The sequence below is a fragment of the Diplotaxodon limnothrissa genome, linkage group LG7, assembly GCF_057381915.1.
Source record: "Diplotaxodon limnothrissa isolate DT_005_m linkage group LG7, D_limnothrissa_male_GT1.1, whole genome shotgun sequence".
Classification (NCBI taxonomy): Eukaryota; Metazoa; Chordata; class Actinopteri; order Cichliformes; family Cichlidae; genus Diplotaxodon; species Diplotaxodon limnothrissa.
This window is the reverse complement of record NC_140602.1, coordinates 22,640,629-22,701,576: the sequence shown is the minus strand read 5'-3', so window position 1 is coordinate 22,701,576 and position 60,948 is coordinate 22,640,629. Positions and strand designations below refer to the sequence as shown.

The following is a 60,948-nucleotide window of genomic DNA, read 5'->3' as shown; positions in this document are numbered from 1 at the left end:
GATTTGCTCTGAGCTTTTCACCCGTGCCGCACGTTGTCAATCTTAAGTGTCTCAGTGTTGTTTACTCACCTGACTGTTTGTTAACTGTAAATCTCTGACACTTTGTAATGATATTGGTGTGTAGAGGCTTCAGAAAGCCATCAACAATCAATCTCAGACTGATGAAGTCACAACTTATGTGGCTGGTATGTACAATAACAGTTAAACTATGTAAACTTTAGAAATAAATACACGTACAAGAACATAAAAAACATTAATGCAGATGGCCGCCCCTCCCTGAGCTGGTTCTGCCAGAGGTTTCTTCCTGTTAAAAGGGCTTTTTTCCTTCCCACAATCGCCATTTGCTTGCTCACACAGGGTCATCTGATTGATTGTTTTGAGGTTTCTCTGTATTATTGTCAGGTCTTTAACTTACAATATAAAGCAGCTTGAGGTAACTGTTGTTGTAATTTGGAGCTGTATAAAAAAACTGAATTGAATTATATTGCTTTTAAATCTGAATGGATATGGTTTGGTTACATTCTCCATACAGTAACCGTATTTCACAAAAGCTGATAAACTTTTTGTACTGGGCATTTCATGTGAACCAAATTACATGTGAAAAAGTTTTGAGACATACATTTTTGACTAAAATGAAAGCGTGTGTTTAAACTACATATGTCTGGCCCTCGGTGTCATTCTCAGTGTGGCGACTGTGGAAAAACAAACAAATTGTATGACTAGCATGTACATTGTTTACTCATTAAAATCCATTCTTTTAATGTTTTCCAGGGATTTGGGTCAACTTTTTCCTCAACATCCCCAAATCCACTACCACACCCCCCCACCATCTGCAGGAATAGTGGCGGGCTTGGGTTTCTGTTATGCTGGCTGGGTGTTAGTGAAGTCACTAGAAAAACATCAGTGGCTGCAGAGGGCTGCCCACAGAGGAAAGCATTGCGTGCAGAAGATTATTTTTTTGAAGGGACTCAAGGGATGATCATTTGGAGGATGGTGCTGTCGTGCCAGGGCAGTTTTAAGGTTCACCGTGTAGCAGTGTCAAGAGGGCAGCTTCCATATGCACCTTCAGCCCTCACTCAGATATTCAGGCGGCGGCACATTTTACAGGCCTCAGTGGAGAACTGGAATTGCTCTTGTTTCCCACAATGTCTCCTTTTGTTTCAGCTAGTGACTGAAATATGAGTTCATATGGCAATATTTTTTCCATCTTACTTGAGGTCAGGGCCAAACATGGCATGGAATATTTTCTGTCAGCCTCATTATACACGAATCCACAAGCTGACAATGACTAATTTTACAATACTGCAGAGACTAGGCAGCTTTTACATGTCTGTAGGTGTTAATAAGATATAAATAACTTATTTGTTTTGCTCTTCTTTAAAGGCACCAGATTTTGAGGATTTTTTTCTTTAGAGCTTGCACTGACTACTACAAATATAATCTACCTGCACTGTTAAATTTTAATTAGGCTTTGAGGATTTTTCTCTGTTTTGAATTTGCTCTAAACTTTAGCTGTGATTATGTGAATGAATGCTTACATGAAGCTACAATGTCTTCAAGCTATACTTAAACTCTGCGAAATAACAGATAACATAGTTGTTATCTGTTATTACACAGCTACATTTGTGTAATAACAGATCAGGTTTTGGTTTTATTTTAAATTTTGGGTTTGTCTGGTTGGATTTGAGCACATTTTTGTGAGGTCTTAAAGAGGTTGACTGGACTGAACTGACCCCTATAAATTTTTTGTCAAATAGCAGGCTCCATCTGTATGCAAGATGTAGTACACTACGTGTGTGCTGCAGTCATATTTACTGTTTAGGATCTTATTCCATGTGGCATCATAAACATAAGAATGTTTAATGCAACCTTTTACTATTGAAATTGTGTGAGATGGTCAAAATGTTTGAACTGCTCACTGGATAACTTTTCTCAAGCAAAACTGCTTCACTACTCAGGTTTACTTAAGGTTAGACAGATAAAATGCTACAAAATAAAATAAAAATAAAGCAAGAAGCTTGATTTAAAAGTAATTAAGTTGAAAAAGAAATATTATAACAGTAGGCTACAATATTGCTCCTAATCCAAGGCAGTTTAGAAAGCTAGGGTTGTTTTTTTAAATTTCTTTTTGCTCGAGATGCCTCAGCTCGTGACGTTGGCGCGCGCTCCCCCTGACTGGTTGGCTGGTAGGACGGTCCGGTGAGCAGAGACAGAGGATGAGGAGTAAGTGAAGCGAAGACACGTTCAGCGGACAACTGCTTTTCTGTGAGTGAGATTTGGATTATTTTTGTATTTTATAACTGGTCCCATGAACATTATCTTTTATTCAGGTGGTAAAACAGAAGGCTTTACTTATAAAGGTGACATAGCCGGTTTCAGAGCTGAAACCTTTTAATGTTTTCGTGAAGATAAAAGAAGGCTTATAGTTTTCTGTTACTCGGGAAAGTTTAAGCTAATACGATGAGAGATTTGTCGGCATTTGTCTAACGACCGAGCTGTTAGGGAAAGTTTCTTCCGTCTCTTCAGTCTGTGCATTTGCTTTATTTGACGCCAAGAAATGTGAAAGGATCAATGAGAGTACTTTTACACAAATTCATTGAAAGTGTTTCGCAGACAGTTTTTTTTCCTAATAAATCTTATTTATTTATTCTGACTTGCGTTTTAACCGATAGTGTGTAACTTTCTCAAGCACAGACACATATAGATCGTTCGAGAGCGTTTAATCTGTGGCGCTCAGCTTAATTGTGATAGTCCTGTTGGGTATTTTCGACAGCTTTTAAGCTGAAGGAGCTGAATGAGCTTTGCTGCAGCCATGCTCAGTCTACCGCGCCCCCTTCTGGTCACCTGCGTGTATCTCCTGCTGCTGCCGGGCTGTCAGGGCAGGATCCTCGGCTACACCAATGGTTTTCACTACCAGGACATCAGCAACGGGAATGGACACGGAGAGAGTAGGTTGTCCGTGTGTTTGTGTGGACATGATTAACACATTCTGTGGTACATGCATCAACACACAGCTGGTCGGAACTAATTAGGATGTGGGAAAGCAGCTGTAATTTATGAATTTACAGGCAGTCATCCAGGGCTGACAAAACAAATACTGTTAGTAGTGAGCGATGTGTGTTTGTGTAACATGTGTTTTTGGGATATTCTTTTATCTTCTTTTCTCCACATTTCGGTAAACACATCCATGTTTCTGTAACTCTAAACAGACTTTACAGACTTGAGTATCGTGTAATCAGATTTGCATTGTTACTATGAAACTCAAAATAATTTGGCAAATGGTAAACATGCATGCCGACTGTGCACTGATTATCATAGTTTTTATCTGTAAAATACAGGCTAATAATATAAACCATTTGGGTGAAGGCACAATTGACCTTCATAGACTTCATACAGGAGGACAACGGGGGAAGGTACAAGTTTATTTTGCTGTGATGGTGGTAAATTTCGATAAAAACCTTCCATTTAGACTGGCTCTGTTTGCTTTAATTCGGCCTTTTAACATGTTGTCTTTCTTCTGACTTTTCTAGTTTATTTTAATGGGATTCGTCTCCACGTGGAATCCCCTCAGTCTTCAGTGTCAGCCACTAGGGGGAGCACTGTCACCCTTCCGTGTCACTACCACTATGAGCCTGAACTGACTATACCACGCAAGACCCGTGTCAAATGGTCCTGGTTGCCTGCCAACACCATGACTCCACAAGTTTCTGCTGATGCCTTCCTCAAGGAGACTGAGGTTATGGTTGCCATGGGAAGCCGCCACCGCAGCTACGGCAGCTTCCGTGGCCGCGTGCGCCTGCGACGCTCAGCGCCAGGGGACATGTCTCTAGTAATCAATGAGCTACAGGTCAACGACACAGGAAGATATCGCTGTGAAGTGATTGATGGCCTGGAGGATGACAGTGTGACGGTGGATCTGGAGCTACGGGGTAAGATTTTTGTTTTTGAGTTTGGGCCTCAACGTGAGTCAGGTTGGATTAATTCTTGTGGGGGCCACAAAAAATGCTGTGGACTTTTGGTTCCAAGAGCAAGAGGGAGCTGAACTCAATAAAATCATAAATCAATCAAATCAATCATCTGTGTTAGAATGGAGACCTCTCTATGGTTTCACCCTACCGTATAGCTGGATTAGGCTCTACGCTTCCAAATAATAATGGTACTTCTAATAGCAAAAAAGTAAATTATTATTTGTTTCCTAAATTATGAATTGATTTTATATTTGAAAACATTTCCATAGGACCATATAAAATGTACAAAATAAGTGAAATGAAGCCCAAGTCTTATATGCTGAATGAGCAATTTTCAATAAATGGGTTTAAAATCTGAGCCCAGTATCAAGTTCTGTTTGATCTCCAACAGTACATATTGCAAAACAAATATTTAATTAATCACATTACCATAGAATAGCAGATTATGCATATTATTTTAGGGCCTTCAACAGCCCTGAGTACCAGAGACATCATAGTATTTGAAATCATCAAATAGATTAACAATAACAGTATCTAGTTTCATCTAGTATCTAGTATCAGATTGGACTTGCAGTTTTGTTATTTTTATGCAGACAAAGTTTGTGATAAACGTTAACTTGTTAAACAAAGTGAAAGCTTAAGAGAGGATTCACTGTAAAAGGACAATGAATAAGTGGATTTATTTTTCATAGCAGCTTTATAGGCTATAAGGTGCTCTTGTTTGTAGATGTATTTTAAGAATATAATAATGTATTTTGGTGACCCTACATTTCCCGTGAAACTTGTGGTATAGCTGTGTGCATGTTGGACTCCACAAGACCTGTCCTTTGTCACATTGTCAAGGCACAGTCATGCTGCGGAGGGTGTCTTGTCTCAGGATCTTAGTTCTACTTTTTATAGATGATATGATTTTTTTTTTTTAGCATAATCAAATGATAGGCTCCAGCTTGAGCTGTGTGTGAAGCGGCTGGGGGGAGAAATAGCACTTCCACATCTGAGGCCAGGGTGAAATATGCCCACTCTGTGTTGTTGATGACTGCTGTGGGGGACTACTACCCTACTTGGAGGTGTTTTCATGTGAAATGGCACTTTATAAATGGGAGTAAAATGTAACCTATTTCCATCCAACAATCTTCTTTTTTTTAAATTTGCAAAACAAAAATGAAAAATGCTGACTTTATTTTTTTACCAGTCATAAATGAAAAAAAAGAGGATTTTCTGAACTCTACATTTCAGAATATACTTAAGATTTGACATGAGCATTATTTGAGTTGTATTTTGGGGTTTTCTGATCATGTTGAATTAAAAAAGAAATGTACTCATTGAGAAACTGTTGTAATACATTGTTCCTTCACATACAGGTGTGGCGTTTCCTTACTACTCTCAGAAAGGACGCTACCATTATAACTTCTTCAGGGCCCAAAAAGAGTGCCAGGATCAGGATGCTACTTTGGCTACATTTGAGCAGCTCTTTACAGCATGGGAGGAGGGGCTAGACTGGTGTAATGCTGGCTGGTTGGCTGATGGCACAGTGCAGTATCCAATCACAATCCCACGTGATGGTTGTGGGGGCAAGAACTTGGCTCCTGGTCTACGGAGCTATGGACAACGAGACCGTGTCCTTCACCGATATGACGCTTTCTGCTTCGCTGCGTCTGTTAAGGGTGAGTATGAGCATGTTTGAGTTCATTTTTTTACATCTAAAAATTCCAGGTCATTACAGTTTCTTCAATGATTATTCTCTTCTGGATAGGGACAGTTTACTTCTTAGAGAACACAACCAAGCTCAACTTCACTGAAGCAATCCAGGCTTGTTCCAGTGATGGAAGTCAGATTGCCAAAGTGGGCCAGCTGTATGCTGCATGGAAACTGATGGGATTGGACCACTGTGATGCAGGCTGGTTGGCTGATGGAAGTGTCCGTTATCCTATCACAAAGGCCCGGGCTAACTGTGGTCCATCACAACCAGGTGTGCGTAGTTTTGGGTTCCCCCCTCAGTACCTGAAATTCGGTGTCTACTGTTATCGGTCGATGCTCTGTTTTAACGCGGGATAAATTAAACCATACTAATAGTGAAGCAGGTTAAAGCTCTGCTTGAGAGGTTAGCATTAGATATAGCCTGGATGCAAATTAGCAGTTAGCCAGTTTATTCCTCTCTGAGCTATTTTAAAGTAATGGAATTTGGTTTATCTCTCTCCATCTCAAATAGACCAATGACACAATTGACTATGAAGCAACTGTTAAACTAACTGTGGACATCAGTCTTGCCGACATGTCATTGTTAAACATGTAAATCCAAAATCATGGGTGTTATTATGTTGCTGCAAGAGCATTCACTCTTTGTTCCATCACTCTTTTTCCTTCACACCTGTCACTATCCATTTGACAGTTGTTCCTGTTTGGTACACAACAGATGCTGATATGTCTGTGGTCACAGCTGGGTTTCCAGTTTATCTCAGAGGTGTTAGTTGGGGTTATCATCACTGTCTCAAGGCTCACCCATTGTGCTAGGTATTGCCAAAGTCCCAGCACTGGGACTTTGGCAATACCTAGCACAAAAAAGTAGATGTGTACATATATCATTAGAGTTGGAGGCACCATTTATTTGACCTGCAGAGAGTAAGTTTGACCATAAACTCAGCCTGACACCAAACAACATGAAAGTACCCAGACAAGCAAATGTTCATATACTGTTTGCCGCTAAGTGCAACATGTCTCAATCACAGCAAAATCTTGCAGTAAAATGCACAAGGCCATTGTTTATTCCTGCAATTAAATGATTTGTGCTGTCAGTTTCCATCTCTGCTAATTTAACTTTAAACTTTCTGCAGCTATTTTGAAATTTGGTTGAAGGTTTTTGACATTGATCCACCACTAATACTGATTCATTTGATGACTCATTTCAAGCTCAGGGAAGGTGTACAGACTCAGAAAAGTCCTCTTCCCATCCAAAGTATTTCACTGGTGTCCAATCATAGCTTTCGTTTATATTTCTCAACCATATAATTCAGAAGTTTGCACTGACCCTTTAACCAAAACAATACAAAGATTAAAAAAATAATCAGTTGTAATAGCTTTATACCACAACCACAGGCTTTTGTGGAGCATCTTAATGGTTAAGGGAGTAGATTTTATTTCCCTCTAAGATCTTTCCAGCTGGTCCGCAGTTTTCTGTCTTACATTTGAACATTTTATACAAATATAATGTGTTTCTTTTTATTTTTAAAGGCTGATTAAGAATTGTGTTCTCTGTTGGAGGAGGAAGTTCTGGTTCTCGGTATTACACTACCCTATTTATGTTCATTGTCAAAGAATATTTACATACAAACATACCTTTTTTGTTTTCATTATGTCTGTGCATTTGTACTACTTTCTACAAACTAATAAAAATACTGCTGTGAATACACTTTCATTTGAGTAACATTTTTTTTTATGTGGGTGGTGTTACTTAAACAAATTCCTTTAAATCCTGCTGTTAAAAAACCTACGTTAACATTTTCAATTGTTTAACTACATCAGCGACTTCAACACCAGTGATGGGTGATTTTTCCACTTCCTCCCCAGACTATGCTTACAGTAAAGAAGGCATGGTACTGAGGATCTCCTAAAGGTGTTCTTCCTAACTATATTCTCGGTCGAAGTCAGGAGTGTCCCATCTCCACTGTCAACGGTGTATGTAGAATACCACTTCCCCTGATGGTAGGACCTCAGTAACCATGCTCAGGCAGGGTACACTGGACCCTTGATTTGTTCCACTCACCCGGATTTGCTGAACCACTCTTTGTTTGGCCCCACCGCCAGGGAGACATGGGAGACCGTATCAGGGGCAAGTTGGCCATAGCTCATGAAATCTTGCACAAAACCCTCCACCGTGATGCGGTGTTGATTCACGCAGGGGTATACAAAATAGAAAAAGAGTGTCAGAAGCTGAACATTTAGGATAGTGTGAAGCAGCTCATAGGTCTTTGACTCACAGATTACCTTTACACATACTCATATCATCATTTGAAACTTTGGCTTTATTTATTATGAGCATCTAGTGCTGTAAAGGAATATACAGAAGGGGAAATAAGTTTGCTCACTTCTAAAGAAATAAACATTCTCTCATTTTTATGGTAGTTTCATTTTAAGAGAGAGAGATAGACAATCAAGAAAAAACACAAAATATATAAAAGTTATAAATTTATTTGCATGTCATTAAGAGAAAAAGGTATTTGATCCCCAACGGAAAACTCGACTTAGTACTTGGTGCAGAAACCCTTGATGGCAACTGCTGGAAGTAGGAAGACGTTTTTTATAGGTGTTCACCAGATTTGCATACGTATCATAGATTTTCTGTAAGATTGAGGCCGAGTGTCTGGTGACTATGCCACTCCATGACCTTAACTTGTCCTTCTTTAACCACTTCTTTGTTGGCAGTATGTTTTGGTTCATTTTCATGCTGGAAGACGCATCCATCTTTAGACCTCTGAAGGAAGGAGGTTCTCGGCCAAGATTTTACAGTATGTGATCCCAACTTTGGCTCCTGAATGTGATGAAGTCGTCCTGTACTATTAGCAGAAAAACAGCCACAAAGGATAATGTTTCCACCTCTGTGCTTGACTGAGGGGATGGTGTTCTTTGGATCATACTCAGCATTTTTCTGTGGACAGTTGTGCTTTATCTATACTTGATGATTTATTGATTGTGATGTGAGACACAGCCAATAGGTGGGAGACTGAACTCTGTCTGGATTGTAAGGTTCAAGTACTTATTTCACTCAGTGACATGTGAATAAATGTATTAACTTTTATGTAACACATTTTTTTTCTGGATTTTTGAGTAAGTATTTTATCTTTCTTTATTAAATTGTAACTACCATAAAAATCTGATTAAATTTTTTTCATTGTAATTGAGCAAATCAATGACGCAATCTTACAAATTCAGCAGGGGACCAAGTAATCATTTCCCCCATTTCATATATATGTGTATATATATATATATATCTCTATATCGGGGGTGGTCCCCGATTACCACGGGGACCACCGTTACCTTCACCCTCCACATCCTCTCGAGCTCTTCTCTGAGCCCTTTTTTGCCGTCATTGTGAATGTTGGGTATCGAAGAATCCATAGGTCCCTCATCCTATTCATGTAGCCCCTTCCGGCGGGGTTACTTGCGTAGTAGCATTCCAACAACGCCCATCGATGCCTTCTTGTTCCAGTAGCCCACTTTTCGTCAGGGTGTCCTGGTTCCTCAACACCTGATGCGGACCTTGTTGATCCGGGCGACATCCGAGCCGGCATGCCTTCATATTTATCTGTGTCGCTCATGTCTGCGGTAGGCTTGCTTCGATAGGCAGGAATCGAACTTGTGATCCTCTGTTCCAAAGGCGTGTAGTCTAACCACTACGCTATCCAGCTGCTGTATATATATATATATGTGTGTATATATATGTGTGTGTATATATATATGTCTATCTATCAAAAAATACGGAAAGTGTGAAAGGCAATGAGTGGTTCTTAGTTATGTTTCAATATTTTGGATATCCTTTAATATTGTGTGATTTGCAACTCTGAAACACCTTCTATGATTTGTTCATTGAATTTCCTGTTTGTTGTAGATTGCAAACAACCACTAAGAAGTCTGCTCACTAGGTACTGATTCAGTTTCACTTTACTCTTCAAACGGGAGAGTTGAAATAGGTTCCTGAGCCGTACAAAACAGGCACCTTATGTAAAGCTAACATGCGCCACTCTGTCTGGGCACTATGTGCTTTTAGATGAGTGGAGTCAAACATGTCGCTACGCCCTCCTGCATGTGGGTGGGAACAGACGTTCTAGTGACTATGCTGCCACTGGATTTTAGAAACACATCCTATTTACCTGAGTGGACACATACAGATTTCATGCCTGCACAGGTTGGAACATACACCTCAGATCACTGCACACATATGTGTCGTGTAACCACGAAGGCAGACTCACCACACGGATGTGTATACATGCCTGAAATATACACACAGCTACACTGCCTGGTAGAAATACACAGAGCAGATCTGTTTGCTGTGACTACAGTGATGAAGGTAGCTGCTGTAGTGGCCGATGAAGGAGCTATTTATCGTGTGCTTTTTTTCACAGTGTATTTCCACAGGAAGGTAAAAACAAACTGTATGCCAGGTTGTGCCTCTGGCTCCAGAGACTTTACCTCAAATTCGACCGCTTAAGGGAAAGATGCTTCCATAAAAACGACCAAAAGAAAAAAAAAAATTTTCAAACAGAAAATGTTGATGACTCTTGAATCGTTAAGAATAGGACAAAAATTCCAGGAGACAGATGATTCCAAGTTTTATTCAGTACAGCACATTACGGTATACTGTATGTTCACATCAGAAGTTGGGATCTGAACAGTTACAGCAGAATTTACATCTATGTGATCATTTTGCTTTATTTCTTAAGATATTTTAGTTGTTGGAAGAACCAGTAGTTCACAAACACTGAAACAGACTCACTCTTCAGGTTGAGCTTTGCACATATTATGTACAGTACTGCAGTACAGAGGGAGCATCAATGGATTTCATTCATATAATTGAATGTTATTAAAAAAAACCTAAAAATGTGTAAGCGTTTGCTTTGTGAGTTCCATGATCTACTTTTGTATGCCTGTCCATGAGCGACTAAGAGGTTTCAGTGTTTGTGAGCTGGTCTGTAAAAGGTCACATATGCACTAAAATAACTGCAATGTCTCAGAGGTGAAGCAAATCTTGACCTTCACAGGTCATGGTCAACATTTCAGAATCGTTTCATCCACCCCAAAACGAACCCTACATGTCATTATTTTTCCTAATTTCTGCTGCTTCTAATTTATTCTTTTTAAGAATGTCTGTCGATAATACCCTGTTACTTGACACACAGCCAGAAACCTCCACAAAATAAACAAACCAAAGAAAAAAAAACCAGCCTGTTTCTTCCTCTGTACTGGTGGCTGTCAAACGCCCATGTGTTTGGTGATGCATATGTGTAACTTTCCAGTTAACTAACTAACAACCTGACAAAAAAGTAGATGATGAATAAATCAAAACAATTAAACTGCGTGCGCGTTGTAAGTTATGACAGATCCTGCTGTTCAGAGAATTCTGCTGAGAATATTTACAGTAAGAAATATATTTTTAAAAAAAACAACAGAAGTTAAGGACTGCCTTTAAGAAATCTACCCAACTTTAAAGACAATGAGAGCATCTTTTCCACCAGCAGATGGCAGGTCACACTGTTGTTGAGGTGACTTTTTTTTTCTTTTTTTTTTAAATTTAAGGCGCACTGGATTCAAATGATAAGCAAAGAAATGAGCAAAAACTTCCAAAGTGCATGAGTGCCTGCTGTTTCAGTCCAGGATTGTTGCACTTCAATCATGAACTTTCTCGTTACCAAATACAACAGCACATTCATTTCAGTATATCTGAAGCTGTGGTGATGTGTTAGCACTGAGGAGGTTGTGACAAAATCATTTAAGGCTTGAAAGATGATTTCAAATTATGGCAGCACTGGATGGATGACAAACTATAGTCAAACTGAATTTAAACTAAAATGAAAGAATGTTTTTTTTTAATTGTTTATTGTTTTTGTTTGTTTGTTTTGATTTTAAAATGTTTTTAAAAAATATTAGTGTGGAAAAAATGAGACAAGAGTTAGCTGGTGTGATAATCCTGACTTTTTTGGGGGGGGGGGTGGAACCTTTGTTGGCTTCTAAAGAAGGTGTTTTCCAGTTTGAGAACCACAGGTCTACAGGATTAAAGAATTGAGTTCTTTTGTACCAATGTGTTGCCAAGACTTTACTTATATTTAAGAAAAAAAAATTCTAATTTTCAAAGCCTCCTCAATTCAGATGAAATGACTTTACTGCATTCTGAACAGCTGTCACAACCAGATGATTTAATCATCACTCTGCTGGTATATGTAGATTGAAAGAAAAAAAAAGGTTTGTTTCAGTTCTCAGAATCACTCAGATTCGGTCTTTAGATCCAAAGACAAAAAAAGAAAGAAAAAGGAAAGAAACACAGATCTTGGAAAACACTTACCCTATACTAGCAATGAATCTGACTTCAGAGAGTCAACCACATGTACTGGGCTGTTTTGGACTTCACATGTTACTCTTCAGCCTCTCTTGACTGACGGACAGTTTCATCTGACTGACCTTGTCTGCAGTGCTGGCAGCACATTACAGAAAATATTTTGCGTTAAGATTTTTTTTTAAAATACCGGATAATAGCTATAAATTAAATGTTATAAATACAAAGAAAAGTGCCTTAAGAAGTTGACGAGTGACTGTTAAAGACCCAAAACATCAGTTAGTTACACTATCAGTCTAAATGTGCTTCAGTTGGTGGATATCCATGGTAGGGGAGGGCATGTTATCGTTTTGGTCAGGCATTTGCATTGGTGTCCATGCTTCTTTACACGAGGGGTCCTTTGTGGCTCTCTGTTGTATGTCCTTTCAGTGCTGCTCAGGGCAGTTTCTGCTCCCACGGGGTGCTCACTCCTTTACTTCTTCTCCTGAGGGATCTTTTGTTTAGCCTGTTATGGCTGGCACCAGCTGAGCAGAAGAAAAGGTACACATGCTCATCATATAAATGTGAGCTGCCAGAAGACTTTAAGAATTATCGTGCAGTCAGTGGTGTGGTTAAGGAATGCATTTCAGAAAATCTTTATCGGTGTAATGGTAGAGTGTCAGTGTTACTGGAGGTACACTTTTTGTGCACAAAACATTACTCCTGCCTCACTCGAGATATACATTCTCTGTTTGCCTTGGTTTTGCATTCCTAGTTAAAACACTAGGAACACCCAGAGCTAGAAGTTTAATTCAGTTTGATTCCATATCTCATTCCATGCATCTGTAAACATGATAGCTCAAAAAGTTTTGAATGAATTTGTTGGTAGGGGTGTAGAGTGGGGTCATGTTAACAATATGTTAAAATTTGTCTTACGTCCAACAAGGTTTTCAAGGTCAGTTTAGTGTTTTTTTTTGGTTGAAATGGACAATCAGCCCTGTAACTTACAAACTATGATTCTTACAAGGGTGGTGTGTATTGTCTACATTTAGAAAGTACTGCATAAAGATTTAAAATACAGATTTCAGGCTATGCTTCATGCAAGAGATTAATTAATATCTTGGCACAGATGCATATTAGATTTTGAAGCCGGCTTTAAAAAACAGTCACTTCCCATAAATCCACATGTTCAAATGCAACCATTAATCCAAAAATAAACTTGCTAACACCCTGATACAAAAGCGATTTTGGTGACTGCAGCTAATTAGCAACTCACACTTTTAAACTTTGTTTAGTGTAAGGGCTGTCACGGCACAAATTCCAATTGTAGTAACTGACCTTGGTCTTTCCACAGTGATTGCACTGTTGGGGAATTATAGTTACACATATCTAACTAATAATATGTTTTTCTGTGTAGCTGTACAATTTAAGTATTGAAAGTTGTCAAAATTAAGTATTTTATTACTGGATACAGTAACTAACTAGCAGGCATGTGTGTTAGTCTGATGCACCCATAGTCTGGGATTGCAATTTTCTAACTAAACTTGCCATCGCTTGCTTTTTATTTAGACTTCAAACATTTTTTTTGTGGTCTTTTAATTATTTTGTATAATTATATGTTTCAAGAAAAACAAGTGACTCTGGCCTATCCTTAAGAGCTGCATCACTTCCATTATCACTTTGCTGCCATAGCCAGAGCAGCTTCCTGAAACGGTGCCATAACTATTTAACACACAACTACAAACTCAGCCAGATCCAGAGAACTGTAAAGGTTCCTTGTTCAAGTGTCTTCAATCAGGGGTCTTACAAAAAACTAATTTTAATTTTATTATAATGCATTGTTTTATGATGTTTAGGCCTTTGTCTTTTTTATGTTAGTCTGCCAGGTTTGTTTTTCTTTTTGTGACTGTAAGGCCCAACTCTTTTAGGTTCAAGTTAGAAACGAATGATAAATCACCTTCTGTACATTCCACTTGCGGCTCTGTCCATTGTCCGTCATCCATACAGCGTATGACAGGCAGGTGGCGCTGTTTGTAGCCTGCGTCACACTGGTAGCGGACTATAGAGTTGACAGGGCTGCGTGGCGTGATGTTGCCCATCGGCTGGGCATGTTCCACCTCAGGGGGAGGGCCACACATGACTGACAGAGATAAATAAACAATGAAAACAAAAACAATATTTCAATGAGCTGACAATTTAAAATAAAGTCTGGTGTTATCATAGTGTAATCGAGGCTCCTGGTTCACTCTAAAACATGGCTAACATGACTGATTACGGATGACAATCGAGAACAGTTCTTGTATACACAATTGGTTCCCAGTAGTCTAATTCCTTGGAATCGCTTGCGTGCCTGCCTACAGATCCCGCTTATTGAGTCCACTTGCACTTGCAGTCAGCTCATTTGATTTTGTGTGCCTGAGGTAGTGGTGCAGTCTCCAACGTGGATACTTTTATTTTTATTGCACAAAATGACAAGAGTGAGATGGTAAAGTGGAGACTGCTTTCAGGACAGAAACAACTGCATTATGCTGCTAACACAACTTCAGCTTTTCATATTCGCTTTGTTGTGTCAGTTTTGTGTTTGTATCTAAATGCTAAGAAAAAGATTGTGTGTGTGTCCTCATTGGAGTAGAGATTTGTGCTGGTGTGTTGGACCATAGCCTCAGCTTTATATTGTTAAATGGTAATTGTGAGACAGTGTGTTTCGGGTCATTTTACGGAGAAACGTATGAGGAATTGCTTTCTCCTTGGACTCCTGCATTATTTTTAAGAAAAAGTTATATCAATAATGGAATCAGATTCACTAAATACTTATCAATTCCCATCCCCATCAAGAGTTTTGTGCTTGCAATGTTTTTCAGTTATGATTTCTGTGCTATGATTGGCCGAAATAAAGCTACCTCACTGACATTACCTCTAAAAACAGAAAGCTAAACGTTTTAGTAATCGAGATGTTTAATCAAGTAAACTGACCGGGTCCAGTCTTGCAGGTGAAGGGAAGGTAGTAGTTGCAGGGCACGTCATTCCACTGTCCACCCTCATGCCAGATCATAACCACACAATCTTCTCCAGAGTCAAAGTAGTTATCTGGTTGGTTGGGCCTCCAGTTCTCAAAGGTCTAAAAGGATTACAGAACAATATTTTGCCAATACAAAACTTTAAAATTAAGTAAAAAGTAAGAATTCTCTAACTATACAAAATCTTCATAAAATTCATTAAAAAAAAATATATGATTGAGAAAGATCAGGTTTGTCCAGAAGGTGCTATGGCTTCCTGAGTACACAACTGAATCTCTAACCAAACTCACCAGGGGACTCCCGTCTGTCCAGTGGAACACATTCTGCATATCTTTGTCACTGAGTCCAATCCACTGGTATTCCTCACCGTTAGCTGTTGGGAAGTGACAACGTCAATTTAGCCTTTCAAACAAATATGACTTAACCTTCCCATGTTTTATGTCGATAGCCCTTTGATGTGACGTGATGCAGTGGTTTACCACTTTTGGCTCACAGCAAATACAGTCCTGTGAAAACGTATTTGGATACTTGATATTTATATCACAAATGCACTTGAGCATCAGGGCACAAATTAAATCATTTGTACTGTTTCTTTACTTCTTACTTGCTCTGCAGCACTTTGTTCTACTATACTTCAATGTGCTATGCAAATAAATTAACTTGACTTGATTTCAGGATTTTCTGGTAGACAGCAGAATTAATCAATAATGACAATCGTTCAGGTGATTGCAAATAAGTAAATAAGTCATGAAAGAATAAAGTTACGTTGAAACCAAGCACACCATTGTTTTTCTTGTGACATTACCAATAAGTTTGATGTGTCACATGGCCCTCTTCCTATTGAAAAAACAAAAGTTGTATCCAAGATGGCCGCCTTCTAAATGGCCACCATGGTCACCACCCATCTTGAGGAGTTTGCCCCCTCACATATACTAATGTGCCACAAACAGGACTTTAATATCACCAACCATTCCCATGTTATTACGGTGTATCCATATAAATGGCCCACCCTGTATAATGTCGAAGGCTGGTCACTCATCTTTCCAACAGTTACTTACAGATGAGAAACTGCTGCTCCTCCTGGGAGCTGATGCTGACCAGGTGGGCATTGAGTTCCTGACAGTGTTTCTCAGCTTCAGCCCAAGTGTCTCTCCCTGTAAAGTGCCGGTAACAGCTGCCCATAAACTTCACCCAGTCATCGGGACAGTCCTGCACAGCTACACACATTTGGACAAAAATCTTAAAAACAAATAAACAAATATACGTCTCACTAAAGATATCTGGCTTCTTCAACTTTTTCAGTTTTGCGTGCTGTTGTTCAGTGACTCAGATCCTAAGCTCCATGGGTTTGGATCACTGGTGTCTACATAAGTTTATAGCGAGGAACAATAAGCATTCATTTTAACATGAGTGATTATGCAGTCACTTTGCTTGATAAATAAGGTTCTTTCCCAAAATGTTGGCTATGTCAACAGACAAAAAGAACATACCTTTCTTCACTTCTGGCTCCTCCACAACAGCAGGAGTGACTAAAGACACAGATGGTACCGTGGTTGGGCTGATGTAGGGTGTGCTCCCCTCCTGGACTTTTTCCTCATGTCCCGATTGATCATAAGCTGAATAAATCTGCAGTTCCTCCAAATTCAGAGTGGTGCCACTTCCTGATGGCTGCAAGATTTGATCTAAAATTCTGTTCCCTGAACCACTTCCTTGCCCACTTATCTCCACCACACCCCTGCCCTGCTCAGGATGTTGTGCCAGTGTTGGTAGAGTCATTTCTACCATTTCATCATCTGTTAAGTAGATAACATCATCGTGATGCTGCAAAGAGTGTCCAGAGGCAGAGCCACTGCCAGAAAAACCAGATGGAAAACCACTGGAAAAGCCACTGTGAAACCCTGATCCAATGGGATATCCAGACAACTCTTTCTCCAGAGATGGTAGGACCGTCAAGTCAATGCGACCTGAAAACTCTTGGGAACCTGATGCAGACATACCTCCTGACCCAGATGCACTTGATTCCAAGATATCAAATCCTGCTCGGCCTAGTTCCTGCTCGGTGGCCTTTTGCTGGGTTTGTAAAACTTCCACCATCTTTCCATCTAACATGATTATTATGGAGTTTCCGCTGCTGCCACTGGTGTCCCCACTTCCACTGGGAAAATCTGATCCAGATGTAATAAAACCAGAGTATTCTTTGTCAAACCCCTCCCCAGATCCAGATACCGTGCCAGTTTCTCCAGATGCACTACCAAGATCTCCAGATGCACTTCCAGGATCTCCAGATGGACTACCAGGATCTCCAGAGGCACTTCCAAGATCTCCAGATGCACTTCCAAGATCTCCAGATGCACTTCCAAGATCTCCAGATGCACTACCCAGATATCCAGATGCACTACCAAGATCTCCAGATGCACTTCCAAGATCTCCAGATGCACTACCAAGATCTCCAGACGCACTACCCAGATATCCAGATGCACTACCCAGATATCCAGATGCACTACCCAGATCTCCAGATGCACTACCAGGTTCTCCAGATGTGAAGATGTCAACACTTCCCCTTTCTGCCTCCTGTTGTTCTCCAGAGGTAGACTGGTCTCCAGAGAAGACATCACTGTCTCCGCTAAACTTGACTTCCACATCTGACCCAGATCCATCACCGCTGGAGGTGGAGGTGCCAGACTCTCCAGAGAAATCTCCATTGGCTGAATGTTCAGCTGAACCAGAGCCCGAAAAATCAACTGGTACCGGAATGGTTTTGACTGTGGGGAATCGTAAGAATCCAGACAAGAATCCAAGAATTAGTTTATTATAGCTTAGTGAGAAAAGTTACCTGTTGTGTTTAGTTTGACAAAACCTATTGTATTACTTTCTAATAAGAAATATTTTATATAAGGCTTATACTCTAATGGCTTTAGAAGTGATTACTAGACAATTTAGTAACACATATATGTGACATTCAAGAAAAAAAACCTAATATATTAATTGTTTGTATTTAAAAAACTCAAATAAGTATCTCAAACTCTTCACGACTTTAAAAGTGAGTCCTGGTATTAAATTATTACATCAAAATTTTGACACAAGACATTAATAGGTAGAATTAAACATTAAGTCAGTTGATTTAATTGATTGACAAAGTTGTTTATGGCTGTCTTACCTGTAGGAATAACTTTTTGAGGTGTGATGATGGTCTCATTGACAAAGTCAATATCAGTAATGTTTGTACTGGTTTCAGTTTCATTGTAGTCTACAGTAGTTGCAACTAAAAGCAAACAAAATAAGGTTTAAAATCAGAAATTTTTACCTGCATTCACAGTAGAAAGCAAGGCCATATTACATTTATTTTTGTGAGTTTTTGTTTTGTTTACCAAACATTACAACTGTAATAATAAGCCAAGAAAAGAGCAGGGATTTTAAAGTGCTATTTGCATGCATGTGTCTTACCAGTGCTATCAGTGATAGCTATTGTCTTGTTGATAACATCCTCAGTCACTGTGGTCAAATTTACACTGGTTTCATTGTTAACATAAACAACGGGAACTTCAGCTGAAAGAAACAAATTGCAGTGAGCAGATGAAGTTTTCTGGGATGGTTAAAACATGCAGATAAAACGTTGTATCAGTATCATTATAATAAAAATGTAAAACATCAAATATCAACATTGCAGACTATACAACAAGATCACATCTATATTGTTTCACGTGTTTACCTCTTTATCAATTATGTTTTACTTTTCCAATCTTTAAGGTATCCATCAACAACTGATCCCTACCTTAATTGATTCAAACCATGTATCTCTTACTTTTAAATAACTTCCCAGTGTATAATAGCACACGTCAAGATTCACAGTGGCAATGTTCAGGGTTTATTGCCAACTCAACATCTGATTAACAATGCATCTTTCTATTCAAACGAGCCTCAGTGAAATCTGTCTTTCCATGCAATAAAAAAGATTCTTCACCCTCAATAAACATGAAGCAATCATTCTGAGAAAAAATGCAACTGAAATATATAAAATCAATGGTTTATTTACGAAAATAATGAAATTAATGCTTTTTTTTTGCACATAAATGAATCCACACTTAACCCATTCCTACCTCTAAAACAGTAGGCATCATATTGCAAGTCCTCACTGGGGAAGCCTGTCTGGTTGGGGTAGGTGTAGATGGTGTGGACTCCCACCTGGTTGCCTCCACAGTGAGACCTGGGGGTTGTGATAGGGAAGCGGACACTGCGGTCCATTAACCAGCCGGGACTGCACTGGTCAAGTCCTTGATTCCAGGCAGCATAGAGCTCCCCAGGAGTGGCCAGGGTGGCGTTAAGTTTCTCACAGTGATGCACAGCCTCCTCATAAGTGAATCTGCCATAGTCAGTGGTGAAGAAGACCACACCTAACAGAAAGTACAAACAGGCAGAAGTGGTTAAACAGTCTGTTAGAAAGATGTTACAGTTTTGTTTAGAGTGTTGTAGAGGACACAGAAGTGGAAGTTTGATGTCCTCAGAGTGATTAAAGCTCCTCACCTGTCAAACGTTCAACATAGCAGTATACATCATAGAGTTCAGTGGCTGGTCTCAGGCCATAGGATCTGACTCCTTTGAGGTCTAGAAGGTTACCAGCACAGTTTTCTCTGGGTGACACAATTGGATACCTGAGGAAGAAAGAGAGTGTAAGTGCAGTTTAATAAGGACATGGTTTGCTGTACAATAAAAATTATGATATGAAATATTTTTTTATTTCTTTTGATGTCACTATGAGGGCTGCAATCCAGAGTTCAAAGTAAAACATTTCAAACTAAAACTCACTGTACTGTATGACAAAGATAATGTATATTTTGATATATATCTATGCTACATGTCTCACCGGACAGTTTGGTCGCTTAACCAGCCGGCGTCACATTGATGTAGACCTTTCTCAAAGGCTGCCTGCAGCTGCTGAGGACTGGCAATGACTGCCCCAATGTTCTGGCAAGCCTGCTGAGCCTTCAAAAACGTTAGAGTATACCGACCGGTAATGGGTCGATAGTGGAACACCACACCTGGGACAAGATTACAGGATTACAGTGGCAACCTCACTTTTTTGTACTTGTATTGTAGTCCTCTGAAATTTCCTATTAAAATGTAGGGAAAAATGTTCCAGAGGATTCTGTTATTGATTATAACGTGTAAGTGCGTACCAGTCGGAGCCATAGGGGCATCTACATCTGTCATACTTGGAGGTATAGGTAGTGGAGGCAGAGTAACTACTTCCCCAGTTTTGGACTCTTCTTTTTCAGATGAAGGGATGATGCCCGGCACCTGAGCAGGAGGCGCCACGGTAACAATGTATGGGAATGGAGTGGTCTGCCCAGGCACGGCATCTTTGTCTTCATCGGCTAAGGAAATAAAATTGCATTACTGACAAATTATTATAGCCTTAGTAGTCAGCACATCTAGACATTTACACATCCAGTTAGAAAAACACCTCACATATTTATTAAATTTATAAGAGCAATATAGTCAAGTAAAAGAATAAGGGCAGGGAAATACTGATGTTCTCATAATTTGCATTTAAATAAGCAAGCAGTGCTCTGTATTTGGAACTGTGTCTAAAACATAAAGGAGCTATTATAGAAGTATTTAAACATAAAATTTTGACAAAATTAGAATGAGCAGTGCCATTTTAAGTGCTAGTGATCACAACCTAAAGCAAGAGATGTGAAACCTGTTTCAAACCTAGGTATTAGGGTCTCTTTGCTGTTAGTGAATAGATTTAAACACCATAACTCTAAGGAAACCAATATAAAAGTAGCTTGATTGGCCACCTCTGCAAGTTCAACCCAAGAGCATACCACTTGATGGAAAGGTCTGTCTCCAAGTACCCAAAATATAATAATGGGATGTGCCTTTGACTTTCACATCTACTGACAGCGATAATACAAATGTGACCTGTTTTAGAGGCAAAGTTATTGAATTCCAAAAATAACTCAACAGCTAAAGAAAAAAAAACAAAAAAAACAAAAATCATCCATGACCAGGCCTCTTGGAATTATGGGCTCTAGAGATTTGAATCAGACGTAGGGTTGTTTGGCCACAGTACAGGTTGATATGCTTGGAGCAGACCACAGACACCATTCAATGAAAAGAACATGATACCAGCGTAGGGTACTAGAGTTCCTAGAGTACTTGCCTTGGAAGCAAATGGCATCATGGCGATCGTCTGGATAGGGGTACCCAGTCTGGTTGGGGAACAGGTAGACGGTTCTCACTCCCAGGAGGCCCCCTCCGCACTGAGGCCTGGCGATGTTGATAGGGTATCGTACACTCCTGTCTGCCAGCCAGCCAGCATTACACACGTCCATACCATTCTTCCAGGCGAGGTAAAGCTCTCCTGTGGTGGCAAGTCTGGCACCAAGTTTAGCACACTGATCTTTTGCCTCGTAAAAGCTAAACTTCTCTACAGACATAGAGTAGAAGACTCTGCCTGGAAGCAAGGAGGGTAGAAGAAGAGAGGAAAGCACAGTGATGTGAACGGATGCAGTTATTTATGCTATGAGGTTTTCTGTGAATCATGGGGAGCTTTGAAAACTTGCCCTTGTTTGCTTAGCCTACCTGGCATCTTTTCAGCAAAACAATACACGTCATAGGTCTCGTTGACGTCTCTCACCCCATAGGTCCTGACACCAGGAAGTTCTCTCTTGTCTCCGTAGCAGGGTTCTCGTGGATGATGGATGGGGTACCTTGAGGAAAGAAAAGAAATAACTGAGAAACGTATTGCAGGTAAATATTCTAAGTGGTTTTGTCCCCAGCAAAGTAGACACTTTTTAAATTTAACTATCCATCCACATATTTCCTGCTTTCAGTTTTAAACTAAAAGACATTTGTGGTAGGTAAACTGGTGATTCTAAATTGACTGTAGTCATTCATGCCAAAACCTGTGTTGTTGAACTATAGAGCTGCCTGAGGCTAATTCCACCTCAAAGCAGCAAATCTTACAACATGTTCTGCTTTATCATCTCTGATTTGGATAAAAATGTTAAAGTCCAATATTTGAACATTTATGATGACTGCTATGGAATTTTACCTCCACATACAAAATACTTTTCTCGATTTCATTGCCTTATTTGCACATTGAAATCTTAGGCAATGGTTCAACATGACTTCTTCTGAAGCTGTTAAGGATAAAAGCATTAAACCTCTTACTGGACTTTTCTAACATCAAAGTGAATCAGGATTTATAATTTTGGACAGGTACAGAGACAGAATCTTATCATGGACCTGCTCTATTTGTACTCTTGTACTCTCTCTGCATTGAGTGCTTGGCTATTCTTCAATCTTCTGCAACTGTGATAAGTATTTTCAACATTTGATGGTTAAAAAGGGTAAACACTACCTGACCGTCTGATCAGAAAGCCATCCAGCATCACACTGGTGGAATCCATCATCATATGCAGCCTGCAGTTGGGCTAGGGTAGCAATGGTGGCACTGTTCTGGATACAGGCTGCCTTGGCCTTCTCAAATGTCAAGGTGTAACGCGTGGAGATGGCACGGTAGTGGAACACAATACCTATGAGACACATAAAGTTAGCAGAGGGCAGTTCTCAGATAAAAACAAAGTGTATTGTTGGCAACTTTCACTTTGAGTGAAACAGGCACAAACAATGATTGGTTACTGCTTTACACCCTTTTAAAGTGAACAAAGCTGTTAGTGGTTTCGTATCGTACCCTGAACTTGCATTTCCACAGTATCGTAGTTGTGCTCGATGCCATGTGTCACCTCACAGCGGTAGATGCCAGAATCTTTGGACCTAAGCTCTGTCATTTCCAGGGTGGCATCAGTGGGAAACAGCAGATAGTTAGCCAACATCGCTCTGTCCAAATAATCTTGCTTGACCTCAACTTTGCCCTGCGATGCCACTAAGATGGTGTCGACTTTGTCCTTGGTGATGTAGGTCCATTTAATGCGGTGGGAGAGTGTAGCGACGGTCAGGGCTCCAGTGTCATTGAGGCTCTTATCCAAGAAGTAACATGGCACCTCCACCTTTCCCCCCAGGAGAGGACGAAGAGGCATCTCCACAGGGATGCTGACATGTAATGTGCTTTCAACATCTGGGATAAAGATAGGCACAATTGTTCGAGGTGCAATTTAATATACTGTGCAGAGATGCAGTCAGGTCAAAAAATCTGGGACCACAATAAACATCTGTTAAATTTCATGCAAAGTGTGAAATAGTAAGACAGATGAAGCAACAAGAGACATTTCAAAACATAAGACAACACAGACCACGAATCAATATTAACCAATTTGTGGCACTGACAAGGTTGAAACCTCACGAGAGCGTAGAGCTGGGCGATAGAACGATAACGATATGTATCGCGATATAACTTTTACTCGATAGAGAAATTAAGCTATCGCGATAGACCTCGCCGCTCTTGTCCTCTTTAAAAAAAAAAAAAAAAAAAAAAAAAAAGGTCAGCCAATCCAAATTAAGTAGCGCAGAGCCGAACCAATCACAGCCGCAGCGTCACGTCGCGTGACTTGTTACGTACAGAACAAGTGCCAAGCCGCACGTGTGTTTGTTTGGGAAGCAGCCAGCGGGTAATGGAGCCAGCGCCTAATGGAGGAAATGAGTGTGCCGACTAGAAAAATCAACCGAGCGTGACCTTAAGAGAAAACAGATGATGGTTCCAATGCCGGAGAGATTGTCGAACGGAAGAGCCAAAGAAGTTCCGTAGTGTGAAGGTATTTCGGCTATTTCAAGTCTGACAAAAAACAGAGTAGCGTGCACTGTAAATTGTGCCGAAATACAATAAACTGGTGCATGCGTCACACTGTGCGCCACGTTATTGTTTCGGTGAAATGAATTTCTACAATACTGTTACTGTTAATTCTACTCTCTGCAGTGTTTAAATGCTTACATATACACACAGTTACTGTCCCTCCACACATACGACTCTGTTCTGCTTCTATGCCCCAGCTTTGTTTACTTTTTCCCACCGAGGCTTCTAGACTTCTGATTGGCCAACATTTCTGCACGGTTAGGAATCTAGCGCCACCTGCTGCTTTGGCATGTTCATAGCAGCGTTTTCCTTCATTTCTGCCTTTATGTGTGGACGGGATTATTTTTTAAAACGAAAACGGAAAATCTCAGTTTTCAAAAATACCCGTGTATGTGTGGACGTAGCCTCAGTCTCTGACTGGAAGCGCTAATTCGTCATTCGGCTTTTGTCAGACTAAAGTAACTGTTAAAACTGTTTGAAAAGCTAAGCTATACAACAAGGAGAGATTGAGTATTTCCTTTTAGTTCTCAGTTTATTTGATATTGACAAAAGTTAGTCAGTTTTGTCTGTTCTTCTGTAAAACAAACTAAGATTTATTTTTAGAATTAATATTTTGTTTCTAAGTGGAATTGACAATTTAGTCTGTTTTGTTTGTTCTATTTTGAAACTTAAACGCTTTAGCGGCTGCCTTTTGTGTAGTTTGCAATATTTGCCTTTATTTATCTGAAAAAGTCTCATGTTCCTTAAGTACATCTACCCTGTTGAACTTATTATGAGAAATAAATATTTAAATCAAAACAAGCTGCTGATTATTTCACATTTTACTTGTGAGCAACGGCACATTTAAATCTTACAAATATAGTTATTTGGCTTATATCGTGATAGATATCGTTATCGCCTGAAATGAAAAAAACATATCGTGATATGTCAGGGGTTTGACATTTGTTCAAACACAGATAAGAGAAATGAGACAACTGCAGACCGACTCAGAAAGTATTAGAAGACGTGCGCACGGGTGAATGCCTCTGAGAAGACACACACACCGAGTGCAGGCTTGCTTGCTTTATTTATAGTGAAAGTAAGTTACATAGTACTTCCTCTTTTAACTGAAAAGGGAGAGGTCAGGCATTATCTCAGCTTATCTGACCTTGCACACATACACTGAAAATAACAATGCAGAAGTATATCATGCTTATCTGACATCACACACTGAGGTAAGGAATGCATTATGTTCTCTTTAACAATAAGCTTGGTTATGTGAAAATATATGAACACACAAAATATAAGGCACACTTGATTATATTGTATTATAGAGATTTGGTTATAATGTATAATGTAGAAAATCTCTTAACATGATATGAAAAAATCTCATATCGCCCAGCTCTACGAGAGCGTAATAATGATACTGCTTATTAAGGACCAGTGGGGAAAGGGGGTGAAGTGTCATCACAAATAGGTAAAGGTATCAGGAATCTAAAACAAAACTGAAGGTCTCTGTACCTTCCTCCTTGCTCATTATGTTAACCTGTAGTGTCATTGGAATGTTATGGTTGTGCTGCAAAGGTGATATGTGTTGGTAGGGAGGGCGGGGGGTGTGGAGGGGGAGAAAAGGGACTTGTAGGATTTAGGTTTGGGGTAATGTTCTCGGGAAATATTGTATGTTTGTGGTGTGTTGTATAAGACAGTTTCCCTTTGTTCTAAAAGCAAATCAATATTTCATTTTAAAAACTGAAGGTCTCTAAGGCGAACAGTACACGACACTCTCTGAAATCAAAAATGACCATCAGAAGATTAATATATCAAGGTTTTTAAAGATCGCAAAGTTGGTAGATAAGTACAACATAACTATAAATTAGCAAACGTCTTGCCCAAAGAAGGCTGACTAGTAGACTATCTGGTACAAAATAAATTATTTTCTTAGGGTGGGCAAAGACATACCAGTATTTAACAAAAAATATTATTTACTTTTTATTTTGAATTCAAATTTCAAATGTCTGGTCAAATACAACTGAACCCTAAACAGTGCAAATTGTCATGGACTTTCCTCCCATTCAACATTAACAGTCATAACTCTTAATATAACTGCTGGTAAAATGCTTCCCCCTGGTGGTGAAAGTTCTTCAGAGGGTATTTACAAAAAGTATCTTTAAGGGGTCAAAATTGGGAAAAAAAAAAAAAAAGTTTGTAAGAGGCATTAAGAGGAGCAATTAAATTTTGGCCACTTACTATCATGGTCTTCAGAAGATATTGTTGCCCAGATGAGTGGTAAGGACACACACAGCAGAAACAAGGGGGTCATCGTTACCTGAAGAACAGCCAACATTGTAATTGCATTTGTGTACATGCTCATAGCCTTTTTACAATTTTTGCATTATTTATTGTTCACAAGTCGGGTAAAACGGGATATAAAATGACACACACTTTTAAAATCTTATGACCAGAAATACATATGAAGTGGTGACACAAGTGTTAGAGTGAATTGAGGATTTAATTATGCCTCTATATGCCGCTGCGTTTCCCCCCCAGACTGTACACATATACTCCGTGTTATTCATTATATCCAGCACTTTTATTTATTGCATCAGCTAAAATGGAAATAGGCCATCATGAGTCTGCAGTATCACTTAGAAATGCTCACTGAGGAATGAAAGACCCTCTGTGTCTGGTCACATAAATGTGTTTAGAGCTAAAATAACTTCAGACAGCGAGTAGAAAGTATGAATCATTCATCTCAAAAGGTTCTTCATTTGTGAAAAAATGAATGTTGAATGAAGACTTTTCTTTCAGCAAAACTGTTATATTGTCTGCACTGTGCACGTGTCTGCCTGTAAATGTGTTTGTGTGCCATCTGTAACTTTGAATCATGCCCAACAGTCCCTCAAATGGTCACTTAAGGCTGGCTCCCAATTGATCTCTGTGTTAAAATGAACAACTTTACAGCAGGAATACAGTTTGTAGCCATGTGTAGTTAAACTGTTTTGATCTCTATCACTAAATCCTACTTTATGACCACAAGAGTGAATTCTATATAATTCAAATTGTATTAACTTTTACTTATCTATGGTCCACACACAAGGCACTTCAGGGACTGGCTGTTAGGCTAAAACACGCTAAACTGGACCTCTCAGCTTTGTTTGAACTGTTGCCTGTTGAAGTAAAGTTATTGTGTATACAGTACTTTTCTGTTGGTAAGCGCTGTTGCAATTGTTAGCCTCTGTTAGCTGTTGTTAAGCAGCATTATCGAAACTTTCTTTGAAGGGGATCAAACATTGTTGGACTGATACTTACTGAATAGGGTATCATGCACCAGTTATTTTGATAAATGACATCATATTATTATTTCACTCATAAGTGAGGGCTAATTAGCAGCAAAACACACAAGTCTACACAGTCTACAGATGTTTCCTGCCTTCCAAGCTAGCAGATAATTCAGTACCCATTTTTATTATTTAAATGCAGACATATCTGCCTCTAAAAATCAACATGAGGACGTGCAAAAAGCAAAACTCTCAGGCTTCAAAGCTGTACTCCCAAACCAAACTGTAACACCACACTGGCCACAGTCTTCTTTTATAGACAGACTGACAGACATTTATGTTCTCCTCGGGGTGAATTGCGGCAACATTTTTGTTACACTGACTTGTTATGTAATTCAGTTAATTCAGGTCTAAATAAAAATGACAAAGTACTCAGTTTCATGACTAAATAACTGCAAATGTAATTACAAATAGCCTCAGCCTTATTTTGTGCCTTTCACTAATTAGCAAATGCTAAATGACATAGTGCAAACTTTAATTTGAGGTCCAACTATATCAATACATCACACAAACACAAAAATATTTACTCCTGAAGTATCTAAATGCAGCTTCTCATATATATATATATATATATATATACACTTTTTAGGTTAGAAAAGCCAGGCACGATACAATTTCAGCCAAACAACATGAGCTTTCGTATCACAAACTCACATCTGTCAAGCACCAACTACCTCATTGCTTATTTTTTCTCAACTTTCCACTGCTCTGACGTGAAGCACGGTCAAACAGGCAGAACCGTTGCAAGTCCCCACTGAACCCTCATTGTGCTGCTTTCACAAGCCCCAAGACAGGCGGCCGAATGCTCCCAGTTCCTTCCAAGCAGCCACAGAGAGACCTTTACAACCAATAAACCTGAAGCTCACAGTCACAAAGCCTTTGCTGACTGACTACTGAGTGACAGCCTCTGGAATGGGCCAAAAGAGAGCTACTGTGAGCTGGCAAATTTTCAATAATTCAACATAGAATTAAAATCAAGCGAGATAATGCAGACATATTAGAGGTCTGTCATTACACAGCTGAGTGTGTGTCTGCATGTGTGTCTATGTGTCGGGTGTTATTCCATCCTACAGTAGCGTTAACATTTCTCCTGCTGTCTGAGATCTGTCTGCGGGTGAATGCTGGCTCAGTTTTGGAGGAAACACAAAATACCACACAGCATGTGTAGACAGACGGACAAATCCACCCAGGATTGCTTTACTTTTGGCTTTGCCATGCTCAGTCCATAAGTCTTTTCATTAAACTTGTTCAAGAGGTAGAGGCAAAGAAAAAAAAAACTTCATAAAAATGTGGCTGCATCTCTCGACCTTGGTAGAGGATGTTTTCTCTGAGTGCCGTTTCACTTATTTTTGGTGTCATTGAGTTTCTGAGTGACTCCTGATTTCCAGCTTTCCAGACTTCTTCTAGTTGCTCTCACATACACCCCTCATTATGAGGCTTTCTTGTAATTTTTTAAAAAGAGGTCTTGAGAAGTAGTTCTCCAGGTTCCTGAAGGTCTTTTTTTCCCCCTTTGGAATTAGCTGGGTTTTTTTGGGTTTTTTACCCATTTTCATTCCAGTCCTTGTACCGGATTATTTTCAGGAGAATTTTTTTTTTTTTGTTAAGATTATTAAAATTCTATAATTAATCAGAATCAGAATTAACAAAGTAATCTGATTCAGATTCTCATAACTTATTACCACATTACAAGTTTCTCAGATTGATTTCCCAAAACCCCTCTCATTAACATATACTTATTAATGCTTGCATATAAGTAGTTACAGTTAAAAGTTGGATCTTAATGTCCGTATCGACTCTTTTTAGTTAGTTAGTTACTGTTTTTGTCTGTTTCTATTATCAAAATGATGCCAAGGTATGGATATGCCAGAAAAAGAAACAATTTAACAGCAACTGGAAAGCCTGTTTTCTCCTGGCTTAGTTTCTTGTCTTGCAGTCTTCGTGGTGCATAATTCACAGTGATGCCAAGTGTGGTGAAAAGGGTGACAGACTTTAAAACTTTCCACCAGAGTGCAGTGTCATTAAAGGGAGCTATTATTCGTCAAGCTTTTTTTAAAAAAAATCTTGGACTCTACTAGAGTAGCTTGGCTTTTCTTTTTTCTTTTTTTTTTTTTCTTTTTTTTTTACCTTACAGGACCTCAGTTATCCTCTGCCTGACAAAAGACCTTTTAGCTCCTCAACTCTTTAGGGCATCTTTCTTCTGACTGGCTGCCCCTCACTCAGGAAGCGGGTGGGTGGGACTTGTGTGCTCACAACAGGAACTGCGGGGCTTAGATGACCACATTAAGGATATCTGCTCTTTTTGACATCACATGGAGCCAAGTGAAGGGGGAAAAACTGCTTCAAAATTTTTAGAGCAGTCTGAAGCCTTAACTTTTGATTTGCAGGGATTAGCAGGGAGCATAAACTGGCTTCACTGTCTGGAATGTTGGCATCCACCATTCTCACAATGTATATATGACAGGAAATACAAGAAAGGATCAAGCTGGATGAAGGATGAAGTTTTATTCTTGTCACGAGAGTTCTTGATGAGAGTATAACTCTTTAGATGAATGAGCACTGAATCTTATTGCATATCACATCTTTGTTACAGTCAGGGTGGTCTTTCCAGCACTGCACGAAACTAGCCAAAAGCAGCCAACAATCGACAAACTCTCACAATGGATCGGCACAGAGAAAGCCAGCAAAGTCTTTGCCCATTTCTCTAGCCAAACCAGCCTAAACCTTGCCTCTCTGTTGCTTAGTACCCAATCTCTCAGCAGATCTTAATGCGCCCTTTAAATGCATCATTTAAACTGTGGCACATTTGTGAGCAAACTTTGCCAGCCCAGGTCAAACGAGTCATTCCTCCCTCCACCACAGAGTGCCCATTCAGTCAGTGGGGTGGCTGCAGCGCCCCTGTACAACCGCTGTGGTATGTTCTGCTCCCAGCTGAGGTGGAGGGCAATAAGGCCTTGGTCTGTTCCATCAACGGACAGAGGCGGGGCCTTAATATTCACAACCCTGCCAAGGTAAACACAAGGGAAGCCCCCTCCCCGCAAAACCACCACCACAACGTCACCCTCCACCCACTCTTCTCTAGCCCTACGGCAGGAGAACAGAGTCGACATTGATATGACAGCACACACAGAAACACTGAGCAACACTCACAGATCACTGAGGGGATGTGTTGGAGTACACGTCTGATGCCCCTGGTACAGAAAAAGCACGGGAGTGTGTGCACCTATGGATACGTACTGTAAGGCCTGTGTTTGAGAACACACACACCGACTCTTGCTCAGTGAAAAGTGCGGGGAGCTAAAAAAAAGATTCTCAGATGTTTCTGGATGCATTAATACATGTTTACGTAGTCACCAGTTTAAGAGATAAGAAATAGTTAAATGCGTGATATTTTCACACACACACACACACACACACACACACACACACACACACACACACACACACACACACACACACACACACACACACACACACACACACATATATGCACAAGTAGACACATATACAGACAGACTGACATCAGGAAGAAACTCCAAAGTCTCAAATGTAAGTTGCTGTTTAATAATGCAGAGTGTAAAGGTGTTTGCTTTAAATGAACTCTTTGTCAATTGTTTTTTCATCTCGACATCTGGGAATTACAATTCACAACATGCACTCATGCAGCCTGGTGTAACCATAGTAACAGGATGTCGCTCTACAACACTAATGTCCTATATAAACCTATAAGTGTTATCCCAGGGGAAAGGAATACCAATAACCAAACACAGAGCGGTTTTCTTATCAACAGCTCCACAAAAAGTTTGAATGAAAGAGGAATTTTAGAAAAATTGTACACAATCCTTCACATATTTTGTGCTTGAGACCGCAGAGACCCAAAACTCTAGTAAAAAAAAATAAAAAAATAAAACCTTGTTTAACAATATATTATGTTATATAAGGGCTTAGACAAGGAGTGCTGCAGTGCGTTTTAGTATTTTATTAAATGATACTTTGGGCCAATATCACTGTTGAACCCTGGATAGGTATAGTTGAATCAAATTATTTTAAGCCCCTAGTTTATTACATGATAACCCCCCCCCCCCCCAAGCCACCAACTGTAACACCACTGGGCTAAATGATGACTGAAAACAACAAGCAAGCACAACATTTAGGTTTTCCTGACTCACGAAGAGAGCTGACACTGACTCTGACACTGATCGGCAGCCTAGTACACTTCATGATACAGTGTGTGATGGGTCCCATAATGCAAACAATTAAAATATTACTTACTACTGTATAAACATGTAAATATGATTTTAAAACATTCTTCAACAATGTAATAAAGTTTAATGGAATTAAAAATGACAAATAAGCATAAAAAATCACTCAGATTTAAGAGAAATTGACTGAACACCCCACAGAAGTCTCCAAACTTCTGTCACATCAAGATGAAATACTGACCAAAATCACGTTAGCATTACCTTCTGTGCCCACTGTAGTGGGTAGTCATCTACATCACTGTCATAGTAGTTATTATCAACAAACTAGTTGAGAAAACTACTGAAAGAAAAAATCAGAAAGTTACCTTTGGTTAGGCATCAGAGTACCTGAATCAATACCTGTCCCCCCAAAGAAGAGGAGGATATGTCAAAGTATCCCCTGAAACCTCTTTACAAAATTCCTCGCTAGAGCATCCAGTGGTGAGTTGTAAAACGTACCGTTGATGCTGCAATGCTCCCAGTGCCAGCGACTACAGGGGCCTCTCGCTCCTGCCTGTGTAGGAGTGCAGAAAGAAGCTCTATTCAAATTCTGCCACACATTTAGATGTTGGAAAGAGTGAGGGAGGGAAAGGAGTGGAGAGAGAGAGATGTGGGATCCTCCTGCCAGTTGGTGAGGTCATGCAAACAGCCTTGAATATCAAAGCTGAAGAAGTAAATCAGTCATCAGTCTGGTCAGTGTCAGATTAGCACTGAGTGTGTGTGTGTGCTCAAAATGTATAGAATAAATCACTATATGAATAGACAAGCTTTATTTAATCCCACACTGGGGAAATTCACTTGTTAGAGATATATTAGAAAAATAAAAATCGAAAAGAAATTAAGAAAACAAATCGTGTGCAAAAAATAATATGATTTTATGTACATAAAGTGTAGTGGCATTTTTCCTGTGTGGATAATGGTACCGTCTGGCTGCTATCAGGATGAAGGACTTACAATAGTGCTGGGGTTGGGAGGTGTTGTCCATAATGGGCATTCACTTGGCTGACGTCCTCCTCTCACCCACCTCCTCTGTGGGGTCTAGGGGACTGGACAGGCCAGAGCTGGCCCTCTAACAGTGTATTAAGCCGTTTCCTGTCCATCTGTAATAAGTAAGTAATACTTATTACTTATAAGTAATAAGTAGCTACTCCAAGGAGAATTGTACCATCTATTTTTATCTTTACCTTTTGCATAGGTAAATACTCAAGTAAAGTACAGATATCTGAAAATTCTACAAGTACAGTAACAAGGTATTTGTACTTTATTACTTCCTACCTCTGCCAGCAGACAACTGCATAAAAGATAACAGAAGCCATCACTGTGAACACCCAAAAGATCTCAGCCAGCCCAGCAGATAGAGCCGACTTTGGCCCTTCTTATACTGAGCATGAGCGTTATGTGGCCAGTCCAGCTGATTGTTAAGGTGAACAATCAGCTGTGTTTAAGGTGAGAACTTCTCAAATCAAATCAAATCACTTTTATTGTCACATCACATGTGCAGGCACACTGGCACAGCACATGCGAGTGAAATTCTTGTGTGCGAGCCCCACAAGCAACAGAGATGTGCAAACACAACAACACAAACGAGCAAAATACAAGAATGGCCAACCTGAAACTAATAAATATATGTACAATATATAATAGTGTATGCATTTCTGGATGTGTATACTAAATATTTTCCTACGTGTGTGTGTGTGTGTGTGTGTGTGTGTGTGTGTGTGTGTGTGTGTGTGTGTGTGTATACACATTTTTACAAATTAAATAGTAAAAAAAAAAAAAAATAAATAATAATAATAATAATAAAATATATAAAATATACAGAGTTGAATATGTGCAAAACAAGTGGCATTTATATACAGTGTGGAGTGCATAATGTTGAAGTTCCAGTAGTGAAGCTGAGGTGTCTATGACGTGTTCAGCAGTCTGATGGCCTGATGGAAAAAGCTGTCTCTCAGTCTGCTGGTACGGGACCGGATGCTGCAGAACCTCCTTCCTGATGGAAGCAGTCTGAACAGTTTATGGCTGGGGTGACTGGAGTCCTTGATGATCCTCCCCGCTTTCCTCAGGCACCGCTTCCTGTAGATGTCTTGGAGGGAGGGAAGCTCACCTCCAATTATCCGTTCAGAGCACCGCACTACTCACTGGAGAGCTTTGCAGTTGTAGGCGGTGCTGTTGCCATACCAGGTGGTGATGCATCCAGTGAGGATGCTCTCAATGGCACAGTGATAGAAGGTCCTGAGGATGCGGGGGCTCATGCCGAATCTTTTCAGTCTCCTGAGAAAGAAGAGGCGCTGCCGCGCCTTCTTCACTGTTTTGTTTGTGTGTACTGACCACGTAAGATCCTCAGCCAGATGTACTCCAAGGAACCGGAAGCTGCTCACTCTCTCCACAGCAGCGCCGTTGATGGTGATGGGGGTGTGTACTTCTCTGCACCTCCGGAAGTCCACTATCAACTCCTTTGTCTTTGCGACGTTGAGGGTGAGATGGTTGTCTTGACACCAGTGGGTCAGGGCGCTGACCTCCTCCCTGTAAGCCGTCTCATCACCGTTGGTGATAAGACCCACCACTGTAGTGTCGTCCGCAAACTTCACAATGATGTTGGAGCTGTTAGTGGCTGTGCAGTCGTAGGTGTAGAGTGAGTACAGGAGAGGGCTCAGTACACACCCCTGTGGAGCACCAGTGTTCAGTGTGATGGGGGATGAGGTGATGCTGCCCAGTCTGACCACCTGGCGTCTGTCAGACAGGAAGCTAAGGATCCAGCTGCAGAGGGAGCTGCTCAGTCCTAGATCCTGCAGTTTCCTGTCCAGCTTCGAGGGAACGATGGTATTGAATGCTGAGCTGTAATCTACAAACAGCATCTGGTATTATATCTGAGTGAATGATTAACTGTGACTTTGAGTCAAAGGTGCTTCAAGTGGGTCTCAAGACTGGCAGCCTGTAGAAGTCTATACAGGCGCTGTGGAGAACATCCTCACACAGAACATCACATCCTGGTATGGAAACAGCTGTGTCAAGGATAAAAAAGCTCTCCAGAGAGTGATCCGTATGGCAGAACGCTGCTGCAGGACTGCTCTCCCTTCCCTACAGGACATTTACATCAGGAGGTACTGGACTAGAGCAACTCAGGCTTTTAAGGACCCGTCACATCCCAGCAACAAACTTCCAGCTTCTGAAATCAGGCAGAAGGTTTCCGCACCATCCGAACAAAAACAGAGAGGCTCAAGAGGAGTTTTTATCCTCAGGCCATTCGTGTGTTGAATCAGCCAAAAGGAAAACTAGTGAAAAAACTGAAGATGAGAAGGGAAAAAATGTAAGTGAATGAGTGGAGGACGGACAGATGGATATGCAGGTAGGCAGGCTGACTGACTGAGGGCTCAAACAGACACATCAGATAACACACCAGGGAACACAGACGAACTAAATCTGACTAACGAGGCCGGGGAAGCAAAATTGAACATATGCATACAAGACAGGGGATGTACAAAATAAAGCGGGAAGTAACGCACACCAAGACTGAGGCAGAGACACGTGAATTTGACACTGGTACTAGGGAATGAACAGACATGACAGACTGAGAAGACAAAAGGAAAAACCAGAGAGATCAGAAAGACAACACTGGAGACAGAACACAGAGAAAAGACAAATACAGCCTGGACATGAAGAAGGGTACAGAAACATCGTAGAGAAACATAAAACTCCCTTGAATGAATACCAAGGCCAAACATACTCAAAAACCATGACAGGGTTAACAAATCAGTTGTTAAAACAACATTATGTATGAATATTCTCTGTAATAATGCTAGAAAGGTTAAATGGTATATTTGGTAACAGTAACAGGTGTTTGCGAGGTTTCTGATAAAAGGAAAAAAAACAAATCATAAACTGTGAATGTGTGTTTCCATGTATGCATGAATGCACACAGTATATACTGTGTCTGCCGCTGGTGTCTGCGTCCATTTGGTTTCAAGTTAAACATGCTAATGTTGGTCTGAGGTTGAGGAAAGGTGTGCCTGCCATTCGTCTCCCACCAAACGCTATTCAGATCCGTAAATACTGGCTGTGTGTTCCCTGCACTCACTGACACACGCTTACCATATACATCTTCAAAGGAGAATTTATTAACAGCTGATTTGCTCTAATTTTGCACTTATTTGCAGACTCTGTTTGTTCAGCACACAGATGAAATAGAGGCATCATGTTTACTCGCCATCATTCATATGAATTAGCTGCTGAATGCTGACATATTAAAAAGAGCAGTGCAAAAATAGAGATGCCTCACAATATATTTTATAGGTTTATGTTGCAGCTTTTTATATTCAGGGAAAGTTTGCCTTGTGATGCACAATGTTTTTTATCCACATTTTCCCCCCATTTAAAGATATATAGCTCAACAACATTTTCTAATACTAGCAGCCTACTAGCTCTACTGGAAAGCTGTTGTGCAAACATACTTCAACATAAGCTGCTGAAGTCTTTTCTAAGTCAGAAGTTCTGGGAATTCCAAATTTGCCTACAATGGTAGATAAACAAGCTACAAAGATAAACAAGCAGCTAGTGACTGGGAATTGTGTCATACTAAAAGGTGCCACTCCACATGCATTTTAGGAAAAATGTTTGCTCATTTATTTCACTACTGTTCAGTTTTGCCACATGGAAGCCCCCCATCCCACCAACAGCCAGAAGTAACTCCCTTATTTTCTTATCCCAGACTGACTTGTAGTGATTTGTGAGTATGACTTTTCCTTTCTCATGGTAAAAGCGGCCAAGAGTGCTAGTGAGCCAACCTCTACAGATGCTCCACAAGTGAAAAATGTCAGGCAAAGGAACATTAGCTCAAACCATAAGACAAAAGCTGCTATGTCTAGTTTTTTTTAATGATATTGTGAAACAACTAGTGTCCCACATTTCTCTGAAACAAGAAGGATTATCTGGCAGAATTCCAACAATAATATATTAAGGGTTTGATATAATCAGTAAGAAAATACCTGTTAACAGGAAGTTCTTCTTTCCCACTGTCGCCAAGTGATTACTCTTAGGGGGTGTCTGATTGCTGGAGTTTTCACTGTATTATTGTATGTCTTTACCTTAAGCTTTTACACTCAGAAGCTGCATTATTCTTGTATACTGTCCACAGCTGAAATGTACGAAACATATTGGGTTGTATAAATGACCAAGTCTTCATTGCTGTTGTTCTTGTAAAAGCAGATGTAAGACAAGCTCTGCAGCAGCTGCAGTCACAGGTTACCAGTGTGAGAGAGAAGTCAAATCTTGAAAACCATCCATCTATTCTCTTCCTTATCAGGGTCACGGGAGAGGCTGGAGCCTATCCCAGCTTCCATAGGGTGATAGGTGGGGTTACACCCTGGACAGGTCGTCAACCTGTTGCAGGGTTAACACAGACAATCATTTGCACCTTTGGGCCATTTAGAAGGACCAATTAACCTAACTTCATTAATTACAGGTCTTTGGATTGTAGGAGGACGCTAGAGTACCCGAAGGGAACCCATGCAAACACAGGGAGAAACTCCACACAGAAAGGCTCCGGCCAGCTGGTGGAGTTGAACTCAGGACCTTCTTGCTGTGAGGCAACAGTGCTGCTAAACACCATGCTCACATTTGTGTTGATTCACTTTCTTTTTACTCGTTTTGCCAATTCTAACATCTCATAAGTATAAAGCCATGACTTGAGTGCATGTTTTGTTGGCTGAACACAGCAAAAAAGAACAAATAACACAAGCGATTGTTGTGAGATTAATGTGTCTGAGATTATCACATGGTGAGAATATGGAAGATGGCGTTTGCACCTACAGTCTGGTGTTTGGATATTTCCTGAAACTGTTTCTTTTAGAGGTTTTAACAGATTTTTAGTCAATGCTCTGATTCTTTGCTTTAAGGTCAGAACATTGTTCTTGTGGAAGCTGCAGAAAGTGAGACACTTTTGTGTTTTTACTGTGGCAAAAAGTAAAGAAATTATTGTGTCATTTGTCTGAAATTTCACTGAGGTTGTTAAAGCTCTGAATGTACAGTACGGGCTTTATGTGTCGAGCTAACTATAATAAAAGCACATAAGAGTCTCCAGAAACACACAGCGTGTTTTCACAGTTTGGGTCGTAAAGAGAATGCGTGTTCTTGTATCTGCTCACTCACAAAAATCAGTAACATTACTTTTTAAATTGTTGTGATATCCTGTTGCTTGCCAGCTTATACAATATCTAAATGTGGCATGAATGTCCCTTTTGTTCTTAGGAGCATGAGGAATTTGGTCAATTTGTTTTATGAGTTAACTTAACCAGAGATTCGTGTTCACCTAAAATGGTTGTTTTTGTATTTGTTCATGTGTAATTTGTCTGTGCGTCTTTGTCAAACCCTCGCTTGTGGCTTGTTTCAGTTCATTTACTGCCTCTGTGAGGGAAGACTTTCAGCTAGAAGCATTACGCAGCACAGAGTACACCTGAAAGACCTCTCAGAGTGTATAACGGTGGTCAAGACAGAGACGCTTGTGTTTTCTCTCTCAGGCTCAAATGATCCAAATATGAGCAGCCGCATGCTGGAAACAAGCTGGAATATTGCTGACACAGGTTTTCAGATGGGATCAACCAGACTGAGGCTTCTTCTTGGGGGTGACAAATTTCAAGCTTTGTAAAAGTGCTGAGACGTTTGTTTAAGTTCGTGGATTTTCTGTTCACACATAGGCAAAACTGCCTATGCACCCACTCACACACTCTTGCAGTATGCTTATACTGAAACATATGGTGATGAATGTTGTGGGTTTATATATCGACGGATTCTTCTTTGATAGGTTTGCAGGATAGCATAACACACAGAACAAATCAGTGATCACCAACAATGAATGCATCAGACACAGCATGAAAAACAAGGAGCTGGCATAGAGCTGGGTTGCAAAGAGGCTTGGTGAGGCAGTGGCAACAGTAGACAGGCTACTGAAGTTTGCATTGTGCACCATTTAGGAGGTTTAACAGTTAATTGTGTCGAAGGGTATCAGCTGAGAAATCAGAAATGGACTAATGTGCCAAGATCTAGGCAAGAGTTTGAGTTTGTTGCTGCCTTAAAGTAAGGCTATGTTATAATTTAGACTTAATGATTTTGTCATCCTCCCTCAGTCCTTGTGCGACCTGACATTTTCTGTCTGTCTCTCTGGTTTGGTTTTGCTCGCTTCTGTATCTGTGTGTACGAGGTGCACTGATAGGATGCAGCCCTGGTTTACACTTTCCACACGTCTCCGCACACCTGTTGGAAATGATGTACCTGGCTCTGATGACCTCATTGAAGTCGCTTCATGCCGTTTTTCTTACCTGCTTTTCTAGCGCTCAGGTTTGCTTGGAGGACTGGTGGATACTGAGCAGGGAGCAGCTACTTGTTGTTTGGAATCTGTGAGGAGTCTGAAGGGAGACTGGGACAGTCACTAATGTTGTTCTTTGAATATTGTTGTTGAAAATTCACAGTAAATAAATGCATTAAACTCTGACCTGGAGCCTCCATTTGAGTCCTGCGTATTCCCAGAACCTTGACATCTTTAGATGATCTCCTGACATTTGTTCTATAAGCATGAGATTCACACTATTTAATAGGGGAAATTCGGACTAAACTATTGGGTAAAATTACAAGTCCTCCTGGGTTTGTGATCACGGGACTTTTACTGTAGCTTCATTAGGCTGAAGGTTGCAGCTTTGTTTGTTTTTTTCACAAAAAATTAAACTGCACACAATTATAAATATGTGAAGCTAACTCCAACAGCAGGACTCCAAAACTGCTAAAGGCCCTCAAAACAAGACTTTTCTAAATCTGAGAACACAAACTTTGTTTAGCACACACCACTCAGAGAGTGAGCGGTGCTGCTTTAACACAGTGGTTACCGATCAGTCTCACTCATGCTGCTCATGTGGAAGAGCAATCATGTGTCAGAGAAAAACCGATTTGGCTGTGGTCCTCTGGTTCGACCATGATCAAAGATGGGATGCAGAGTGATGTTTCATTGCAATTTGCAATTTTTTTTTCTTTTTGGTCAGTTCAGATAAATATTTAGTGATAAATAAAGATGAGATAAATATTGCAGTAATAAATAAACATTTCCTTTGTTAGCTTTACGCGTTTGTGCACTGTTTTATTTTAGTTGTGTTGCTCATTGTACATTGTATTTTTTAGGTATGTGAAATGATCGAGTTTTACATGTTGATCAGGTTTGTTTAGTACAAATTAGTGTAGATGTTTCTGGTGCACCTTCACGTACAGGTGCACAGATACCTGAAACTATGGTGTTGTTCTATATGCTACAAGTGTTGCTGGAGCTTTAACCTCTAAATAACCTAATGGCCCCTACATATAAAAGCCAGGAAACGCTTTCAAAATAAAACTTGCTAAATTAGAAATGCTTGTAAATGAGTGTAAAAACAACGCTGTGATTTTAGCAGCAGTAAAAATGCACACATCTGGTTTTGCACAAGGACCTAATTTGCTACTGCAAATATCCTATGTAGAATATATTACTGTATAAATGTCAGAGGTCCTGACATGGAACAACTCTACAGTTTACAGAGTTAAACTGGTGTCCATACTCTGCTGGCTTTAAATACACACACACACACACGCACGCACGCACGCACGCACACACACACACACACGCACACAGAAAGACAGACTGGTAAACAGTTAAGAAATAGATAAACATTTACAGGCTTTCCAGGTCTCTCTGCATGGGTGCCTAATGACACTTCTTTAGGATCCAGACACAACCAGATGGCATCTCTATTTCGCAACAGCTTACATGGTGTCATATGGTATTTCTCAGCAACATCATGGGGTCAGGCGACAGCTTGGAGAAACAATAACATACTGTAGGCATGCCAGGAAATCATCAAGCAGAAGAGCTCTTTGCGTTCATTAATTGGCTGCTTGTAAACAATTGTGATTTGATTTAATTGTAATTCCATTTTTTTCCCACGTATGTAATTAAGGCTCATTGGGAGCTGGAGTCTAACACAGCTGTGATACGACAAGAGATGGGGTACACCCTGGACAGATCACCACTCTGTCACAGGGCTAACACAGAGATACAAACAACCATTCAAACTCACATTCAAACCTACAGCCAGTTTAGGATCACCAATTAACCTAACCCCACTAACTGCATGTGTCTGGACTGTGTGAGGGTGAACCAAGAGAACCCAGCAAACACAGGGAGAACATGCAAACCCCACACAGAGAGGCTCCAGCCAGATGGTGGATTCAAACGGACCTACTGTGAGGCAACAGTGCTAAACGCCACACCATTATTTGATTTATTTCATGTTATAAACATTTAAACAATGTGACTTTTAGGATGTTTGACAAATCCATCACCTCAGATTGTTTATTTGTACTCTATGCTTATGCAAGATTGCTGGTTACAAATTTACAGAAGTACAGTAAATGATGAAGTCCGCCTCCAAAATGTGTTTGATGTTTGATGTTGTCAAGCTGGACGTACACCAGCGTTTTGTTTTTCTGATTCTTTCACCAAAAGTAAATCTAATCTGACATCAGTTTAAGTGTGTGAGAAAACTCACACAAACACCAGGACATCATTTAAACTCCACACACAAAATTCAAAGCCAGGATGGTTTAGAAATGTCTGAACATTTTTTCAGCTGCTTCCTTATCAACCAAAGGTTTGTCATAGAAGATTTCTCCATACATTTAACTTAATACACTTTTATGTTGCAAACAAACCCAAATGGATTTGTGTCTCTTTGTCTGGATCAGGCAACTGCGTACCATGGGTCTTATCTTCAGACATATCTCCAAAGCTTTTTTTCTGGAACTATGATTTCTGAGCAGTATTTCCCGCAATGTCACTTCTTGCTCAGTAGATTGCATCAACTCTGCCAAACATACATAGATTTATGTCTGAATGCATGATTTATGTTTAAAATAACTTCAAGGCATGACTTGTAGGGGTTTATCCTGTGAAATGTTAGCAGTTTCAATACATTTTCAGTGCATTCACATAATATATATTCTTATATGCTTTGGAACCTAAAATCAAAAATGTCAGGTGGGGCCACTTTCTGTTGACAAATATGATTAAAAACGGTTTTCATATGACACTAAAATCAAAATAAAAACCTTTGCTAAGATTTTTTAATTGCTAAGACAAGTTCTAAAAAATAATAACAGTGAAAAGTGTATTTCATCAGACAGATGAGCTCATAGGGTTTTAATGGGGTTATGATAAGATTTGTTTCACTCTCTTAAATAAGGTTAAAAATGGCTAAATTCAGCTCTTATGGAGACTGGTACTCTTTCTAAGTCAGGAAGTACAACCAATGCAAAACTAGGACAACCTTAAGTTATCTAAAAAAAAAATCTTTATTTTATTTAAAAATTCACACTTAGTGCAGGTACCTTAATAAAAGCATATTTAAAGTAGAAATACCTGGGAAAAGTCAAGTGATGCAACCAGGAAGTGAGGAAGAAGCATCACTTAATAAAATGAATGATTTTACACTGTAAGGTTATTTATCAGACGTCTAAACTGTGTATCAGATTAAATATGCTTGGACACAAAAATATGCATGTGATGTCAATGACCCATATATAAAGACACATCTTTTCCTCTATTTGCCCAGAACTAAGGAACAAAGGTCTCTAATGTGAAAGTGAAGGCTTCATGTCATAAGGCCTTCTTTCAACCAGTCCTGGCTGCCCACCTCCTCCTGATATCTGTTAAGAACATGGGGTTTTGTGTGTGTGTGTGTGTGTGTGTGTGTGTGTGTGTGTGTGTGTGTGTGTGTGTGTGTGTGTGTGTGTGTGTTGACACAGTCTCTTGCAGTCTATCAAGTGGGAGGGCTACATTTTTACAGGCACTCTGTAGAAGTGAATAGCTGCTTTATATCTGTCAGGCCTTACTCGCTAAATATAAATGCATGTACGCATGTCTGTGTGCCCACACTGATAGCTCAAGTGAGTGCATCTGGGCAAAAAATGGACAGATAGATCTCGTTTTTACCATTCTGTAATTTTCCTTAACAGACTGTGCTATATGTTTCTAGGAAAAGAGAAAAAAAGTATCTTTATGGTGCAACTGTTTGCTGCAGTCCCATTCCTAATTGCTGAGAAAAAGAAATGTGTCACCAATTAAAAAAAAAAAAAACGAAACAAAAACATGGATACTAATGATTTACAGACTTCGAGAGGAAATGCTGACCAATACGAAAATCGCACCATTTATGTTTAGATGGATGATAGTTGACTACCCCCACCCCCACCCCCTTTTTTTTTGTTTCAGTCAAAGTTGATCCATTTAGGAATACGCTAACCATGCTAATGTCCTCAAAGATCAGCTTCCTTCAACAATCCAGGTGAGAATCTGTGCATCTTCCAGCATGGTTTCATACCATGTCACAGTTCAAAAGTAAGATAACTAAGTGGTTATATTTTGGTTACACAGGCACACAGGCAAACTTAGGCTACTTATACGCACGCTGTGATACAATTACATTGTAGTTTCAACTAAAATACATTGGAATTCAGTTTAATTACAGGAGAATTACGCTGTTAAAATAAACACACACACAAAATCCCACTGGGAAAAATATCCAGAACCATGGCACAGCAGGGTGAAAAACTACAGAAAATACTAACATAAATGGTCTTATTGAGGTGATAGAGCAACTTTGTACTTAGGCACAGATTCTCCAGGTTTCTGGAACTGTTTTGGAGGATGAAGCATCATCGTTCCAACACATTTTCCTTCAGTGGTGTCTTCATGATGGCGGTGGAGAATGTTATTTAATGTTTAATACAACTAAATTCTCCTATAGATGTTCAGTTGAATTGAGATCAGGTGACTGCAAAGGCGATTTCACATGATCATTAATTTCATATTCATCCAACTGTACACTGACCCCTTTGTGCCTGCTGCAATATCTTTGTATTGATTTGCTGTGACCCTTCCTTCCAAATGAACTGAAAATTCTCTCAGCGAATAGAGCCACTGAATCCCTTTTTCCTTTAATATTTACTCATCTGCATGAATTAGCAGTGTTTTACTTCCTTAAAACCTAATTACAATACTATACTAAAATGCACTAATTGACATTTTAACCACTGTGTTCTACTGTACTGCATTTGTTGACTATTAAACTGTTTTTGATGTTTTTAAAAAACAAAGAACAAAGGTGATTCTTTTGCCGCTCTGTCACTGCTGCATTATTAAACCACAGTGAGAAATATCAGTGTTGTCATGTATGAAGATAAAGGAAATGCGACGGAATGAAGAGCGATAACAAAATGTTCGCTCACTTCAGGGAATCTTTGGGGGAAAAGGAGAGAAGGTAGCACACAGAGAGGCTTGATGCACCCGTTCACCTCTTTAACTGTCAGTAATGACTGTTCACAGTCTTTACCCATGCAAGAAAACTACATGAGGAGAAGTATCCAAGATGTTTTTTTTTAATTATTTGGTTTAACATTAAGCTAAGTTGGCCTCAGTGCACACATTTAACCACCTCCTCTGTAAATGCTCACTGTTACTTTACTGCTTACAGTTTAATGACTTTTTAGCAAAGAAGTCTTTCAAATAAAAAGTTCCCTCCTGGTTTTTGTCTCCTTGCAAGTGAAACGTGACTTAAAGCATACAAAATAAGAGTGAATGAGAGTGAGCTTACCGAATCAGTGGAGACAGAGTTCTTCAGAGTGCATTTAGTTAGTTATTTCACACACAATTCATAATTTCCATTGGGTAAAAAGGAGATTTTTGAACACTGGATAGGTGGTGAGAGAGAAGATGAGAGAAGGAGGGAGTGGTGGTTACTGGTTTTAGTGAACACTACTTCCTTATGCTGCACAGACTGGCTTCCCTTATTCTGCTGCATGATGGGGCAGAGAGACTCTCCACATTTTCTTGACAGGTTGCCAGATTCACATCAGCCTCACCAGGCTGTCTGGCAGTGAACGGTGCTGGTCTCATGCTGGGAACAACTTCATGGGAAGCAAAGAGAACTGCAGCATTGGGAAGTAATACATGTGAAGCTTGCATCATATTTTAGCTGACAGCCTTGTGGAATAAAGTGAAATTAAAAATCTTTGTGTGTTATATAACTCAAAGCATGCAATCCATCCTTCCATCCATGAAATAATGAAGAAGGAGGAATACTTCCATATTCTTTAATTTCACCTCAAATCGACAGCTAGATAGTTAACACTTAGACACAGCTGGATGCTTCAACAGGACGATGATCCCAAACGCAGATCAAAATCGGTTCAGGAATAGATAAAGCAGGCTAGCATTAAACTTCTGGAATGGCACAACCAATGCCCCCAACTGAACCCTATTGAAATGAGGAGATTATGGTTAAAAGCTGGGTCTGTGCAAGGAAACTAACTGAGAAGAGTCATTAAATATTCACCCAAGATTAATGCCAGAAGCCCGCGGATGGCTACCAAAAGTGTCTGGTCGAGGTGCCACTTGGTAAGGGACTCTTAATTAAATATTAGTGGAGGTGTAAATGTGAGCCTGGCCTGCCAACAAAGGAAGAGACGAGGAGGAAAGTGTGTCAGGAGGCATCAAGAGAGAAGGAAACGCAGTAATAGTAGAGACTCTAAATGTAGGGACGATGCCTGGTAAAGGGAGGCAGTTGGGTGATGTGATTCAGGTTAAAATGTGTTTTAAATCTGCACCACTGCTTTTTGTCATGAAATTACCTCCCACCTACACCCTCATCTTTTTTCTACTGCAGAAACAAAAGTCGGCTTTTAATGAAAAGTCCTTCTGTTAATAATAAAACAACTACATTATTATTACTGGTATCTTTGTTTTTAGGGGTACTGTAATGAAATGTAGGAGCCCAAAAATGGTCTAAACTCACTTATGAGAACAACACAGACTACATGTGTGTGACAGAGATGGAGACAGATGCAAGAGGAACAGAATGAGTGAGGATGGATGAAATTCATGGGATCAACCATCCACAGCAATGGACAGTGGACAAGAGAGGTGAAGATGAGACTGCAGGCAGGGTGGAGTGGGTGGAGATGTCAGAGGTTATTTGTGACAGAAAGATAGTAGCAAGAATAAAAGGAAATGTTTACAAGATGGTAGTGAGACTTGTGATGTGTGGTTTGGAGATGACAAAAATACAGGAGACTAGAGCTGGAGGAAAAGTTGAAGATGTTAAGATATTCACTGAGAGTGACCAGGTGATTAGGAATGAGTGGGACAGCTCAGGACACAAGGTTAGAGAGCCGAGATGTAGATAGCTTGGACGTGTACAGAGGAAGGACAATATGGAGCACCAGGCAGAAGGGAAAGACAAAGACCACAAGAAGATCAGAAGATCCATGAATCTTCTCTGATCCACATATCTCCAGAAAACATTTATGGATGTAGTTAAGGAGGACGTGCAGACTGTTCGTGTGAAAGAACAAGAAAGATAGGGTGAGATTCAGGCAAATGATCGACCTTTGGCGACCCCTAGAGGGAGCGGCTGGAAGAAAAAGAAGCTTTTTAAATATCTGAATTTTCATTTATGTTTTTAAGCGCAATTTTTTAATTTTTGTATACTTTAAAAAATCCATTAAACAATTCTTCTATCATTGCTGTGCAGATTCTATAAAATTTTTAGACTATACCAGGGGCGATTCTAGGATCAGAGCTTTGGGCTGCCCAGCCAGGCAAGATAAACTTTACTCTTCACAATGAGACGTCTTCCCTGTCTCTGTCAGTTCCTGCATCCTTAAATGTCTCCAGTTGTCCCGAGTTACCTCTGACTGTCTCCTTGGTGTATTTAAACCCCTGTTCCTCTCTGTCCTCATCGTCTGTTGCCTTCATCTCCATTATCAGCCATTATAATTTTACCATCTCTGTGCAAGTCTGCAAATTTCTTTATTAAATCATAAGATTCTTAAATTCATCAGGTCTCTCTGTGCCTGGGTCCTCGTCACAAAACATGACATCGCTGTTTTGTACATTTTAACACAATTTAATCCCCACATTTGTGAAAGAAAAGCAAAACACTTTTTTGAAAAGTCTGTAACAAAACCATCAAATCTGATAAAGGTTTTTAAATGCTGCAAATGAAGAATGGATTGGAATAAAAAAAATACATATTCTAACCTTAATTACTGGGGGAGAATAATGAATGGTGATCATAGTGAGTAAGAAGTAAACTGAGTGCATTTTTTGTCAGAGATTCACTTTGAATGTGTATTTATAATACAATACACTCAATACACAAAAAATACACAAAATACACTCCAAAAATAGAGTTCTTGAAATGTACAAATGTACAAAATGTTGATAAAAAATGGAAGCAACTTTGCCTATGGTACAATGTATGAAAAGAACTTTACTGCAGATACTACTACGGCTCTGCAGATTTTTTTCTTTTATTTTAACCTATGTCGCTGCACCTTGAGTTTGGCAAATCTGTCTGTCACTTTTTGGTGGTCAACTCTCTCAAGCAGTTTAACAGTTTCTGTTGTCCCGGTCACTGTTTCCTGTCTGTTTCCTTACCTGTTTCTTCCTGACCTTGTGCTTCCTCCTCACGTTCCTCTCTTTCCTCTCTCCCTCTTTGGACTGACAATCATACACAAATAGATTGTATTCAATTACATGAAAAAATTACATTAATTTGAAAAAAATATATATTATTAAGATCACTAATAAAAAAAAGTCCTCTCTCAGTGTACTTTCAACCAAAAGGTAAATAACCAAACCACATGTACATCTAACAAAAGATATAAATATTGAAACTCTGATCCAACATTATCCTTTATTGACGGATCATTTGTTCTTTCATTGTTACCTGAATGTTGTTCCTGGATTTAATATCGGCACATGCACATATGACAAAGTAAGCAGCTTCTCTCATTCCATTTCAAACAAGAACGTGGCAACAACAGTAGGCTAAAACAATTTTAAGTTTTAGATTTTAAATAGGCTATATAAATTTCAATCGGAGCAAAAAAGAAACATGGTCTGACTCCTACCTAACCTAACTATATAAAGAGTAACTGAAGGTTAAATGCAGCTAATATGTCCTGTTTTAAGCCAGGCACTTACAACTCCTCTCCGCTGCGTCTCAGCCACCATCGCTCTGGCAGGTGCTAGAGCCAGAGTAGGGGAGAGCCGAGCTGGAACAAACCATTTTGGGAGGGGGGGGGGGGGGTATCTATACAATTTTTGTTAAAATGTTACGTCTCAACCAAGTACTGTATGCTTTTTATATTTTTATAAGTGTGTCACACAAACAGCAAATATTGTCAAAAAAGTAAGAAATCTTTGGGGGTGCTTTGATTTATTTTGCTGAAGCACCCCCAAAAATGGGCTAAAATTGCCCCTGGACTATACCCTTTTATTCATCTCACCTTGTCTGCAGCGATGCACAATTTGGCCGCTAGGTGGGAGTAACGTCACAGCTTTGACAAACGATACCTTCCGAATAAAAAAGGAGAAAAAAAAGGAAGGAAGCAGCAGCAGCAAAGCGCCAGCACTGACCTTACGTGAACTTAAAATGTCGTTTACAACTTCACAGGCAGTTCAGAAGTAAAGAGAGAGGTAGTAGCCGTTTCCCTTCAGCTCGGGTCAGTCAGCGGAAACAAGGAAGTGAGCAGCTGACTGACTTCCAGTTGTTCTCTGCTGCCGCTGGTAAGACTTGTTCACTTTAACGCTTTGTGTTGTCTCGTCGCAGCGGAGCCGTGTGTTCGGAGAAAGTGTGGGTGTGTGTTTTCTTTTTGTTTGCTGGACTTTGTAGAAATGAAGAAAAGCAGCGCAGCTTTTTGTACCCGGCGTGTACGTGTGCGTGAGGGGTGCTGAGTGGTGGGCAGGCTGACGCACTGATTTGTGCGTGTATTTCGTTTCTCTTTGGAGCCACGTTCCCATTTTTAAACCTCCAAAAGCCTCATTCATTGTTTTTGAAGCGAAAGCGGAGGGAGACCTGTAGTGTTTGTCCCTGTTGAGGTGTGTAAAACATTTAGAGAACGAGGGGTTTGCTATTGTGCAAAAGCCATAGTATCAGAACTCATCTGAACCATTTCCTGAACATGAATTCAATGTAAAACACACTGCAAAGAGACTAGGAACACGTGTGTGTGTGTGTGTGTGTGTGTGTGTGTTCGTTCTAACAAGGCGAATACTTGTGTCCAATGAATACGGAAGTCGGGTTTTTTTTTGTTATTCTAAACACAAAAAATTGCTTGTCTTTATTTTTGTTTACTTATTTATTTATTATTCAATTTATTGTCGAACTATTTTGGTTCAGAAGTTGAAAAAACGAGTCAGCTGTAAACAAAGATCACAACTAGTATCAGTCTGGTCCTCCGTTTGAGCATTTGGAGCACATCCTCTTGTGAAACTCTTGTGAAAAAGGGAATTTAAAAAAAGAAAAACGATCTACACAAAACCCTAATTAAACGCTACCTGGTTCACAACAAACTATTGTTCTAACTGACGGTGTTCAACAGATCCGCATTTTTTTTACATCGCTATAAAAGGATCTATTGACTCCAGACTTACGTGGAACAGTAATCAGTTGTTTTTGTCTTGGCTTTGGCCTGGTAAGTGTTACAGGGATTGGTAACGTGGATAGACAGGCTGTTTTAAAAACATTTCATTAGGCTGTTTTATATTCTTTCATCTTAAGTGAAGAAAATGGCCTAATGAAATGTTTTTAAAACAGCCTGTCTAACACTTACCAGGCCAAAGCCAAGACAAAAACAACTTAAGAAATGTTGGCCACTCTTTATGTATTTTCATTTTCAGACAGAACCAAATCATCACATGCTATAACTTGTCTGGTTTTGTAATAATAAAACAAAGCTTTTGTTGAACTCAAATTAAAGTCAACACTGTATCAAGACAGTTGGGTCAGGTCACGATTACAAAAACAGCCCTGCTGTACTTACCAACTGTATATCATATATTAAAAGACTTTGAACATTTAAAACTGTCTGAGAGCTGAGCTCTTGTTGGGATGCATTCTCTTCTTGCTAACTGAGATGAGTTGGACTTGATGAGCATAAAATCTGAACATCATCTTTGAACACAAAGGTTTTGTTATTTGCATCTCCTCATGTAGAGAGAGAAGGTTTATTTCAAATCACACATTTCTATAGTAAATAGTTGAAAAACATGAACTTCTAATTGTTTGTCTAATACTTTGGCATTGTATATGTGACCATAGGTGAGCTCTTTATCAGTAGAAAGAGCTGTAAAAGTAATAAAAATACAGTGAAAAGTCCAAAATGTCTGCCCTCCTGCACATTTTCCAAAGCCAGCCAGTTTTAGCTGTGCTGCCTCTGGCCCCGGGCCTTATGTTTGACACCCCTGCTCAACCGGGTTCAGTGTAAGGTAGCCACACAGTTCTTTACTCACTCTTTAGGATTCCTCTGTCCTCTCACCCCTAAAGCCATTTTCAGAGCTTTTTCCTTTATGAGAAGTAAACCAGTAAAGCTGCGTAATAGTGGAAAAATCAGGTTGTGTAGCTTTCAACCTAACATAAATGAACCTATTAGTTTACAGAGGTCGTGTGTCCTGCAGTAACACTCTGATAAGTGTATGTAAGTAGTGGACCTTTATACTGGCAAGCCTTTTATGGGCTCTTTTTTTCCCCCAGTGAAGGCAATTTGTATTTGCATGCAAAGCTAATTGTGTGCTCAGTGCATAATAAATGTATAATCTTGTAGTGGCCGCTGTACCTGCTGTTCCACTGGCTGTGTCATAAAAACGTCACACGCATGTTATCTAGCTCTCCACGGTGATATATTTCAGGGCTGATGTTCACCTGTACTTCAACAGGAGGCTTTATTGAATATAATAATTAACAGCTTTGTTAATGATTTAGTTGTTAACAATTTTTGGAGAACAATAACCTTTTCTTTGGACCATCTCAAAAATTATGCTTCAGTGACTCAGTAGTTTTTTGTGTTTAATAAAAGGGAGCCAATAACTATTCAATCAGTCCATGGAAAACAAATAGTCCAGCCGCCCATTACGTCTCTGTATTTCTCATTTGATAGCTAATCACAGAATTGCTGATGGCTAAATTGAACTAATGACTGACTCCTCCCCGTCATTATGGCGACACCGGCGAACTGTGGCAGATTGTCTCAAAGGTTAAAAGCCTTTTATTGGAGCCCTGTTGCTGATCTCCGGTGCTGCTGTGATGAGATGACTAATCCCCCCCGGACAAGGAGCTGCAGGTGACAGCTGGGAATGTTATAATTTAGCTGCCTAATTTATTTATGAGCGAGCAAGGTTTTTATTTTTCCAGGGGAACAAAAGAACCGGCAGACTGGAGAGGATGCTGTAGTCATTTTTGTGTGTGGTGCTTTTGTTTATGTCTGTTTGTTCTGCTTTATAGAGAAACATTAACGAATGTGACTTCAGTGGAGCTTCAGTGGTACTGACAGATACAAGATTTCTATTTAGTTTAACAACAGAGAGTGATGCTCTAAAGTTCAATAAATAAATGAAATACTCTCACTTGCCACTGTATTAGGTACACCTTGCTTGTATTGGGCTTGCACCTTCAGAACTGGCCGACTCCATAATAGCATAGATTCAACAGAGATTTTGTTCCATATTGTCATGATGGTATCACACAGTTGATACAGATTTATCATCTGCACATCCAGTTTCCCTTTCCTCCGCATCTGCATCCTGCTATATTGGATTGAGATCTGGTAACTCTTGCAGTCAAAGCATACACTTATTGGATGGTCTTTATCCCACAGCAAGATGTTATTTCTCAAATAATCCCAGCAAAATGCTTCAAAAGGCAAGCTCCAATACCTAGATCAGATGGAGAAGTTTGTTTGCTTGTGTGATTGGGTGAATGTGGCATGTTGTATAGAGTGCTTAGGGTACTCTGGTAGAGTAGAAAAGTGCTATATAAGAATCAGTCCATTTAACATTTACCAAAAACCCTCCAGAGTCTGAGGTTCCTTTCCTCATGGTAGCTCAGTGTCCCTGCCACAATATTAAGTTAAGTTTGAAGTTAAATAAATGTTCTACTTTATTTTTAAATATTCAGGATTTATGTAATTTATATTTAACACACTCACTCATCTCACTCAAGTCTTATTTTGTTGCCTGTTAACCATTTATTAAATCTAGACATAGGTGGTAAGCAGCGGCATTGCTTACTACCGATGTGTACGCACCGTGGATACCTCATGAATGCCAATCCAATCTTCAGTGTGCACTATACCTCGAAATATTGTAATGGCAGTGGTGCTAAGAAAGCTGATAGCAAATGCACGCGCTGCTCTCACTGAGCCTTTGCTCAGGCCCTGCCCAGTTATTTATATTAGAATAACTCTAGAATCTGGAATGCTAATTAAAACTTGCACTGCTGTGAAGTGTTTGCATTCAGGTGTTTCTGGCCGTCACACTATATTTCGCTCTGTTCTTTAACTCTGTCTTACTGGTGGCGTGCTAAAGGTCATGACCTTGGTGTAACAAAGGCTGAATGACCTCAGGGTCACTGTCGGTTACTCACAGCAGTTATAGATGTTTATTTACAGTTTATATCTGTTAGAATTCTTTGACCCTCTGGCCAGCAAGAAGGGCTTCCACTTGCTTTACTGCGACCTGTCATCGCCTCAGAGGTCAGTAATGATAAGTTATCTTTGGGCAGTGGCTGGCCTCCCAACTCCCTGCCTTGACTCCTCCCCTTTTAGTTTGTGTGTTGCAGAAGAGGACACGGTTATTTCTGGGTACCAAGGTTAGCCAGGGTCACGTGTGGGATTCAGCTTACGTCCGTCCTGGCTAAAAGTCCAGGACACGGGAGGGACGCGTCTGCTCTTCAGCAGCCAAAGCATTTAACTGCCACTAAAATAATCTGCTCCGCATGTGAGTGGAAGTGACTTTAAATAAGCTCTTAGAGTCATTCAAAGACTGTGGGGCGCGTGCAGTTGGCTTATGTGCCATCACTGAGAGCTGATATGATCTGCCTCGTCTGTTCCCGACAACTTTTCCCCTGGAATCAGCGGTTTGGTACGGGTGGATGGGTCAGCATGGCAGTGGTGTTTATACCGATGAGAGATCTGGATCTGGGTTTGTGTTCTGTTTGTGGACATATAATAATCTCATACATTAGCAAGCTTCTACTTTAAGCTTGGCTTCATTTCACGTATGGCTCATGGGTTTTGGCTCAGCTAAGAGGGTGTGACACATCAGCTTTGCGTACTTATTGTGTGGTCTCGGGTAACATAACAGATAAGCTGTGGCCCTACAGATGCTTATTATATCAAAATGCTTAGGCTGCAAGTCTGAACAGTTAAGCAACTGGTTTCACTATGGTTAGGCCACTTTCTTCTCACCTGAGCCACAGGTGCTGGGACTGTATCCTCACTGTCTGTCTGACTTAATTCACAAAGGTATAATGACCAAGTATATGTATATGAAAGTCGTAAACAGAAGTTTCAAAGCGAGCACTTTCATTCTGCGTCTTTATTCTGATAAATCAGCTTTTTTTTTTTTCTTAAATAAACTGTCAAGTCAACTGTAATAAACTCCTTTTTTCCTGCAATAATAAATGTAGAAAAAGTAGTGTGTGTGACCTTGTTGGTGTCCGTTTGCACTTCCCAGTTTTTATGGGTGTTACTTGTACATATTGAGCTTGGAGTTTGTTTGCATTAAGTTCTGCGTTTTTTGTGAATGATGTATATCAGTTGGCTGATATTATCAGATGATTGTGGCCTTTCATAGATATACTTGCATTAATATACTGGATGTTGCTCAATATGAAAGCTTTACTGATAATTGCTAGTGGGAAGCCACATTAGCAGTGAATGGTTTGAAACTCCATTGTTTTCTGGCCATTGTTACAACAGTGGCGATAGCGAAACAGCAGCAGCAACAAAGACGATGGCAGGCAGCAGCTCTGGGCTCCATTTCCTCGAACGCCTCTGGGAGATTAAACCTTCAGTTATGCATCAGCGTGTTGTGAAGCAGTTGACTGATAACCCTGACCATAAACTTCATAGAGCAAAAATCTAAATCGGAGCGGTTGAGATCTCTAGATCTATGGACACCTAAAACAATGAATGCATTGATGAAAATACTTGGAAAAGTAGAAGATCTACACTTTAATTTAGACTTGTTCATGGTACTACATATGGTAACACATAGAACAGAGGTAATCAACTAAAACTTAACAAATTCTGGGTCAAATCTGTATCAAAACTTAAGAATTTCCAGAATATAAAGTTCCACATGCAGTATCATTCAGTGCGAGGTATTCAGAAATAGCCCGGCAGTTGTGGAAGTGTCGGTAAACAAAGTACAATTCAATTATAAACTTCTACAATAAGCTGAAGGCTACTCTAAAAACAAAATATTAATAAAATCTTATTTTCTCATTTCAGATGTAAACTATCTCAGCTTTAGACTCTTTTTTTCTCTCTATCCTTCCCCTGACTTACTTTTACAGACTTCTGCATCTCGTGCCTTTATGCAGTCTCTGTTTTCACACTCTGAGTAAAGGATTTGAGAGGTTGAGTAGTGTCACGTGGGATGAGTTATAAAGCACGTGACTTGTCTCCTGTTTCCTGTGTGCAGTCAGTGAGTGCTGCAAAGGCGAAAGAAATGGTTGCACAGATTAAAAAAACATTACCGTAAATAGGAGAAATGTTGCATAGCGTGAAACAGAACTGTGTCTGACACGATCATACTGGGGATCTTCTCACTCAGTTGCATCATGTAGACCCAAGACTAGGCAATAAAACTGCCTTAAACCATTTACAGCAGTCTGAAGCTTGAGATTTAGCTTCACGCAGGTTGCATGTCCATACACGGACATCATAAACAGTCTTTGTATGCATTTATATGATAGGTATCGAGCTGTTTGTATTTTCTATCTTAAGAATGTAAATGCTAGCTAGAGTCAAGGCCACAGTTAAATGTACATGTGACTTGATAGAGGGAAGGCCTGGCTTCTGCTTGGGCCTTGTCGTTATGGAAACAACAAGTTTGCCAGACTGGCTCTTTAGAAAACAGATATTCATCTAAAAAAAAAAAAACCTAAGCTACAGCATGGGCTCATATTTATGAAAATGACAGGATCTTTTAAAGATTTTTTTTCTATCAATTAAATGTTTAAATTCAATTGGAGGCTTAAGCTCCTCCTCGAGTGTCTAATGAGAGTTTGCAGTGAGGATAAAGCTGGGACTGATTTCACTGATGCATCAGTCTGGCACAAAACTCTGTTTTCTCACACGTCTGTTTGATGGCTGCTCTGTTTTTCTCACAGCACATTATTAGTATAAGCTTCTTTTGCTTGCTCTGTAATGACAAGGGGATTCCTCAGCACTTAATTCCTTATGTTTGATTTGGCAGGATTTTTTTTTAAAATGCCAAATTCCCTTGCTGACACAACGCTGAAAGGATTTGTCTCCCACAGATTATATGTATAAGTGCAATGTCAAACATCGAGGAATGAACATGAATAGACTTAAATAGGATTTAAAAAATAGCAATGCACAATGACTGACAAATTAAAGGAAAAACCTGAACCCTTGACTCCCTACAATGTAGGAATCCAATGGCTCTGGTCAGCATTATGCTGGCATGGGAGGAGTCTTCTGAAACTTATGTTACAGTATTCACATACACAAGCTGCCAAGAGATATAAATTTTGTTATCAGAACACAGGACACTATATACACATACACATTTACATAGACAAAATTAGAAAATAGTACAGCAACTAGTCTTTCAGAGTCACCAGAGATCAGCTCAGCCCCACCTTCCGGCAGAGGGGGGGGTGTTGGCCTGATATAATGGATAACTCACTCCATCACCATCATCAAAACACAAAATGAAGCAAGAAAGGCATTTCATGCTTCCTGTATGATGGTAGTTTTTTCCCCCTTTCATACTATCTACAAAAAAGCTACTATTTATTTGGCTTTTTAGATGATTCATACAGAACTCATATTTGTATATATTAAAAATAATTAGTGTTTTTTTTTTTTTAAATACCTCCTCTTCCATTTGGGAGGTTTTATGTATCAGGGCGTAAAAATGATCTTTTCCTTAGTTCTTAAAATACAACTTAAGATAAACTGCAACACAAGATGTCATACTGTGCCATTATTAATTTAACAAACTAGTTAAAATGCAAAAGCAATGAGTGAAAAAAACCAACAACTAGGGTAAGCACATAAATATTTGGGTGAGTAGTGGCCAGTTGCTGCTAATCAAATTCACTTGATTATCATCAGTAAGTGTTTTCACCATTTTGGCAGTTAGCAGCATTCAAATGTGTTAACAAACGATAAGGTAGAAAAATATCAGAAGTGAGAATCATTCAAGACACAAAGAGTGGACCTCCAAGCAAATTCACCCGATGTCAGAAAAACTGAACAAAACAAAACAAGAGCAACAGCTCAGACTCTACACAGGCCACAGTTACCATGTTAAAGTTCATGACAGTACAATTAGGAAAAAGACTGAGCAGGAACATGGCAGCACAGCTTAGCTTTGCAAAGTTACAGCTGAACAAACCATAAGACTTGTGGGGGGTCATTCCTATTATCCAGTGCCATTTGAATCCCTGTGACAGAAGTGAAAAACTGATCATTACTTATTTCTAAAAGCTTGCCTTATACTTGTAACCCACATCTACCATAAAATGCAATTATGTGTCAGAAATTATTTAACCAAAATCCCACACCCCCAGTTACCTTTGTTTAAAGTCAGTTACCAAGTAGGTCGGTAACAATTATCACTGTTGCAATCCCTTGCATTCACAAGGACCACAGGAAGTGTCACTCTTTTGTTCTTTCAAAATGGTTCACTGATGTGTTAAAGCATAACATCCCCACCCTGTGACCTTTATTTACAGTTCAAACTGATATTGTTTTTGTAATCTTGATCATATGGATGATAAACATGTTGCAAATTCTTTTGTCTTCTGTGTGTGCATTTGCATGTGTGGTTCTGCATCACATGAGTAATCATAGCTGACTTGAGCATAAAACATCTACCCTGTTAGTGCTTTGCATACTAAAATGGTAACGTGCACACACTACTGGGCAGGTTGGTCATTGATGTGATATGCATAATGTTTGAGTGTTTTTAATTTATTTTAAGCATGACTTGTAGAGGTTTACCCTATAAAACCTTTTTTAGTTTGAATATTTTTCCGTGCAATCATGTAATATAAATTCTGTCATATTTTGGTATCTAAACCACAAACATGTCAGGCAGTGAGACTGCCCATGTGAGGAAGACTGTTAAAACTATTACAAGTTGTGTTTACACGATAATGATAGTAAATTTGAAAGGAAGTACGTCGGAATGATTTTATTTTCAATTTTTTATCTTGTGCTGTTGAAAGAATTAAAATAAGCAAGCTTTATAGCCGTTTGAGTTTTAGCTCTCTCTGAAATTTGAGTATGAATAACTTCAAAAAGGTGGACTAGTATTCCTTTCTATGCCAGGTGCAGCTAAGAACATATTAACTTGTCATGAAATCTTTATTGTATTTAAATGTTATGTGTATGCTCTTGTTATCAAAACCAAAAGTGAATGCAGGTGTCCAGGTATTTTTATTTAAATAATGTTAGAAACTCTTAAACATTTTAAATGATTATAATTTCATTAAACAGGGTGAATTAAGCATTTCATATAATGATGTAGTATGAGATTGTACAATTTTTGTTTGTTTTTGCTAAGCCCTAGCCATGAAACAAAATAGATCAAACTGCATTAAAATTTCTTTTCAATTCACATATTTTAGATTAAAGCTAGGTTGTAGTTCTAAACAGATCATTCATGTTCTTTGATAATACTTATCTTGCTTCTCCCCAAGACAAGAACTAACAGACTTAAAAACTCCTTTGTCCCACACGCCATCAGACTGTTTAACTCCTCTCTGGAGGGGAGAGGGAGGGGAAACAGGAGGACAAAGGAGGGGGGAACAACTAAGCTGTAGTGCCTCTTCACCTCACTGTACAATACCTTGTGCAATACTTTTTGTAAATAGTCAACAGTGCAATAGACTCAATACTTGAAATGTGCAATTCGCTTGTATTTTTATTTTTTATTCCTATTTATTCTATTTATCCCCTTTGTATATTTTATTTATATTTGTCTCTGTATATATATATATATATATATATATATATATATATATATATATATATATATATATATATATATATATATATATATATATATATATATATATATATATATATATATATATATATATATATATATAAAAAAAAACAATTCTGTAACTGTAACTTCGGTCGTTGCTGTGCTTTTTGGAAGTCGAATTTCCCAGAGGAACCCACCCGAGGGATTAATAAAGTTCTATCTTATCTATTAACACCCTCTTAAAATTCATTTCAGCTGTTAGAAAACATAAATACAGTATGAAAGCGACTGTACATTCAAACCCCTTAGTAATAGAGGTAAGATTGTCTCGTAACAGGGGGAAGATTTGACGTACATCACATGTGGAGAATTTGGACAGTTGTTATAGCATAATATCCTGACTTGAACAGTGTGTTTTTCTAATAGTTTAACAACCCCTATTTTTAGTTAAATGATAGAACCATGAAAATCTTGACTTTTCTATCTACTATCTTGAAATGACACCAAATTGTAGGAGTGATCCAGTAACATCCATAGTGGAGAAAACCAAACAGAGGATATCATCAGAACCACCTCATTTCAACTGTCAAGCATGGTGGCGGAGAAGTCATGATTTGGTCGTGTTTTGCTGCCACAGGAACCATGAAAATACAACAGCACAATGATCCCAAGCATAGCTGCAAATCTACAACATAATGACTGAAAATAAGGGGAAAAAAGTCAAGGTGTTGCAATAGTCCAGTGTAGTTTTGATTGAAATGCCTTTAAGAGAGATGTGCTTAAATGAATGCCAGCGAACCTCAATTAATTGAAGCAAAGTTATAAAGATTCAAGGCCAAAATTCTCAACAACGATGTGAGAGACTGAAGTCATAGAAAATGATTACTTTAAGTTACTGTTCAAAGGCAATCTGCAAACTACTGTGTCATGGGTGTACTTAGTTGTTTTTTTTCTTAGTTTTTGTGCAATAAATAATGACAAAGTGTAATATGTTATGTGTTTTAATGGTAATTTTCTATAGGGACATAATTGGACTTCTCCTAATCCTGTATTTCTATTTTGGTACCTGGTCATTATTACTACATGCATTGTGAATATCTCTCGATACAAAAATATAACAATAACAAATATGTAAATGTTATTTGACTGTGGTTCAATAAATGATTGCATATAAATAAACTGCAGTTATCTTATAGGTAGAATGGCCTTTAAAATTGCAATAACCCAGTTTCATCATTGTTTTTATAGCCCTCCATTTCATTCTCAACTGGTAGATGTAACGACACTGTGCAAACTCGTAATGTTGTGTTTCACATACAGTTCTGCCTTTTTTTAGCTACTGAGTGCTTCTGCTACTATCAAATACTGCTTCATTAGTCATGCTTTTTAAAGTATTTGTGTACTGTTTGTTCCCAGGGCAAGAACAATGGTATGCAGATGTTGGCTGTGAGGTTTCCTGTGTCAAGAAGACGCTTCTACGCTGGGACATGACTCTCTACCTCAGTCCACGTGGAGTCCACGCCATCTTTTCTACCTCTTAGGACAGCTGCTGTTGTTTTTTTTTCTGTTTTCTTCTTTCTTTCCTACCTCAGCACATACTTTATCAAACTTGTTATCAGCCAACAGACTTTCGTTTATGACCAGGCCTTCAAGTTTTAGTCACCCAGTCACGGTCTATCACAGTTGACTGGTTTTGTTCTTGCTTAGTAGCCACCTTCATCACAGCCTACCCCCTTTGACGGCAGGAGCAACCTGAAGGAGCCATGTCACATTGGAGTGTGTGATGTTGGAGCCCTGTGTAGGAGCAGCAAGAAAAAAACAGGGTTGGAGCTGCAGAGACATTCCTCAGTTTGTGGTTGGCTATGAAAATTATCAACGTGACATGGGCCAAATGGACGCAGGCATGAAGAACGAGATGTTTCGAGAAGAGGAAATGGACGATGATGATGAGTCGGTAAGTAGCAGGTGTACAATATTAATATAGTTACAATACACTTTTACAGTGGGCAAAGAAGATCTCATTTTATTACAGAACAGGAAGCTGCAGTGTTGGACATTTTTAGGCATGAGGAAGTGACAGGGCTGGAAACTTATAAAAGTTATGTTTGGAATTGGATAATGGAAAAAGAAATGGAAACAAAAATACTCAAAGAATGGCATGAGAACAGTGTAGCAGATAAACAGTGGTAAGGCTTCTGGGCCTTAGTGTCCTGTTGCTATAAATGGACTATAAAGTACTGCTTCATTAGGAGCCGTAACCTTTGTCTCCGTCTTTGAGATTCACAACGTTAGCTTGGTTAATAGGATTGTGGCTGACACTATATTGTGTAGTAATCTTGTATCCAATATATTCACCATAAATGTAATCAAGTGTCCTTATCAGTAAAGCTTTTGTTTCTTTTCGTGTGATGTTTAATGCATTTGCAAAGCTGCAAGAACCATCATATTTTTCAGGTTTCAGAAAGGGTAATTACTGACTTAATGTTCTAATGGTCATCCACGGTTGTTGTTCTCGCCCTGTGGGACTGTAGCGCTCATTACCCACAAGACGGGGTGTTGATGAAACTCCTATTTTAGGATCCTTATCAGATGAGGAAAAGTAATCCAAAGTTTGGCTCGAGGACAGAGTGTGCTGCAACTTAAACACCGCTCTGTCCCCTCTGCAGTGGTCCTCTTTATTATCACACTTGTAGCAGTGCTCTGAGCTGGACTTTGAACAGCTTCAGTTTGAATTTTTTGCACTTTTCAAATATCATTTTCAGGGTTTCTTAGCCGCAGTACTAATTAACAACATAATCTACTCTTTGCCCCCCAAAAAATCTATATTTAAATGTAATAAACAGTCAGAGGGAACTTTAGAAGCAACTGAAGGTGTCTTATTTCTCTGTCGGTCACTCTGAACCCTCACTGCTCACTCATCAAGTGAGCACAGAAGAAAGAGAGCTTGCACTGTGCTTCCAGTTGGAGAGGAAGATGTCATAAATCAGTACTGTCTATAGCTTAGATAATAATTCTTTATTGTAAAGAATTAGAGAATTAGAATTACTAAAGCTTCAGCTCATCTGATTTTTAACAGTTACTGCTTTGAAGGAGAGAGATGTCATTTGGATGTTTAGTAAAATAAATAATAACCATAATTAAAATAAAAAATAAATAAATAAATGTGTACCCTAACAAATATCTAAATATTTAAATAATTAGGTTGATCTCTACACAACAGTGCAGATGGCTCAATGATTAGCATGCTAATGAGACATAAAAAGCTTTAGCTTAACTTAAATTTTCAGCTGTGCTGTGAACTGAAAGTTAGTGATAGTTCAGTTAATGCTGCCCACTACATGGCTTCACTATACATACTTGTATAGTGCACATTTTCCTTTTTTGATAGTATTATTGTGGGTATTACCTTAAACTGCAGCTGTTTATTCCTACTCTGCCCACTTTGCTGCTGTGATAATGTGAATTGCCCAACTGTGAAAGTAATAAAGCCCATCTTTATACTGCCCGGCCACTCAGACATGTT

General features: G+C 39.4%; 3 protein-coding genes across 10 annotated transcripts in view; 2 read left to right on the top strand and 1 right to left on the bottom strand.

The window, feature by feature from the left end:
* The first annotated feature begins 2,221 nt into the window (after positions 1-2,221).
* On the top strand, positions 2,222-6,987 carry hapln3 (hyaluronan and proteoglycan link protein 3). Its single transcript, XM_085357688.1, has 5 exons — positions 2,222-2,265; positions 2,774-2,948; positions 3,531-3,929; positions 5,330-5,632; positions 5,722-6,987. The coding sequence occupies exons 2-5, from the start codon at positions 2,795-2,797 to the stop codon at positions 6,021-6,023; spliced, it is 1,158 nt and encodes a 385-aa protein (XP_085213814.1). The 5' UTR covers positions 2,222-2,265; positions 2,774-2,794; the 3' UTR covers positions 6,024-6,987.
* Positions 6,988-12,444: 5,457 nt separating this feature from the next.
* Positions 12,445-26,062, bottom strand: acanb (aggrecan b). 2 transcript variants are annotated; one of them, XM_085357687.1, is made up of 18 exons: positions 25,990-26,062; positions 22,708-23,091; positions 22,375-22,549; positions 21,594-21,721; positions 21,172-21,465; positions 20,180-20,377; positions 19,867-20,041; positions 19,527-19,654; positions 19,103-19,396; positions 18,450-18,551; positions 18,163-18,267; positions 17,339-17,767; positions 16,496-17,263; positions 16,064-16,222; positions 15,296-15,378; positions 14,962-15,106; positions 13,946-14,128; positions 12,445-12,533 (listed from the first exon to the last, which is right to left on the bottom strand). In XM_085357687.1, exons 1-18 carry the CDS (start codon positions 26,060-26,062, stop codon positions 12,445-12,447), a joined length of 3,912 nt encoding a protein of 1,303 aa, XP_085213813.1. The 2 variants fall into 2 exon arrangements, with proteins under 2 accessions (XP_085213813.1, XP_085213812.1); XM_085357686.1 differs by having other exon boundaries at positions 16,496-17,767.
* A 21,746-nt stretch (positions 26,063-47,808) lies between these two features.
* The window catches only part of ppip5k1b (diphosphoinositol pentakisphosphate kinase 1b), a 47,274-nt gene continuing 34,134 nt past the window's right edge, over positions 47,809-60,948 (top strand). For all 7 annotated transcript variants that reach the window (XM_085359446.1, XM_085359444.1, XM_085359442.1 and 4 more), the window contains exons 1-2: positions 47,809-47,963; positions 58,842-59,379. In XM_085359446.1, coding sequence (XP_085215572.1) covers positions 59,209-59,379 — 171 coding nt within the window. In that variant the 5' untranslated portion in view covers positions 47,809-47,963; positions 58,842-59,208. The remainder of the gene's footprint in view (positions 47,964-58,841; positions 59,380-60,948) is intronic.

Excerpts from the sequence above, each read along its gene's own strand:
- acanb (XM_085357686.1), bottom strand. The coding sequence starts at position 26,062 with ATGACCCCCTTGTTTCTGCTGTGTGTGTCCTTACCACTCATCTGGGCA. Across the intron at positions 21,722-22,374 it reads CTTTCTGATCAGACGGTCAG|GTACCCCATCCATCATCCAC; the intron begins GTAGTGTTTACC and ends TCTTTCCTCAAG. Across the intron at positions 20,042-20,179 it reads TGCCCCTATGGCTCCGACTG|GTGTGGTGTTCCACTATCGA; the intron begins GTACGCACTTAC and ends ATCTTGTCCCAG.
- hapln3 (XM_085357688.1), top strand. The coding sequence starts at position 2,795 with ATGAGCTTTGCTGCAGCCATGCTCAGTCTACCGCGCCCCCTTCTGGTC. Across the intron at positions 3,930-5,329 it reads GGTGGATCTGGAGCTACGGG|GTGTGGCGTTTCCTTACTAC; the intron begins GTAAGATTTTTG and ends CTTCACATACAG. Across the intron at positions 5,633-5,721 it reads CTTCGCTGCGTCTGTTAAGG|GGACAGTTTACTTCTTAGAG; the intron begins GTGAGTATGAGC and ends TCTTCTGGATAG.